We start from the raw sequence: 72,089 nt of genomic DNA on the forward strand, positions 1-72,089 counted from the left end.
GGACCGCAGCGACGCACGGATGCACGCCAAGACCGTAGGATCCTACGCAGTGCCGTAGGGGACCGCACCGCCACTTCCCAGCAAATTAGGGACACTGTTGCTCCTGGGGTATCGGCGAGGACCATTCGCAACCGTCTCCATGAAGCTGGGCTACGGTCCCGCACACCGTTAGGCCGTCTTCCGCTCACGCCCCAACATCGTGCAGCCCGCCTCCAGTGGTGTCGCGACAGGCGTGAATGGAGGGACGAATGGAGACGTGTCGTCTTCAGCGATGAGAGTCGCTTCTGCCTTGGTGCCAATGATGGTCGTATGCGTGTTTGGCGCCGTGCAGGTGAGCGCCACAATCAGGACTGCATACGACCGAGGCACACAGGGCCAACACCCGGCATCATGGTGTGGGGAGCGATCTCCTACACTGGCCGTACACCACTGGTGATCGTCGAGGGGACACTGAATAGTGCACGGTACATCCAAACCGTCATCGAACCCATCGTTCTACCATTCCTAGACCGGCAAGGGAACTTGCTGTTCCAACAGGACAATGCACGTCCGCATGTATCCCGTGCCACCCAACGTGCTCTAGAAGGTGTAAGCCAACTACCCTGGCCAGCAAGATCTCCGGATCTGTCCCCCATTGAGCATGTTTGGGACTGGATGAAGCGTCGTCTCACGCGGTCTGCACGTCCAGCACGAACGCTGGTCCAACTGAGGCGCCAGGTGGAAATGGCATGGCAAGCCGTTCCACAGGACTACATCCAGCATCTCTACGATCGTCTCCATGGGAGAATAGCAGCCTGCATTGCTGCGAAAGGTGGATATACACTGTACTAGTACCGACATTGTGCATGCTCTGTTGCCTGTGTCTATGTGCCTGTGGTTCTGTCAGTGTGATCATGTGACGTATCTGACCCCAGGAATGTGTCAATAAAGTTTCCCCTTCCTGGGACAATGAATTCACGGTGTTCTTATTTCAATTTCCAGGAGTGTATTATGGCTACTAAGGTAAATACATTGTTTGTTCTCTTTTAAAATCTTTCATTTGCTAACTATGCCTATCAGTAGTTAGTGCCTTCAGTAGTTTGAATCTTTTATTTAGCTGGCAGTAGTGGCGCTCGCTGCATTGCAGTAGTTCGAGTAACGAAGATTTTTGTGAGGTAAGTGATTTGTGAAAGGTATAGGTTAATGTTAGTCAGGGACATTCTTTTGTAGGGATTTTTGAAAGTCAGATTGCGTTGCGCTAAAAATATTGTGTGTCAGTTTAAGCACAGTCTTGTATAATTGTTCAAAAGGGGACGTTTCATATGTCGACCCTTAGCCGAGGATACCTCACTGGAATCTTCAGATTTTTTAGTGTAGCCTTTGTTTATTGCTAGCGCGTAATCATAGAGAGAATTTCCTTTGTAATTGTAGTTTTTCATTGTTGTACAGTAAAACAGTTGTGGCATGCATGTAGATTTGCATCAAGTATTTCGCAGCTGCGCTTGCAATTAAGTAGATATTATTTCCATTGCTATGTTAATGTGTTTTCTTGTTTTTGCTCTTCAAATTGTGCTTTTCTGTGTTATCATGTGAAATATTGTGACAATAATGGCGTGTGAAAAACGTAACACTAGGCTCCAAAGTAAACTGAGAAATAATAGTGACGACAAGCGCAGCTTATCAGCACCACTGTGTAATGAATTAACGGATATTCAAAGTAGTAATTTGGTAATAGTGCATAGGGAAATGGAGCGGGCGACAAATAATGGTGTAGACAGTGAAACAATTAGTGAACAGGGAAGCATTATCGATCGATCAGTGGGCAACAGCTCGCCTCAGGATTCCGAAATGACAGGACACAATCTTGCAAATACTGTAGATTCAGGTTTTGCGTCCTCGCCGTTTTCTCAGATAAATCAAGACACATCTTCTGCTTTTCAAAATGTGAATATTGCCGGTTCAAATGCACTGCCGAATAGCACTGAGGAACATGTTTCAGACACCAGTGCATTGTTATTACAGTTAATGCAACAAATGGGACAAAGGCTACAAAAGTTAAACACAATGGAACAAAATCTTCAAAAGTTAGACACAACGCTTGAACAAAATCAGAAACAAATGGGACAAAATCTTCAAAAGTTAGACACAATGGAACAACACCAGAGACAAACACAGCAACAGTTAGACGCAATGGAACAAAATCTTTTGGGTCATATTCTTCGGACGACTTGTTATTTTAACAATATGGAAAAGAGAATTCGAAGAGTCTTGTCTATTTGTATACTTTGTCAAAAGGCGAAACCATCTACTATCTCCCATTGTGCTCCACTGTTTCCTATCATTCCTTCTAAATTAAAAGAATTTGCTGTTGTTGATCTCTAGGGACCGCTTGTCAGAACATCTAATGGATTTTCGTACGTTCTAGTCGCTGTTGAACTTACTTCAAAATTTGTTTCTTTCACTCCGTTACGTAAAGCCACTGGATGGTCTGTATCCAACGCCTTTGTTAAAAATTTCGTACGTGAAGTTGGACACGTTAGTAAAGTCATTTCAGATAACGGACCGCAATTCAGATCTGCTGTTTGGTCACGCATGCTTCGGAATCATAAAATCAAACCTGTTTTTATTTCATTGTGCTCACCACATTGTAACCCCTCCGAACGGATTATGAAAGAAATCAATAGGCTTTGCAGACTTTATTGTCACAGAAAGCATCAGCATTGGGACTGATATTTACACTTATTTCAAAACGTGCTGAATGAAATGCCTCATGACTCCACTGCTTTACCACCTACTCTTGTACTGAAGAATGAAGAACCACCGAACAGAATCAGAGAGCTTGTACCTTACCCGAATACACGTAAACTTAGACACAAAGACATAATTGATTTAGTTATTATAAATATAAAATCTGCAGCAGACAAAAGGAGAAAACTACACGGTAAAGCAAATGCAAAGAAATTATATATTGGTCAGAAAGTTCTCATTAAAGCTCATTCATTGTCACATAAGAAGAAACACTTGAGTCACAAATTCTTTCTAGTTTACAATGGACCTTACAGAATCCGACGTATACCACATGATAATTGCGTTGAAGTTGAAACTCTGCGTACTAAGAAGAGTGAAGGTTTACACCACATTTCACATGTAAAGCCGTTTATTGAAAGATAATCTGCTTTTTAACTTTGTCTTTGCCATATAACTTTTCACCTTACATTACTAGTATGCTTTGTCAGACTAAGAATCTGTTAATATGCAACAATGTTTGAAGTTAAATATCCAGTCAAGAACCAAGAGAACTTATTTAAACAGAAATTACGAATGCATTGTTATTGTGAACAGACGACACAGTGTTCTTGTGTGTGTACATTCTTGCTTGTTAGTTGCACGATTATGTAACGACTATAAGGCTCACATACTTAGAACATTTACCAGTACTGCTAATGACATTTTAATGCAACATTTTGGTTTACTTGAAAATACATTCTGGATTTAAAGTACTTTCTGTGAGATACCAGATGACACAGGGGTTAGTTTATTTGACAGCTACACGATTTTATCACGACGCTACTAATGAGTGACAATTTACAATGTTGTTTTTGCGGTGTATCTGTTTTATATCTGCACAGTTTTTCTGAATTCTTCTGGAAAGTAAACATGTTTTAGTAGTAACTTTTGTGGTATAGCTACAAAGAGACAGCCTTTTTCGTAGCACAATAATACGTTACATTATAGTACTTTCTTCATCATGGCAGTAAGCATAATAACTATGATATCTATACGCAAAGCATCTCACTTTTGTTTATGATGAGGTGAGTACATTGACTTCAGCAGAACTTTGCTTACAGAGGACGATAACTACAACACTTCAACAGATTATCTTACAGCAAAACGCACATTTAGCGCTACAGGACACGCATTTCAGTGATTAGTTTTGTACTTAAAACATTTTTTTTCAAAGATTTTTGAATTACAAAGGAAGTTTTCCGTGATACATTTCATTCCATTCCTGTAATCTGTAATACCTGAGGGTACAATTACATTAATCCTCAGGGAGGTGAACGCTTACTTTGTGTACCATATGTTTGGCAAGCACAAGGAGCCCTAGCTAATATGGTATTTGCTTATACAACTTTACACATCGGTACCATATTTCTCTAACACACAAATTACACAGCTGTCTGATCATCAAATTGGGAGAGACAAACATTTATTTTACTACATCAGTGAGAGATGTTTACACAATTACACAGTTGGATAATTTCATACTTATGAAATTGTATTTTGTCTGTACTTTGTGAACTGTTCATATTTTTTTGGAACCATTGTGATACTATGAGAGCTTTGAATTATAAATTTGATATGGGATCATGATTTTTATAGTACGTTTGAGGTAGATGACACTATTTAAATAAGCAGAGAATTTTCTTTAGGTTTTGAAATTATTGCAGAAAGCTACGAAGTTTTCAAGATTTGACTGAGGTATTGTGATGTTATTATTAAGACGACGATGTGTATTATGCTGCTGAAGTATGTTTATGATCAATAAGATGATGCTACCATATATGAGGAATTTGATTATGCTACGTATTTATTTTGATGAAATATTGAAGAAGTGTCGACGAATACGTATATGAATAATGAGTAGTGGTTAGGGACTCTGATTTGTGGAAAATGATGTTGTAAACCAAGAATCGTACTTTAAGAGTTACGAAATGTGTGTAAATGTGTGAATGTATCACAATGCCGACAAAAACTTTTTGAACACTGTTATATTCATAGGATTTTGTTTCTACACATTTGCAACGCAAATTCTCGACCTGTGAAATTTTTTGTATGAGACTGTCACTGTAATGCAAATTGGTGTTGTAAATATTGCGACAGTCGCCTGGAAAAAGCTATTAATGTGTGCCTTTCAGGGGCACAGGTGGAGGAAAAAAAAAAGGAGGCCATTATCCTCGCTATTGACATTCCTTTGTAGAAAGCATCGCAAATACGACACGCTCAAACTTGAAAACATATGATTATACTGTGGAGCTCTTAATTTATGATATTTACTAAAATGCCTAATGAAATGATGAGAAACATTTCATGGCTATCATCTTGCTAGTTGAGAGAAATGCCATATGGCCTGCTATAAATGTATTTATTTACTCATTTCGTTTAATATCTAGTTTCTAGCTGCACTGCAGCATTGGTTAAAATAAAATTTAGTAGATGTACTAATATAGATATTTTATGCCTACAGATCCAGTAAATAAAATTTTATGATCTACTTCCAAAAAAAAAAAAAAAAAAAAAAAAAAAAACGAGGGAGCACAAAACGACGTTTCCCTTCACAGGAACTGCATACATAATTTTCTTTTCATGTACTTGGTAATTTATTTTGTAGAATAAGTTGTGGTGCACCACTTTAATGACATAGATATTAAGATGTGAATATACGTTTCCCTTATCTGTATTGTTGTCTTTAGTGTACTATTTTTTCTGCTTGAGCTATGTCATGTTTAGATATAAGTTATTGCATTTGCTGCTGCTGTTTGCCAGGCATAGTGCTACTAAATTTCACTCTACATTACTCTGATAAGCCAGTTTTATTACGAATTTATTTTTCTTGTTTGCTGCGCATTGCCTTATATTAGTTGTAATATTGCATTTGCTTTGCTAATTTATGCTGCTTGCTTTGCCATTTGTATTTTTTATCGTTAGTTTGTTATGTGCTGCTGCATTGCCTCGTCCATTGGTATATATATCTGAGCAGAGTAGATTTAAGTTAGCTTAAGATGGGGTAGATTATATAAAAAACTAACTATGATGAATTGGAAGAAATGCATTGAGAAGCTATAAGAAAACGGTTTGGCCAAAAAAAAGTAGTGTACAGTGGAGAAAAACTATTTTTGAAAGAGGATGTGAACAGAATACAGAAAGCAGGCTTAGATAGGACTTTTGGGAATAATGATGAACGAAGGGAGATCTCCATGCAAAATACTGCAGTAAAACAAACCCTGTCCTCTCCTTTTGTGTCATCCCTCTATGTGTTTGTGTACCCTTGTGTAATTGTGTTTTTCCTGTCTTTATGTGTTTAGCTGATGAGAGCTATGTTGTAGAATTTTTCTAATACTATGTTATTTACTTTGTAAAGATGTTTAGACATTATTTATTCTGTTATAATGCTCATGTGTGAAGTTGATGTTTCGAAAGTTATTCTGATCTTTTATGTATGTACTCATGTCATAATTCCTGTAACACTGATGTATATGTTTATTTCTATTCCCTTGTAAAGCCTGTACTACAAATGTTATCTGTATTGTTATGTTCTTTAATGATGTATTTTGTACCTTTGTAATTGTATTCTTATGTTATAAAATTGTAATTGACACCAGTTCATCATATTATTAACTTGTAAGTTCCATTTCACTGCACACGTTTTTATTGGTCATAGTACACACATAATATGTGAACAAAAAAGGGGACTGTTAGTGTTTGCACCTGTGTTGATAATTCAGCAAGGGACTGGTTAACAGCATTGCTAGTTCTAAGGACATGCCAAAAATTTTGTGAGTGCACAAGTGGTGGTTTATGGACTTGCTATATTGTCCATAAGACTCTTCGATGGTGATTGTGCAACTGCACAGTCGCAACAGATGGCTGCTGGCCGTCTCTACCAGGACTACAGAGGGTCTGCATCTTTGATTGCCCACCAATTTCTACAAGGACTGCAGTGGGTCTGCATCTTTGATGGCCTACCAATACCATTATTTCTACAAGGACTACAGTGGGTCTGCACCTCTGGTGGCCCACCAATACCGTAACCTCTACCAGGAATACAGTGGGTCTGCTCTGTGACGACCTACCTACCAATATTCTTCAAACCTTCGACTGACTCTGCTGTGGGTCAGCTCTGTTGGCCCATTACCTGTATGCATTTCAAGAGTAAGCACTGTCTTTCCGTTGGAAGGACAACACTACTTCTTCAAGACTGCATGGAAATCCACTACTTCCGTGTGCATTCTCTTTTACTGCTCAGACTTTGAGAAAAAAACTGCAATTTTACTGTGATGAACGATCAGGACTGTCTTTATGGTCTGTGAGAAAATTTTAGCTTTTGACCAACATTGCATCAATAAGTGTGTGCATTTGATTTCTTTGTTATTGTAATTAGGAAAAATTTTATATTGGTAACGCCACGTAGCGCTCTGTATGAAAATCACTGGCTGTGCTGTGTGCAGTCTGTGGCTAGTTTGCATTGTTGTCTGCCATTGTAGTGTTGGGCAGCTGGATGTTAACAGTGCGTAGCGTGGCGCAGTTGGAGGTGAGCCGCCAGCAGTGGTGGATGTGGGGAGAGAGATGGCGGAGTTTTGAAATTTGTAAGACTGGATGTCATGAACTGCTATATATATTATGACTATTAAGGTAAATACATTGTTTGTTCTCTATTAAAATCTTTCATTTGCTATCTATGCCTATCAGTAGTTAGTGCCTTCAGTAGTTTGAATCTTTTATTTAGCTGACAGTAGTTTCGCTCGCTGTATTGCAGTAGTTCGAGTAACGAAGATTTTTGTGAGGTAAGTGATTTGTGAAAGGTAGAGGTTAATGTTAGTCAGGGCCATTCTTTTGTAGGGATTTTTGAAAGTCAGATTGCGTTGCGCTAAAAATATTGTGTGTCGGTTTAAGCACAGTCATGTATAATTTTTCAAAGGGGACGTTTCACCATCACACAGGAATTCCAAATGGCATCAGGTTCCACTGTAAGTATTATGATAGTTAGGCGGGGGGTGAGAAAACGGATTTCATGGTCGAGTGGCTGCTCATAAGCCACATATCACGCCGGTAAATGCCAAAAAACGCCTCGCTTGGTGTAATTGGCCAATTGGCCGATTGAACAGTGGAAAACGTTGTGTGGAGTGACGAATCACGGTACACATTGTTGCTGGGTATGAGTATGGCGAATGCCTGGTGAACGTCATCTGCCAGCTTGTGTAGTGCCAACAGTAAAATTCGGAGTTGATGGTGCTATGGTGTGGTCGTGTTTTTCATGGAGGCGCCTTGCACCCCTTGTTGTTTTACGTGGCACTATCACAGCACAGGCCTATTTTGATGTTTTAATGTTCGAAGCACCTTCTTACTTCCCACTGTTGAAGAGCTATTCGAGGATATCGATTGCATCTTTCAACACGATCGAGCACCTGTTCATAATGCACGGCCTGTGGCGGAGTGGTTACACGACAATAACATCCCTGTAATAGGCTGGCCTGCACAGAGTCCTCACCTGAATCCTACAGAAAATCTTTGGGATGTTTTGGAACGCCGACTTCGTGCCAGGCCTCACCAACAGACATCGAAGCCTCTCCTCAGTGCAGCAGTCCGTGAAGAATGGGCTGCCATTCCTCAAGAAACCTTCCAGTACCTTATTGAACGTATGCCTGCGAGCGTGGTAGCTGTCATAAAGGATAAGGGTGGGCCAACACCATATTAAATTTCAGCATTACCGATGGAGGACGCCATGAACTTGTAAGTCATTTTCAACCATGTGTCCGGATACTTTTGATCTCATAGTGTACAGGATAGAGTAATTCATGTCGTGGGAGAGCGTAATGGCGCGCCGATGTTTCACTGTTTAGTTCAACCATCTAGTATTACTAGGACGTTCTTACCCACTGAAACTATCTGCACACTAGATGCCCTGAAGTATGCTATAATTAGAAAACGTAGAATTCAATCATATTAAATTGTTACAAGAAACACAGGAAAATTAACTGCAACTGATCCAGCAACACAACATAATACTGACTCTGTTGCTGACAATAATGCGTTTGATGACATTGCTGTAGGTAATACGAACACTTCAGTGTGCGAAATTGGTTCTCAAGCTGAAAACGAGGAAGTTAACCACACAGTTAATACTGTAATTAATGCTATTGTTAGTCACTTTACTAGCCAAGTATAGGATACAAATCCCTCGCAGCAATTCCTTATCGGACATACTACAGCAAGAATGATATCAATTATCTTCATAACAAATAAGTTGTCATCTGAACTACGTAATGAAATGTCCACGTTACGTAATGAAGTATCTATGATGAAATGCGTACCAAAACTTATATGTAAGGACAGAAACATTAAAAGAAAGTCATCTGAAGTGTGTAATAAGGTATTCATTGGAAAAGGTCAAATGTCAGATGTAAAAAATGAAATATCAAATCTAATATCTACTCATTTGGGCGGAATATAAATCACAGCCCTATTAAACGTAATTAGATCTAAAATCATATGTCAATTAAGACGGCAAATCAAATGTCAGATGTAAAAAATGAAATGTCAAATCTAATATCTACTCATTTGGGCGGAATATCAAATCACAGTCCTATTAAACGTAATTAGATCTCAAATCATATATCAATTAAGACGGCAAATCAAATTTCAGTTAAATGGATAGTACATTTTCAAAGAAACACTGTCAAATGCTATCCATTGTAACTAACACTCCATCGCAAAAAAATATGTTATTCACAGAAGTTAAAATGCCAGATCAGTCGTCTACCTTGTCATTTGAAACGTCAACTAAACCAAAAGATATTATTTGCAACTAATTGTAGTGAAATAGCTACTAAAACTAAACAAATATCTTCCAACTTTGCTGGCCAGAGTGGCCGAGCAGTTCTAGGCGCTACAGTCTGGAACCGCGTGACCGCTACAGTGGCAGGTTCAAATCCTGCCTCAGGCATGGATGTTTGTGCTGTCCTTAGGTTAGTTAGGTTTAAGTAGTTCTAAGTCCTAGGGGACTGATGACCTTAGAAGTTGAGTCCCATAGTGCTCAGAACCATTTGAACCATCTACCAACTTTAATAAAACGTCTACTGTTATTTGTAAAATGTCTACCAACGTTAGAAAAACGTACACTGTAGGGAACGAAATGTCATCTGTCATAAGGGAAATAACCTCCGAAATAAAAGAAGCAATGTATTATGTGAGTGATGATCACATGGACAAACGAAAAGACAAACTCAGTGAACTGCTCACTAACTGTGATACAATGCAAGTTCAGTGGCAACAAACGTAATACAAACATAAGCTACTAAATTCTATTCTTCGGGGAAGAACACTGAGCTGAAAAGAAATATATATGAGAGTGTATTAGCTGAAATTTTATTACAGTCACAATACAGTTTTAACGTAACACCTTAGGTTGTTCAGCTACAACATGATCAGGTCTATGTAGACCAAACTGTACCTCATACACCATGTTCTCTTGTTGTCTTGGATAGTGAAATTCCGATCAAACATCATGAAATGTTAAGTACCAGTAATGTAAAATCAACTTATGAACTGATAAATTTTGTGTAGCCTTCAAGTGCTGAACTTTTAAGACACTTCAGATAAATTTATTACATCTGAAGTAAAAGTATCTGGGAGCTCATTAAGCGAAATTTTACTGGAACCACATTCAGTGATACAATACTAATCACTAGTGGAACACAAGTGCCATCCAATGTGAAACCGACAGTACCTACTACAGATAACAAGAAAGGTTGTTCCGTGCTACACAATGGAACACTTCCTAAATACATCAAATATGTGCACCATGCAAATACTTAAGATATAGAGTTGGGGTAGTGCATTCTGTAGAGTCCATAAAGAATACCATGGCCAGTAGACATGTGGTTGGCAGGGATGTGTGGAGAGAGTGGTGGTGGTGGGGGTAACTGGCAGGTGCTGTAGGGGAAATGCTGAGCACTGGAGGGGAGGTGCCTTTCTCAACTGAAACCTACCCTCACGCTGTTTTAAGTGGAGCCCCTCCACACCCAAACTTGTGTGGTGACCATCTGTCGCCTTTAGTTAGTGTCTAAAAAGAATTCTGCTGAAAATGCAGCGATTTATTTTTTCCTGGCTCGTTAACCATCTATAACGTTCAGAGAATCATAATGAGTAGCGAATTCTGAGTAAAACCTACATGTTTCTCTGTTTTCATGCTAACATTTTCTTCTTTTGCCAGAACACAATAATAGATATTAAACAGTGTCACCTCACTAACATGTTGTGCAGTCTCAACTGCTAGAAGCTTCCGAACAGCAGTTTACTAAGTTCATTAAGCGAGGGACTGAGGAAAAGTTAGGTCAGTAGTTTATGAAAAGGCACATCCTCAGTATAAATTAAATGTGTAAATCTTCACTTAGGTTGTTGCAAAACCCATGGCATTTCTCGTTTCACCAGATATCGATGGCCCTTAAACATTACATTCTTTCATTGAAAAAGTCAGAAGTTGGTGCAGTTTCACGGCAGATAATTAAGTTTTGCATATAATAACCACGTGGAAAAATACTCTCTTCCTTGCATGCTATCATTTGCTGAAATCTGATTTCGATATCTCAAACTGTTTATGAAATATTAAGATATAGTATGTCACTCTGGCTTATCGGTGCGTTGCGCGACGGTTAACGAGTGTGCTACATTTCATAAATTTTCTCTCGATTGGTGAAAGATAGAGGTCTCCAACCAAGTCTAAAAAAAGATTAGGTGTGTTAGCTGTATTTCATATGCATCAACACAGGGCCGGCGCAAGGCACGTGCTAATCGTGCGGCCGCACGGGGCGGCACTTTCTGAGGGGCGGTAAATTTGCCGCCCCCTCCTTTTTTACTCAACATTCATTCACAAGAGGGGATTCGAAACCCCGGAGGGAACGGCTTCGCGAACTGTGGCATGGCGCCTCGACTACCTGCCGGCCACTCTTGTTGAGCAAGGGGCGGGAGGACTAATTTCTTCCTCGCCGATGTGGCAGCACCGTCGTGTTTACGCCGGAGGAACAGAGAGGGTGAAGCAGTCTGGCGTAGACCCGGGTGTTCTTATGAGTGGAGCGAGCGCTGCCAGCCCGTTACGCACCGTGCGTTTACTCACAACTAATTTTGCAGAAGACGAAATCTAATTTCGAAATTCGAATGCAATGTTCCATATAGCGGTTACATGTTAAGCCGGAGAAATTTTGCTAACCCTTCAATGGCAGTTTCCGAGTGTTTTATTCTTACCGCATTGTGGAAAAAATGGTTGAATATTACTATAGTCAAACATGACCAACACCTACAATGGCTAGAAGTATTCCGAATGGATAAATACGCTGCGAGTAATTGCAAGGGATAAAGACATTGCTAATAAGCCTGGAATAAGTTGGGTTTCGACGTATTTTTGAAAATTTTTGCTATCCGTTTGCGAGTGATAGTCGGAAGTTTTGGTTTTTGAGCCATGAAACACCTGTCTGCGCCTGCATGAACAACAATGAAACTCTGACCGGCACTTTTGTTTGACAATGCTACTCACACACTATCACTTTTCTAACATTTATTTGCTGTATAATGCGTGTGAATCCATGTTTCATTTTAATAAACTACTGGTCGCTTTGATTCCGATGAAAACCTGAGAAAGTATGGTCTTTTAGCAACAATGCCCTCTCGTCCGCACAAAACAAAACGTTAATTTTCACACTTCTAAAACGAGAATCCATAACAGAACATTGCTTTAAAGGGTTTCCTTGCTAGCTTTGTAGTTCATTTCTGATTGACAAAAGTTGTGCAGTTTTCGCAAAGTTCGTATTTCTTTATATTGTCCGTAATGCCATAGAAATTGCTGCCTGATAATACATTTATCCATATCATCAGTCACATACTTATTGTGAGCTTCTTGCTTCTTCTTCTTCTTGGGCGCTAGTTTAACCGTAGCCTCGCTGTACCTCGTCACGTGACCTAGTTCCTGGCAATGCCGCGTCACCACTTCGTCTTTCCAGGCAATAGGTATTGTTTCATTCTCTACAACGAAAACTGCACAATTCGTTTCGGTAGTTGGCCGAGGGAGTCAAGATTAGTCAGAAGCATTTTCCTTACGTATCGTAAGAATAGAAAATTGGTGTATCCGAATTTCTTAAATTTATTTTTCTTATGATCTGTTACTTCAAAAATTGGCAAGTCGGCAAATGCACGCGTCGTCTCAATAGCTAGAATGAAAATAAAGCAATAAAAAGTGAAGTGATACGGCGATGACTAATTTGTTACCGCTTATTCCTTAATCAAACACGAAAGAAGTGACACATGGAAATTACGACAGATGTCGAGTGCTAGTTCTTTGAAATGAACAATCGCAGTGCAGTGAGTTAATATATTTCGACTAGCATCAGTACCCGTCGATGCCAATGTGTGTATTTATTGCATTATTATGTTACTCCATCTCCTTATTCTTCCTCTCTCCATTGTCTTTCACCCCACTCTTTGACCGTTTCAACTGCGTCTGTAGTGAAATTCGGCCTGAAATTCAGTTTCACGCTGCTCAATTCTTATGACTTCATATCCAACAATAATATAATTTTCCGTTTACGTGCAGTGGAATATCAGGAAATTGTCTGCGAAGTTAGTTTCACGTAATCGTTCTTTACAGGCTAGATCGAAACATCCAACGGTAGAAAAAGACTGTATGGCAGTGAATATAGGAAAACACCGGCACTGAAGGAAGATGACAATAAGAAGCAAAAGGATGCACTACAACGATATTTCAAGCCAAAGAGAGAACGACCTAGCAGCGGCGAGGGTGGAAAAATAGATCCTGAAAGTACAGAAACTGGTGGAGCTACTGCAGCTACATCTTTATCTTCAGGACATGACCAGAAAGTTGACGAACGCAGTACTGCGACCACCGCATACAGTAGCAATGCTGACGGCCGGCCATCCAAAACATGTTCAACAGATTTCGTCTGGACTCAAGACGTGCTTTGTGACAAAAGCTCCGAGATTGAAACACCAGGTAGAACTGAAATTAGGCGACCCGATTCGGAAAATACCGGAGGAACAACAGCCAAGGTACTCACCACCGGACAAGGGATTGAAGGCGAGCCTAAACTGGAAGACACAATTGACTCAGATTCCGTAAGATGGCCGGAAATTATTACCGACTGCATTCGAACGAAATTGGTCATGCGATGCCCTCCCGAGCGCATTAAGGAAGCTGAAGAATGTCCTAAAAACGCGGCAACCGGCGTTTCAGCCCTGTGCACTACAGCTACTCTTTGAAGAATTTAGAAGAAGCGGATAGACATTGGTTGGTGAACCCAAAGAGCATGGATACTGTGTTCTGCTTTTGTTGCAAACTTTTTTCGTCATCTGCAGTAAAAACTGCAAAGAACGGTATAAGCGACTGGCGGCAGGTTGCTTCGTATCTCGAAAGTCACGGGAAGTCTACCGAGCATTTGAATTCACATAAAAAGTGGATCGTGTTTTCCGAGGGATTGAAAAAGTCACGAACTGTCGACTCCCATCATCAAAGGCTTCTGAATACTGAAAGCGAACATTGGAAAAATGTTCTTGAGCGCTTAATAGCAATAATTCATTTCCTGGGTCGGCAATGTCTCCCTTTTTAGAGGACGTACAGATACACTGTTTCAGCCTGACAACGGAAACTTCTTGAAAGTCGTTGAATTATTCGGAAAGTTCGACACCGTGATGATGGAGCACCTGCACAGAACAAATCAAGGTGAGAACAACGGTCATCATTATCTTGGAAAAGAAACACTGAATGAAATAATTCATCTTATTGGATCATCTATAACCAACAACATTCTATTAATGATGAAATCTGCAAAGTATTACGGTATAATTCTGGACTGCACACCAGATATTTCAAAAGTTGAGCAGTTGACAGTTGTGGTACGTTTCGTCCAGGAGACAAGACTCGACGGGGTATACGATGTCCGGATTCGGGAGCATTTCCTGGGATTTCTTCCAGTGCCCGATTCTTCAAGCTCCACTTTGACGCAGGTCGTTCTCAAGTTCTTGGAAGATAAGAAATCCTCTTGTGTAATATGAGAGGGCAAGGATACGACAACAGAGCAAACATGAAAGGAAAGAAGTTTGGTCTCCGGAGTAGAACTTCAGATATGAACAAGAGAGCATTTTATGTGCCAAGTAGCAGTCGATAATTGAATCTTGTTGTAACCGAAGTCGCTATGTCTTCTAAATATGCTGTTTCCATGTTTTCGACAGTGAAAAGCTTGTATGAGCTCTTCTCGTCCTCCGATAGACGTTGGGATGTCTTGAAGAAGTATCTGCCTAACCTGTCGCTGAAGCCACCGAGCGATACTAGGTGGGAAAGTCGTATCGATGCATTTACTCCCATGAGGTTTCAAATTGGAGGCGTTTATGATGCACTGGTTCAGATATCAGAAGAATTCGATGGCATGACCGCTCATGAAGCAATGTCACTTGCGAATCAAACTAAAAATTACACCTTTCTCACTTCTCTGGTAATCTGGTAAGACGTTCTGCTTCACATCAGTGTAGTCAGTAACACCCTCCAGATCGTTGACATAAATGTTTCTGAGGCCGTGGAATTGCTTAAAAAAAAAGAAAGCATATTTTGAGACCTGCAGAACACAAGAAAAGTTTGTGTCTTTCTTGACGGATTCCAAAGAATTGGGTACAGAATTAGAGCTAGAAGATCTAACGTTACCACAGATAAATGTTTCCCGGCGACGAAGTAAGAAGCCGATACACTTTACCTATGAAGGAAGGGATGAGACAATTGATGACCCAACAAGACGTTACAAAATTGAATTCCACAATTATCTATTAGATATAGTAACCACATTTTTGGATGAGAGATTCAGTCAATTGAAATCTCATTGTGATTACTTTGTTCTCTGTGACAGCGGCGAACTGAAGAATAGACCTCCTGACAGCCTGGACACAAAGTGTAGAAACCTCGCAGCGATTTTGCAAGATCGTGAGTCAAGCGACATTGATGCACTGGGCTGAGGGAAGAAATAAAAGTGCTTTCGACATTGTTGACACCTGGAATAGATCCAAAAGAGACTCTGTAGTTTATAGGAACACGTAATTTTTGCCCTAATGTTAACATTGCTCTGAGAATTCTCCTAACACTCCCAGTGACAGTTGCGAGTGGAGAGAGGAGTTTCTCAAAACTGAAATTGATACAGACATACCTCTGATCAACGATGAGCCAAATTTGTTTGAATGATCTTGCAACAATATCGATTGAGCATGAGTTTGCAGAGGACTTAAATTACACAGATCGTGTGAAAGAGTTTGCACAAGCAAACGCCAGGAAGGTTCGATTTGTCTAGTTTTTCTTTTTTAATAATTTTATAATACGATCAGTGTCTTTGTTATTTACTGTGTCGTTCCTTATTTTGTTCAACATTAAATAGTTATTGTAAATATTATTGTTCAAACCAAATTATCGTTAAATTGTGAATATATTTTTTCCGTTGAATGCATTATCTGTTCACAACCACTGAAAAATTTTTATTTACTTTAACTGTAAGTTCATGCCGTGCAGTATTAGCTTAGTGGTCTGAGGTGCTACAGTCATGGACTGTGCGGCTGGTCCCGGCGCTGGTTCGAGTTCTCCCACGGGCATGGATGTGTGTGTTTGTCCTTAGAATAATTTAGATTAAGTACCGGTAGAGTGTAAGGTTAGAGACTGATGACCTTAGCAGTTAAGTCCCATTAGATTTCACACACATTTGAACATTTTTGTAAATTCACAAGGCTTATTAAAATTAGCTAGATTTCTTCAATTGGGTTTAACCCCATTTTTGAGCTGGTGCCCAGCGACTGTTTTGTACAAATCTGTAGAGAATCTCACCAATCAATTTTTGGTTTAATTGTTTTTATTTTCCAGATCTACTTAGATTTCGGGCACAGTGTGCCTATTCTCAATGCTCTGAGTTATGTTTACATCTATACCATCATGCTGAACATAACTGTCAATGTGACGGTTTAGATGTAAGCACATATTAAAAGCTTTGAGACTGGCCACTCAGTGGCCGAAACCTAGGTAGATGTGAAAAGTAAAAAAAAATTGCGATTGATTGCTGGCATTTCCTACAGATTTGTTTAAATAAAATTCAACAAACGTTTGGTAAAAAAAACGGGGGGAGGGGGGGGAGCGGCAATTTAGCAGCTCTCACGGGGCGGCACTTGGGCTTGTGCTAGCCCTGTATCAACATTTTCGTTGCGTTTATCCTTATTTTTTTGGAAATTTGCGCAATGTCTTACTTCCACTGTAGGGAAGCAGCCTACTCACGCCGTAGTAAATTCACAACAGTCTTTCCATTGTGTGGCAGCCAGTCCGCTGTAACTAGCTCTGATGTCATAAATGTTGCGCAATACTTTTAAAATCAAGTAAATAACCTGAAACGGTTCTAGCATGTCAGGAGTAATACTAAATTAATGTGTGTTGAATATCGGTTCAATAACTTTAACCATTTTCGAAATTTGGACGTTTTTCTGTAAAAATCATTGGCGCAACAGAAAAGAGCTAGAGACTTAAAAATTTATATTTAGATTCCTTTTTCATAATAATTTAATAGAAACAGTACTTTGGATCTCACAAATTAAGATTTTAGTTGAAATTCATAATTTTCTGGTTTTTGTCTTAAAAGTTAAGGAAGCAAGATAGATTAAGTAGGCTAATAAATAAGGCTAGGATGTTTATATTTAAGTAGAATGGAGATCCACTATAACCATAAAGATGTGAGAAGTTTCAACTGAATAACTATAAAACTATAGTGATAGTGTATCTCCAAAGGGCAAGTTCAGAGCTCGTCTACTGCGTGTAGTGCAATTAAATTAATTCTCTCGCCCAATATATTTAACTTAGCCACGTCAAACTTTTATTATGATTACTTACCTGTGTGTTGAATGCACATTTAAATTGAGAGCTTCATCGGCCATTAGCAAAAGAAGCTATGGTTTATTCGGTAACTTAAAGTGGTGCATTACTAGCCCAGCAGCTAGTCGGGAGAGCCGATTTGATCAGGCGTTCCCTTAGCCGTCCGCACCGCGGCTTTATATATAAGAACGCTGCGTGAGGAAGCAAGGCCCCAGTTCTCTCCAGACGCTGAATAACACACCATCTGTGTCGGGAGTCGCGTCGCGTCGGTATCATTGCTACAAACAGCCTCGGATGCCATATAAAGTTACTCAGGATACGCGTAACCATGAAATCATTTTCGAGTGAAGCGTTAATTCTGGGATGACTTTAATAATCTGTCTTCAGTTTGCGTATGTCGTATTTTCACGTGCCGCCGCGGGACAGACATTTTACCATTATTTAGCGTGGCGTTTGACGAACCTAATCATCAAATTATGGCGAGCATTCACTTAAACATTTAATTTCGACACTTATAGTTGCATCAGCGCATTAGACTCTGAACTGCTCTGTTAGTCATATTGTGTGGATTCTTTTTTTTTTTTTTTCATCTGTGACTTTCAGAAAATAGAGAACTTTTTTTTTTCACGATCGTTTTTGATTATGAATCCCAGACAATTTCCTACTTCCTCAGAGCTTTAAGCTGTAGCTCTAAGTGTATTTCTCAAATGAAGTGGGCACTAGGAATTCTAATTACAGGCTTCACGTTTTGCTAATCAATTTCTGGTTGCCAATATTGTAGTTAGAGAGCCAGTGCTGAGAACGGCAAAAGACAGCATAAATAATAGGAACATTTATATAACAATTAATTCCTCTCGCCGCCCCACATATGGTTAAAACGGCAAGGAATGCATTTTTTCTACATTACAAACCGAACATTTATATAAACAACATAAATTCAACCCGCCGTCCCACACCATGTAAATATCACAATTACTATGGCCGTTAATGAAATTACAGGCACATCATAATGATCCTGACATATAAAGCTATAAACAACACAAAAATGATTTTTTTTACCGAATAGTTTCTGTAAAATCGTTTGAAATAGACTGCACGGCTTAAGTGTCGATTCTGTCAACGCTGATTGGCCGAAATGTTACAAACACTGACGTCCTCCCCTTATAAACTCTCCCAGCGCTTTAGACGAAAAGTGGTCACTGCGCATCGCCCACCGTATTCTGCGCGGAGTCTACAATCAGTGTTACTCGATGACTAAGAAACAATTCAGGTTTTCACTAACAACGTAAACGTTCACACGCATATCAATAACAATAAAGGTGCGGAGCTTTACTTTCCATTGCACCAAAGTTGGTACATTCACAGCATGTTCTCAAAACATCTGATGATGCTACCATTACACTACACTGGCCATGCGGAATGCTACACACCAAATCTAATTCAGTTGCACAGAGACAGAAACAAAACCGAACCAGTTACCGTTGCACCCAACAAATACATTATCATGATTATGACGTACACACTAACCAGAACAGAAACACACCAAACTTACATGAAATTTTGTAATAAACTAGGCTGTTAATGTTAACAAACTGGTAAGGCATACAATACAACAATGTACATACTACATTAAGTGTAACAATAAATATTAAACCATGAGTTAATCTGGTGACAAAGTAGAAAATACGATTAAGATGCAACGTTACAGTGATGACACCAATATCAGGGAAGAATTAGTCACCAGTTACTTTAAGTGTCATGAACAAAGCATGGAATTTGTGTAGGCTACTATACATGCCTTAGGAGGAAGTAACCCAACTGATGTCGTGCTCGACACTGGTCCAATTTTAAGTATTTTGTCTACCAGTTTGGATAATGAAATACAGGATTACAAAGGTACCCATTTACCCCGTCGAGAACTGTTGAATTCTGGGTGCTGTCGGATTTAAATTTCCAGATGTTAGGATCCAGACACAAACAGAAGTTAGATTAATAAAGTGAGTAATGTGAACAATGTCGAGTTCAGCTAAGGGATAAAAGTTGAGTTAGTGAAAACCAAATTTGCACCAACATATAACACATATACACAAAGTGGCGAAGTTGATGATACATAGAGTTGAATAGTGATTAAATAACTGAATCTAATGCTACTGACTCGTTACAGTGGATGAGTTGAATAGATTATTTAGGTTATTGACGAAGTACAAGCATGTCTTTAAAAAGAAATCTGGTATCATAAGCACTTGCCAGTGTCATATGAGTGTTCGTCCCAGTGGGATTTATTGCTATAATAGCAGCAGTTTGTATAGAAATATTTCAATGCTTCAGTGGCATGTAATGAGATTTGGATCAGGTGGTAAACAGTCATCCTCTGTGAAACATAAATTTACTCCAGGTTATCTGTTCAGTAAATCCAAAGAGAAGAATTAATGAATAGATTGACGGCCCTGAATATCCAGGAAAGACTGTTCCTGCGAGAAAAAGGTAAGAAAACTATTAATTACACTCACTAAACAGGCACACTTACATAAACCACACTATGACAGGAAATTAGCACAAATACAGGCTTAGCTAGGAGATTTAATTCTTTTAAGAACACACCCCAAGTCATCGCTTCTGCCCAGGAGGATTTGTAAGTAGCAATTTCTGTATACTGGACCTTATAGGACTATATGACTACTGTATCCAGGTAGCTATTTTATAGCTTATCTTAAAGGTGATAAAATAAATGGGTTACACTTCTATCAGGAGTCAAAAAACCGATTTTCATCAGTAATGAGTCTTAATTTTTTACTTGAACTGATGTTTAAATGTAACCTTGAAGGTAGTTTGTGAACAGTAATGTCCTGATATCTACAGTAGTTTTGATCCACAAGCTCTGAGATCTCTTAACAAAGTTAAGGAAGAAAACTATTATGCTGATGAGGATAACATTTAGGTACTCGAGATAAGAGCAGACCTAAAAACTAGATATTTAGTTGAACATAACTTGAACCGTCCCCTTTGAAAATTAATAATGACTGTACTGGTAAAACTCTTACGCTATTTGATTTTCAAACAGCTGAGCAAAACTGAATGTACTCAAACAGTTTTCTCTTTACTTATTCTGATCATCACTAAACTGACACACAATATTTTTAGCGCAACGCAATCTGACTTTCAATAATCCCTACAAAAGAATGGTCCTGACTAACAATAACCTATACCATTCACGAATCATTTACCTTATAAAAATCTTCGTTACTCGAACTACTGCAATACAACGAGCGCCAATACTGCCAGCAAAATAAGAGATACTAACTTCTGAAGGCACCAACTACTCATAAGCATATTTAGCAAATGAAAGATTTTAATAGAGAACAAACAACGTATTTTGTGACATCCAATTACACAAATTTCCTTTTTCTGATAGACACACGTCCTGATCGTCTGCTCAAAACTCTGGCATCTCTCTCCCCACATCCACCACTGCTGGCTGTTCACCTCCAACTGCCCAACGCTACAGGCTGTTCACATCCAACTGCCCAGCACTACACTAGCGAATATTCCAACAAATGTCCAACCAGCCTCAGACTGCACACAGCGCAGTCAGCACTTTCATACAGAGCGCTACGTGGCGTTGCCAACATAAAAACTTAAACAGCCTACTAAGAAACTCTCGTTTTCTGACATTAAGCTGGAGGAGAGATACGTTATCAGGCGCAATGCTGCCTTGACTATTGGAATTTCTAGTCCGCTAATTCGTATGGAAGTATTTAAATAATGATAAGAAGAATGATTACTTGAAATATCACTACCTTAAACTCGAGATAAACAGGGTGGTGTCCTGACCTCAGATATTAGTGTATATGCATATATTTTCTGTACTACTCATATAAAACCTATGTAAATATTAGGTCAGTTTCACACTGGGACACTGGTGACAATCACCAATGACGCTCACTGACAGAGACACATTCGTCTCGAAATGTAGCACTCACACCGGGACACTACACTGTCTCACCAAGCCACTGTGGTGTAGCAGTGACTCACCCTCGCCACATGTGACGTACAAGATCACTGTGTTCACAGCAGTCACCACCTGTCACGCATTAGTTTGAATTGGAGTGTTCGCACTGGGACACAGATCACAGACAGAGCGCTGCAGATTTGCCAACAGACAGACAGCCATTCCTGAGACAGTGACGCTAAACATACATTGTACATTATACTGTACACATTGTAGCCATGAGTTTAGATCTGATTAACACAGAAGATTTTACAAATGAAGTAGAAAATCGTTCTGGTATTTGGGATGTCAAAAGCGATGACTATAGCAATAAAGTGGTGAAAACGAATGCGTGGAAATAAATTATAACGAAGTTTGTGCCTGATTTCAATAAGAAGAGCATGGATGAAAAAAACAAAACTGGTGAGTTGTATGCTCTTTTTTCAAATTTAATACCTTATTTTTCGGACCATAAAAGACTAGCGAAATTTTGTTGCTACCAATTCACGAGGCTAGGAGGGTAGTAACCCTTTTCTTTTGCGTTTACTAGTATCAAGTGCACCGTTATGCAATCTTAATGCAATAAGAAGGGACAAAATGGATGAACGTGGAGACCATGTACTCACCCCTACAGGGCGAATGAAGAGAAAATCTCAAAAAGAGATACTTATATTTCAGAGTTTTCATAAAAAAATTAAGGACACGTCTTATAGTTGTCTTAAGGCTCTCTGACTTATAGTCCAAAAAATACAGTTAAAATATTATTCTTAATTGCAGTTATTTACTCATATGTGGCTACTAAAATAATGAATTTTATTTATTTATCACAATATTATTGAGGTACAAGTTCCTGACACTCAATAATTTTAATTGTAAGTTCCAGTCAGTTTAGTGAATGCAACACTGTGACTTGTTACAGTGAACATAGTAATAATTGCACAATGCACATCACAAATACAATGTCAGATGAACGGTGATGACTAACCACATTAACGTTCAAGTAACATTTCTAGCAATTAGATTTTTTGCAGCTGCCAAGGCACTTCGCCTTCAGGGCTAACGGAGTAGTTTGCAAAGTCATCTCTGATTCTGTTTGTAATATTTCCTCCACCGACTAAGCAAGGTGACATGTCCTGCAATCCCTGAATAGTTGACATATCCTCAAACTCTATTCCATCGCGATCATACACAAAGTTATGGAGGAGGCAACATGACTTTACAATACACACTGCTAAATCTAATTTAACATCGAGTGGTTTACGGAAAATGCGTCACTCTGTTTGGAAGAATTCCGAAACTACACTCGATGTGCCTTCTTGCTCTGGTCAGCCTATAGTTGAACACACGTTTTCCTCCAAAAGGGCCTAGAATAAGATTTGACAATCTGAAACCTTCATCACCTACTAACATATATGGCATAGGTCATGCAAAAGGAGATGACAGTGGTTTGGGTGCAGGGAAGTCTAGCGTACCACCTTGTATTTTCTTTTATTTAACACTAAATTACGAAACACAGTTGAGTCAGACGATTTACCATATGCTCCAACGTCTATAAATAAGAATTTGTATGTCAAATCGCATAAAAACAACAGAATGGGAAAATAGTTCTTATAATTACAACAAAGTAAACTACTGGAAATGTGTTTTATAATTCTGATGTGCTTTCCGTCCACTGCACCCACACAATGAGGAAAGTTGGCCCTCCTATGGAATCCTTAAGCTGAGGTAAGCCATAGCTGTTTCGAGACGTGGGGAAAACATTTTGACTTCCTTCTACGCCTTATGGCAATGCAAAGGTCTCGTACAATATACGAGATAGTTGATACACCAATTCTGTACTGAAAGTATAAGTCTATCATGGATAATCCGACCCACAAGTATCTGTAACAAAAGGATAAAGCGTATGAAGCAAAACCACAAAAGTATACGGTTTACAGACACACATACACATGCACAGACAGGTACTCACTAAGGATAATATTACAATACTGCTGCGCGGGGTAGCTGCACTGTCTGAGACCCCTGCCACGAGTCGCGCCATTCCCCCCGTTGAAGATTCGAATTTTCCCTTGGGCATGGGTGTGTGAGTTGCCCTTTTGGTTTAAGTTAGATTAAGTAGTGTGGAAGCCTAGGGACTGATGACTTCAGCAGTTTGGTCCCATAGGAACTCACCACAAAAAATTACAATACTATGGTGGTTTTTATTTCTTGCGGGAACAATCCTTCAAAGTAATGGAAGAGCTTAAGGGCCAGTTATACCAGAGAGCTAATAAGGCAAAAGACCGAATAGAGTGGCTCTGCAGCAACTGGTAGGAAGAAGTACATATGATCAATCAGCTGCGATTCGTAACAACTGACTGTAAGAGCACTTCCTCTACTATTGAGAATGATGATGATAGTGACAGATATGAGTTTGATGGAGGAGAAAATTAAAACCAAGAGACACTTGAAAAAACTGCTGTGCAACCAAGTAGGATGAAATTGTATGTTCTGGAACACTAGGACAATTTTATAAAAAATAAAAAACCTCTTGTGACTGTGTCACTCACGATTTTCTTATTTTTCACAAAATTTGTCCTAATCTCCCAGAACGTACAATCTCATCTTACTATCCCTTTTACCTAATAATATAATATAATATAATATAATGATACAATGACAGCTATAATGAAAAAACATTTAATTTACATACATTTCCCATAGGTGAATGTAATAAATATATAATAAACATTAATATATAAAATTATTTATTTTCTGCTTTAGCAGCCATAACATTATTATGAGTTGTTGTTTCTAAATGTTTTTGAAGGAAGATTTATTTACAGTTCTGCCACATTTACAACTAACTTTAATTTTATTACGTTCCTTACAGCATTCTTTACATACAAATTTATGTCCACGTGTTTGATATTTATCCTTATAAAATTCCTCAATACCTTTCTTTACCATACAATGACTACACTGTCTTAAATGTAGCTTGGCACAGCCTAAAGACTACTTCAGCTGTCACTTAGTGTTGTCCATTTAAATAAAATAAAATTGAAAAATTAATTTCACATTGTGTACATAAGTAAATTAATTAAAACAAATTAGTTAACAAAAGGTAAATTATATTAAAATTGTTATTTTTTATTTTCTCTATCCTTCTTAAAATGTTTCAGAAATGTATATAAACATGAAGTTAACACTTTAACAAATTTTTTATGTATTTCAGTCATTTATATAGAAGCAAATGTTAATAATTAAAATTTTCAATAAGTATTCTATGTTGTGCATCATATGTAAGATTCTTTTTACCATACATAATTGCATAAGCAAGTGTATCATTTGGAACTTTATCATTAAACGTTGCACAAAGTTGCATAGTTGTTTTCTGTGTAGCTAAAACATTCTTTCTATGTGTCATATTAATTACATAAGTTGGATAATTATTTAGAAAACTAAATGGATTAATATCAACATCTGATATTAGTAAAGTAATTCTTTTAAAATAAAAAAAATACTTCATATGCTTTTAGAAAATTATTTGGCGGATTAATATTCCACATTCCCTGAGGAAAAACTTCATTTCTACAATTTTTTTAATATATATTCTGTAGTTTAATATAATCAAATAATGACAAGTCAAGTAATTGATTATTTTTACGATTTTCCTGAAATACAAGAAAAACGAATTATGGCATATCAAATTCTGTAGAGTTACAGTTATTTGTAATAACTACTTCAAAATTATTTTTACCAGATAACGCAGCAACTTCTTCTGTTTGAAGTTCATGAAAGGAAACAGGAATTTTACGATTTTTCAAAATATTTTCATGTTGTTGAAGTTTATAATTTGGTTCATATTTATCAATAGGTACTCGAATTTCCATAGATTCTATAATAATTTTACCTTCTTTAGGGAATGTATCTTTTATTTCAATTACAGAATCATTCTTATCAGGCCAATGTAGAATTACATCTCCAGAAGATGAACTACGTGAAAAAATTACACTTAAATCTCCTTCCCACATAATTTATTTATAAGCTTTCAAAAATCCTCCAAATAATTATAATGGATAAAGAACTAACAGATGAAGTAATACAGATGAAGAAATAAAACAATGCTCAATTCTAGATAAAATATTATTTCCTTTCTCTATCGTTATAAAATCTAATAGTTTGGCAATATGTTGTTGTTGTTGTTGTCTTCAGTCCTGAGACTGGTTTGATGCAGCTCTCCTGCTACTCTATCCTGTGCAAGCTTCTTCATCTCCCAGTACTTACTGCAGCCTACATCCTTCTGAATCTGCTTAATGTACTCATCTCTTGGCCCTCCAATTCTAAATTTGTGATCCCTTGATGTCTCAGAACATGTCCTACCAACCGATCCCTTCTTCCAGTCAAGTTGTGCCACAAACTTCTCTTCTCCTCAATTCTATTCAATACCTCCTCATTTGTTATGTGATCTAGTCATCTAATCTTTAGCATTCTTCTGTAGCACCACATTTCGAAAGCTTCTATTCTCTTCTTGTCCAAACTATTTATCGTCCATGTTTCACTTCCATACATGGCTACACTACATACAAATATTTTCAGAAACAACTTCCTGACGCTTAAATCTATACTCAATGTTAATTAATTTCTCTTCTCCAGAAACGCTTTCCTTGCCATTGCCAGTCTACATTATATATCCTCTCTACTTCAACCATTATCAGTTATTTTGCTCCCCATATAGCAAAACTCCTCTACTACTTTAACTGCCTCATTTCCTAATCTAATTCCCTCAACACCACCCAACTTAATTCGACTACATTCCATTATCTTCGTTTTGCTTTTGTTGATGTTCATCTTATATCCTCCTTTCAAGACACTGTCCATTCCGTTCAACTGCTCTTCCAAGTCCTTTGCTGTCTCTGACAGAATTACTGTGTCAACGGCGAACCTCAAAGTTTTTATTTCTTCTCCATGGACTTTAATACCTACTCCGAATTTTTCTTTTGTTTCCTTTACTGCTTGCTCAATATACATATTGAATAACATCAGGGAGAGGCTACATCTTTGTCTCACTCCCTTCCCAACCACTGCTTCCCTTTCATGCCCCCCTACTCGGATAACTGCCATCTGGTTTCTGTACAAATTGTAAATAGCATTTCGTTCCCTGTGTTTTACCCCTGCCACCTTTAGAATTTGAAAGAGAGTATTCCAGTCAACATTGTCAAAAGCTTTCTCTAAGTCTACAAATGCTAGAAATGTAGGTTTGCCTTTCCTTAATCTATTTTCTAAGATAAGTCGTAGGGTCAGTATTGCCTTACGTGTTCCAACATTTCTGTGGAATCCAAACTGATCTTCGCTGAGGTCGGCTTCTACCAGTTTTTCCATTTGTCTGTAAAGAATTGGCGTTACTATTTTGCAGCTGTGACTTATTAAACTGATAGTTCGGTAATTTTCACATCTGTCAACACCTGCTTTTCTCTCATACATCTTGCTCACCAGATGGTACAGTTTTGTCAGGACTGGCTCTCCAAAGGCCATCAGTAGTTCCAATGGAATATTGTCTACTCCCAGCGCCTTGTTTCGACTCAGGTCTTTCTGTGCTCTGTCAAACCCTCCACGCAGTGTTGTATCTCCCATTTCATCTTCATTTACATCCTCATCCATTTCCATAATATTGTCCTCAAGTGCATCGCCCTTGTATAGACCCTCTATATACTCCTTCCACTCTTCTGCTTTCCCTTCTTGGCTTAGAACTGGGTTTCCATCTGAGCTCATTATATTCTGACATTCCACGCTCCAATCTGTAGAACGCCAGTTTTCTTTCTCATGATAACAATGTCCTCCTGAGTAGTCCCCCCCCCCCCCAGAGATACGAATGGGGGACTATTTTACCCAAGAGGACGCCATCATCATTTAACCATACAGGAAAGCTGCTACATAATTGCTACATAATTATCATTTAATTTTTTATTTTATTTTCCATAATAAGTTGGATAATCTGTTCCATCATTTGCAATATCACTAAAATCTAGGTACAATTGTGCATGATTTGGATGAAGCCAACCATCACCAATATTTATTTCAATTTTCTGTATCTTTGTTAGGAACATTAAAATTATTTTTAGTTTTCTCATTCACAGGGAATGAGTAAAACTGATAACTCTCAATTTTACTCATGCCACAGTCTATTCAGATATTTGTAAAACAACTGCTACAGTAGCACAGTTAAAGTCGAATAAATTATCATTTTTCATCAGTTATAGTAACTACTAAATCTTGAATTTACTGGATATATTGGTTCATAAATTATTGGCCCACCAGATTCTGCATTATGTTTAAATGAAGCAATAATATTAGTATCTTTATGAAAATCATCATTATGTTTTACATACATTTCATCAGCAAAATTAAGACTTATAATTACTAATTCAAGATGAATTATTTTAGGAACATCTTTAGCTACAGCTTTTTCATTAAGTAAAACAAGTTGATTATTAAAACCAAGTAAACTTCCAATACTACCTTCTATATCCATATACAATTTTATATTGCTTGTAATAGTTACTTTGTTTAAAATTTTATCTGCTTTAATGTGTATATTAGGTTTTTTAGAATGAATGAATTTTTAAAACTATATTGACCTTCAGGAATTTCTATTGTTTCATCATCAAAATAAAGTTTAATATTTTTTGTTGGAATGTTTTTTGTTAAAAAAGTTGAATGAAAACCAACTAATGAAACATTAGTGTAACAATCACATCTTGGAACAGTTAGTCTTTTTCCTAGTTTCCAAGTGTACTAAATTTATTACTAAGTTGAAAAAGGCGACTCATTTATTACTGAAAAACTATTAAATAAATGAATAAAACAGACTGGGAACCTAAAGTAAGAATTCTAGAAAATAAATTAAAAAACAAACATGGTACTCTTTTACCAAATTCTGTGCAATAGTTGGACCAAGTGGTTGAGGTAAAACAACATTAATGATTAATAATTATATTTTAGCACCAGGGTGGTTAAATTGGAATAAAATTAAACATTTACATATTTATTCAAAAAGTTTAGATCAACCAAAAGTTGAAGTTAAAAGTAAGAAACAACTAGTATGTTTTATTGAAAATAATGAAGAAATTATTCCTTTAGATGAATGTGACGGTAATTCAGTCGTTGTATATGATTTCATTTTAGAAAATCAACGTATTGTAAGAGAATATTTTGCTAGAGGAAGACACAAAGGTATGATGAAGAAGTTGCAAAAAAAACTAAACAAGTAGAAAGACAGCTGAAGAATTGAATGAACAATTTAAGCTTCAGAAACAGCAGCCAAGAACAGAATACGAGAAATATAAAAGGGAAGATCAAACAAATGGCTGTGAGCACTATGGGACTTAACATCTGAGGTCATCAGTCCCCTAGAACTTAGAACTACTTAAACCTAACTAACCTAAGGACATCACACACATCAATGCCGTGGCAGGATTCAAATCTGTGACCGTAGCAGTCGCGCGGTTCTGGACTGAAGCGCCTACAACTGCTTGGCCACTGCAGCTGGCAAAAAGGAAGATCAACCGGTTATTGCCGCAACTGAACATGTTAAACAAGGAATCGAAGGATTAGGTGATAATGTTTAAAAAGCAATTGAAGAAAACAGAGAAACTGAAATACGAATGATTCCATATTGTCATCATATAGATGATTTTGGAACTTATCACCAATTAAAACATTAACAGATTGGTCTGATGATATTCCTGGAAAATATGATTATACATTAGCGAATCAGAGGTTCAAGACTTATTGAATAAATACTGAGAAGCAAAAGAATCAAGTAGTAGCCAAAATGAAACTAAAAAGATGAATGTTAGTGGAAGAATGTTAAAGTATATTAATCATATGGAAGATAAAGTGTTTGGTTTAAAACTTGTTGGTATGTTTAAATATGTTGGTAATTTTCCTGTCGAATTCAGTGGAGATAAATTCAAAATTGGTGAAAAAACATATGAGCATACAGATGGATTAATGAGACTTTTACCTCAAAAAAGAATTAATATAGATGATATGAATGAAAAATTCGATGGTGTAGATTTACCAAATTATGCAGATATATAATTCAAATAAATTAAGATCAAGTAAAGGTAACAAACACAAATATTTGATAAAACCAATTGTTCATGATTATTTTCCAAACTTAAGAACACAAAAATTGATGGTTCAGAACCAAGTTCTCCTGAGAAAATAGGTGAAGGTTTAATTTAAAAATATACAGAAAAACCAGTTGAATGTGTTTGGTTAAATGATGTTAGACAATATATTGATAGATTAGCAGTTATTCATGGTGATGAATTATCTGGAAATAAGAATTATCATGATGAAAAAGTTAGTATTGCACAAATGTTAACAAATAAATTTAGTGATTTTATAATTCATAATCCAAAAGGAATTCCAAATTTAATTACATTTTTAAATAATCTTCCACATACATTTTGGAAAACTGATAAATATGAAAAGCATTAGTAAATAATTTAAGTAACAAATTACCATTTGAAATGCATCTTCCAGGTTATAATTGTTCTGGTACAGGAACGAAATGAGAAGAAAGATTAGCTAAAGGTGATAATGGTGTAAATTCATTAGATGAAACTTTTAAAAAACAAGATATTGTGTATAGAGATAATAAAGATTTAGAAAAAAAACATATATAAAGAACTTCAATTAGCTGCAAAAGAGAGAATGTATGCAAATGATGTTTCATTCGGTGAGAAAGTTGCAGCAATGGCAGTTGAGGAATAATGTATGGAAAACGAAAATTTGGTATAGGAATTAGTGTTGCTGAAAATGGTTGGGGATTATAAATTTAAAAGATGTTTATTATATTTTTAACTATATAAATTAATAACTTTATAACTGATTATACTTTGTTGCCTAGTGGCAAAACTAATCCAAAATCAATTAAATTAAAGTCAAATAATGAACAATTAAATGCAATTGAACCATTTTTAACAGATATTCAGAAAAGGAAAAATTGAAAAAGTAGTTGGTGGAAATTTACTTGATACATTAGCTATTATTGCTGTTAAAAATTATTGAATATTTAACAAAAAAGAAAGATGGTAAAGAATTAACGCACTATGAAGGAGAAGTTTACCATTATTATTAGCTGCATTACTTTATTTAGAAACAATTGGTTCCCTAGCTGGTGGATCTGCAGCAATTGCAAATGCAGTTATAAATAAGAAGAAAGTTGATAAAGATTTAGAAGAACAAAAAAAGAGATAATTTAGAAAGGGAAAAGAAAACTGGTATTGGAATAAATTAAAACAAAAAAAGGTTCGAGAAAGTAATTAATAAATAGCCTAATGCATTATGTAATTTTGATATACAAGAACTTACTAAAGAATTAGAAAATTAAAAACTTTTGTGCTGTATACATGATTGGTGAATCACAAAATAAACCATTTAAAATGTAATGTGAAATAGTAAATTTAGATTAATCTGATAATCCTGGTACATATTGGATTTGTTATTTTAAAAATATAAGTAAAGAATTGTTTTAGGTTCATTTGATGGTAATATACCAAAAGAGTTAGCTAATTATCTAGGAAAAGATGGACTATATTACAATACAGAAAGAATACAGAATTTTGATGAAGTAAATGTCGTCATTTAGTTTATTCGTTTCATAATTCCTACGTGATAATTATAATTTTAATGATACTTTAGATTTTATAAATTGACATTTTTGGAAATGAGTACATTTATTTAAACAAAATGAACACGTAGTTAATACAACTACATTAATTTTATAAAATATTGAAAATAGTGTTAAACAACTAAAATCATCAATAGAACCAAAGATAGCTAATGCAATTAAACAATTTCAAAAATAATTTAATGTTATTTTTAAGGTATCAAAAGTGTGTATTGCATTTGAAGGTAGAAGATTTGCTAATGTAAATGATCCAATTGATGCAAAGAATGTAGTTAACAAACAATACTTAGAATAAAGATTATGTTACAAAACCAAAATACATTAGCATTCTAACGCAATTTAATAATTATTTTACATAAAAAGAAGTAGAAAAAGCTTTTTCAATTATTACTCAAAAACAGATTCAACTCCATATTTATATAAGTTAAGTAATCTTAAAGAAAAAACATACAATAAAAAAATAATTAAATTTACTTTTATGACAGGTGGTAAACTAAAAATGTACAATTTTGAATACGGATTCATACTTAAAAGGATTATTTTTATTCATAAAAAAACAAATAGAGATTTAAACTTTCATGATTTTTGATATAACAGTTAGCATAGCTGATATGATATATAAAATAAATAATAATAGTCAACAATAATGATACATAAATCAAATTTGATAACTGTAATATTGAAAGATTCTGTTAAAACTTTTCCTGTAGATGTAAATATAATTGTATTTGTGTAATAATGTAAAATTAAAAATTTAATAAATTTTTATCTATATAAATCATACTTCACATGATTATCATATTTATTGTTTACAGTGCAAAAAGTTTACTGATACGCATAATCTACATTGAAAAACAACTAAAGATGACAGACAATGAATTGAAGGTCTTTGTACAATATGGAAAAGTAAAAAGAGTAATTTTGTAAAAAAATTTGTAAGGAGTGGTGGAGGTTTAAATAATAATATTGTTCGCAAAAATATAATTAATGAATTACATAAACCAATGAGAAAGAATTTTAAAGGTAGAACTGTTGTTTCCATTAGTACAGATGATTTACGGCAAGCTGATTTAGTTGAAATGGATTCTGGTAATTTAAAAGCAATTTTTAAAATAAGCAAAGGATATAATTATTTATTAAAGATAAAACAGCTAAAATATAGTTGAGGCATTCGAAAAAAAAATTTATTGATAGAGAGCCCAATAATTTACAAAGAGATAATGGTAAAGAATTTTATAATGACGAATTTAAATAATTATTAAAGAGATATAACATTAATCATTTTTTAACGTTTTCAGAATTAAACGGATCTGTTGCTGAACGATTTAACAGTACACTTAAAGAAAAAATGTGGACGAAATTTGCTTTACAAGAAAATTATAAATGGATAGGTTTAGTTAAAGATCTAATTGTTGTATGTAATAACACAAAACATTCTACTATAAAAATGAAACCAATAGAAGATAATGAAAGAAATTTTTAAAAAAGTAACAGTGTATATAGTCGCAGACTAGTCTGCTTCAGATGACACTAATGAGACGGCTAAATTTAAAAAAGGTTATAAAGTTAGAATTAGTAAAGTGAAAGGTATTTTTGAAAAACGATATACAGCTAATTAGTCAACAGAAATATTTCAAACTGAGCATGTTATTTATTCTAATCCAATTACATATAAATTAACAGATATAAACTGTTATGAACAAGATCTACAGAATACGAAATATCCAGATGTATACGTAGGTGAAAAAGTTTTGAAAAAGAAAGATAATAAAGTTAATCTTAAATGGCTGGGATTTGATAATTCACGTAACAGCTGGTCAACTATAGATTGAGCTATTTTATAGTAGTTCGGTTTGATTAAGACTAATTGTATCATTAATCAATTGTTCTTGTGTATAGTTATTCAAAATATTGAAATATTTAATCTGACAGACAGTCTCAAATTTCGTTTCATTCTTTGATACAGATTTATTGAATTAGGACTATAATTCAATCTAAACATTTCTTCACAATTTGGATGTCTTATAGTTGTATTCTAATGATATAATAGTTTATTGTTGTACATAAGCTTTTTGTTAAGCATACATCTACATCTACATTTATACTCCGCAAGCAACCCAACGGCGTGTGGCGGAGGGCACTTTATGTGCCACTGTCATTACCTCCCTTTCCTGTTCCAGTCGCGTATGGTTCGTGGGAAGAACGACTGTCTGAAAGCCTCCGTGTGCGCTCTAATCTCTCTAATTTTACATTCGTGATCTCCTCAGGAGGTATAAGTAGGGGGAAGCAATATGTTCGATACCTCATCCAGAAACGCACCTTCTCGAAACCTGGCGAGCAAGCTACACCGCGATGCAGAGCGCCTCTCTTGCAGAGTCTGCCACTTGAGTTTATTAAACATCTCCGTAACGCTATCACGGTTACAACATAACCCTGTGACGAAACGCGCCGCTCTTCTTTGGATCTTCTCTATCTCCTCCGTCAAACCGATCTGGTACGGATCCCACACTGATGAGCAATACTCAAGTATAGGTCGAACGAGTGTTTTGTAAGCCACCTCCTTTGTTGATGGACTACATTTTCTAAGCACTCTCCCAATGAATCTTAACCTGGTACCCGCCTTACCAACAATTAATTTTATATGATCATTCCACTTCAAATCGTTCCGCACGCATACTCCCAGATATTTTACAGAAGTAACTTTGACATCGTTTAGCTTCTTTTTGTCTGAGAGGTTTTGGCTGTGTTTAAACTTGGAGTGAAGCTCTCTTTGCTTTCACAGTAGTTTCCTAACTTTGTTGTTGTACCACGGTGGGTTTTTCCCGTACCTCACAGTTTTACTCGGCACGTACCTGTCTAAAACGTATTTTACGATTGCCTTGAACTTTTTCCATAAACACTCAACATTGTCAGTGTTGGAACAGAAATTTTCGTTTTGATCTGTTAGGTAGTCTGAGATCTGCCTTCTATTACTCTTGCTAAACAGATAAACTTTCCTCCCTTTTTTTATATTCCTATTAACTTCCATATTCAGGGATGCTGCAACGGCCTTATGATCACTGATTCCCTGTTCTGCACTTAAAGAGTCGAGAAGTTCGGGTCTGTTTGTTATCAGTAGGTCCAAGATGTTATCTCCACGAGTCGGTTCTCTGTTTAATTGCTCTAGGTAATTTTCGGATAGTGCACTCAGTATAATGTCACTCAATGCTGTGTCCCTACCACCCGTCCTAAACATCTGAGTGTCCCAGTCTATATCTGGTAAATTGAAATCTCCAACTAAGACTATAACATGCTGAGAAAATTTATGTGAAATGTATTCCAAATTTTCTCTCAGTTGTTCTGCCACTAAAGCTGCTGAGTCGGGAGGTTGGTAAAAGGAGCCAATTATTAACCTAGCTCGGTTGTTGAGTGTAACCTCCACCCATAATAATTCACAGGAACTATCCACTTCTACTTCACTACAGGATAAACTACTACTAACAGCGACGAACACTCCATCACCGGTTGCATGCAGTCTATCCTTTCTAAACACCGTCTGTACCTCTGTAAAAATTTCGGCAGAATTTATCTCTGGCTTAAGCCAGCTTTCTGTACCTATACCGATTTCAGCTTCGATGCTTTCTATCAGCGCTTGAAGTTCTGGTACTTCACCAACGCAGCTTCGACAGTTTACAATTACAATACTGATTGCTGCTTGGTCCCCGCATGTCCTGGCTTTGCCCCGCACCTGTTGAGGATGTTGCCCTTTCTGTACTTGCCCAAGGCCATCTAACCTAAAAAACCGCCCAGCCCACGCCACACAACCCCTGCTACCCATGTAGCAGCTTGTTGCTTGTAGTGGACTCCTGACCTATCCAGCAGAACCCCAAAACCCCACCACCCTATGGCGCAAGTCGAGGAATCTGCAGCTCACACGGTCACAGAACCGTCTCAGCCTCTGATTCAGACCCTCCACTCGGCCCTGTACCAAAGGTCCGCAGTCAGTCCTGTCGACGATGCTGCAGATGGTGATCTCTGCTTTCATCCCGCTAGCGAGACTGGCAGTCTTCACCAAATCGGATAGCCACTGGAAGCCAGAGAGGATTTCCTCCGATCCATAGCGACACACATCATTGGTGCCGACATGAGCGACCACCTGCAGATGGGTGCACCCTGTACCCTTCATGGCATCCGGAAGGACTCTTTCCACATCTGAAATGACTCCCCCTGGTATGCACACGGAGTGCACATTGGTTTTCTTCCCCTCTCTTGCTGCCATTTCCCTAAGGGGCCCCATTACACACCTGATGTTGGAGCTCCCAACTACCAGTAAGCCCACCCTCTGCAACGGCCCGGGGACCATCTACCATATCTACCATCGATTCCATTTAAGTGAAATATTATTTAGTAGTTTTCCAAAAATAAATATGATGTGATATTTGTAGTTTATATTTATGTTTAAATTAAATTTAACTTACCTATAAACCTAATAAAAATTATTTCTTATGAATGGAGAACCAAAACGAAATGAAAACAAAACTAAAAGAAACTTATGTACTAATTGAGGTATGTGAAAATGATATTGATTGTCCTATTTGTTTAACTGATGAAAATAATAATCAGTTTGTCAAAACAAGCTGCAAGCATTATTTCATAAAGATTACATTGATGAATGGTTAAAGGGAAAAGAAAATTCTCCACTTTGTAGATGTATTATTAAAAATAAGTACCACACAAAAATTAAATAATTTTTATTAATACTATGTTATATGCTCAAGATAGGCAGCTTATTATGATCATGATTATTGGTGATGATTATTTTTAAAATAATTTATATGAATAATTTAAAATTACAATTTTTTTCACAATTCTATGTAAATGGAGCAAATTCAAGTTGAACAAGATTGTTCTGTGAAAACCAAATTTTATAAATATTGTAATACAGAAAAATCAACTGATAATTTCACTTTACAAAAGTATACAAAAGATGGTTATAGAACTATTATATAGACCATGTTTAAATAAATACGTGGATAATTACAATAAAAGTCGAATTCCTTGTGTATGTGGAAAAAGTGTTGCTAAATATTATTTCAAGGAACATGTAAGACGAAATCCAAGTGAAGAACATAGAAAAATGGAAAATGAATCTATAGTGAATAATGAGGTTATAACTGAAGAAAAAGAGAAATGTAAAATTAGTAGAGAAATTAAAGATTTAAGTTGCTTTTATATAAATCCATCACTCAAAGATAAACATAATAATAAATGTAAGAAATGTACCTTAGAATATATTATGAATAAGAAAGCTTTAACTTTAAATAATAATCCTTTATGATTAATTACCTATCCATCTATTAAACAATTATCGTTCTATTAATAAAAATGAATTTTATTATAATAAATAGAAGAACAAACTAATTGATTGTTAAACCAGATAGTAAACTAAATATTACACTAATTCTTTTAAAAACTAATTTTATAAAAACTAATTGATTGTTAAACTAAATAGTAAACTAATTGTTTGTTAAACTAAATAATAAACTATTTCTCTTTTCGATTAATTATTTATTAGATAATAATCCTTATCCAACTATTAAATAATTATCATTTTATTCAAAAAATATTTATTTAGAAATCTAAAAAATTTTTTTGTAATAAATATAAGAGCAAAATGGAAACTAACAGTGTTCTTCAACTAGAACAAATTGCTTATTGACTACAACGATATACTGTTGTAAGGCCTCATGAATTTTGTAGAATAAATAATTTATGAGGATATTCAATTTTATGAAAGGCTGGTTTAATTAGATTTATTATTAGTAATCGTTCAATTATTATTAGTAATCATCCAAATATTGTTAGAAATAATGCACCTGTATTATGTGAAAATAATGCAGATATTGTTAAATATAATAATATATCTGAAGTAAGTGAAAATCATAATTATTTATCTGTAATAAAAAAATAAAATATTGTAAATATTGTTAAAAATTATTAAGCTCAACCTAGTGAAAATCTTTGGAAAAAGTTACCATTTAATGATATTTATGATGTTTTTCGAACTAAAGAAGATAAACCATTAAAAGGAATATTTCCATTTTCTACAAATATTTTTCAGAATTCAAGAGAGAGACAAACGATCAAAGATTATGTATTTGAAAAGGCATTTGGAAATAGATTATGAACTATAAATTTAGAAATTAATATAGATTTATTTGATCCTAATCAATTCGTAAATGCAGCAAAAACAAAAATTTTTAAGATTATTGTCGACTATTTGAAAGTACATCATGGTGTGAAGATAAATTTTAATTTATATTGTGAATATAGACTAGAACCAAATGAAATAAATGAAAAAGTTAAGGATCTGGACAACAAACACCAAACCACAATATTTCAACAGAAAAAGATTTTAATAAAAAATTCAAATATGGTAAAGGACAAATTTTAGAAAAAATATCTAATTTTCAAGCACAAGGATCAGGATGGTCATTAAATAGAATTATTGGTTTACAGTTAGGACCTACTAAATACACTCCTGGAAATTGAAATAAGAACACCGTGAATTCATTGTCCCACGAAGGGGAAACTTTATTGACACATTCCTGGGGTCAGATACATCACATGATCACACTGACAGAACCACAGGCACATAGACACAGGCAACAGAGCATGCACAATGTCGGCACTAGTACAGTGTATATCCACCTTTCGCAGCAATGCAGGCTGCTATTCTCCCATGGAGACGATCGTAGAGATGCTGGATGTAGTCCTGTGGAACGGCTTGCCATGCCATTTCCACCTGGCGCCTCAGTTGGACCAGCGTTCGTGCTGGACGTGCAGACCGCGTGAGACGACACTTCATCCAGTCCCAAACATGCTCAATGGGGGACAGATCCGGAGATCTTGCTGGCCAGGGTAGTTGACTTACACCTTCTAGAGCACGTTGGGTGGCACGGGATACATGTGGATGTGCATTGTCCTCTTGGATCAGCAAGTTCCCTTGCCGGTCTAGGAATGGTAGTACGATGGGTTCGATGACGGTTTGGATGTACCGTGCACTATTCAGTGTCCCCTCGACGATCACCAGTGGTGTACGGCCAGTGTAGGAGATCGCTCCCCACACCATGATGTCGGGTGTTGGCCCTGTGTGCCTCGGTCGTATGCAGTCCTGATTGTGGCGCTCACCTGCACGGCGCCAAACACGCATACGACCATCATTGGCACCAAGGCAGAAGCGACTCTCATCGCTGAAGACGACACGTCTCCATTCGTCCCTCCATTCACGCCTGTTGCGACACCACTGGAGGCGGGCTGCACGATGTTGGGGCGTGAGCGGAAGACAGCCAAACGGTGTGCGGGACCGTAGCCCAGCTTCATGGAGACGGTTGCGAATGGTCCTCGCCGATACCCCAGGAGCAACAGTGTCCCTAATTTGCTGGGAAGTGGCGGTGCGGTCCCCTACGGCACTGCGTAGGATCCTACGGTCTTGGTGTGCATTCGTGCGTCGCTGCGGTCCGGTCCCAGGTCGACGGGCACGTGCACCTTCCGCCGACCACTGGCGACAACATCGATGTACTGTGGAGACCTCACGCCCCACGTGTTGAGCAATTCGGCGGTACGTCCACCCGGCCTCCCGCATGCCCACTATACGCCCTCGCTCAAAGTCCGTCAACTGCACATACGGTTCACGTCCACGCTGTCGCGGCATGGTACCAGTGTTAAAGATTGCGATGGAGCTCCGTATGCCACGGCAAACTGGCTGACACTGACGGCGGCGGTGCACATATGCTGCGCAGCTAGCGCCATTCGACGGCCAACACCGCGGTTCCTGGTGTGTCCGCTGTGCCGTGCGTGTGATCATTGCTTGTACAGCCCTCTCACAGTGTCCGGAGCAAGTACGGTGGGTCTGACACACCGGTGTCAATGTGTTCTTTTTTCCATTTCCAGGAGTGTATGTTCCACTAAGAGGATCATTTTATATCGATTTACCAGATAACATTAAAAAAATCATGTGTTAATGTGAAAAATAATGATCAAAGGTGTTTATGGTCTTTAAAAGCAGCTTTGTTTCCTGTAGATGAACATCCATAAAGAATAACAAATTATAAAAATGTTGGTCTGGATCTTGATAAAAAACTTGCTATATTGAATTTCCTGCTTTAGTTGACCTACCAAATATGTTCCACTAAGAGGATCTTTTTATATTGATTTATCAGATGACATTAAAAAAATCATGTGTTAATGTTAAAAATAATGATCAAAGGTGTTTTATGGTCTATAAAAGCAGCTTTGTTTCTTGTAGATGAACATCCATAAAGAATAACAAAATATAAAAGTGTTGGTCTGGATCTTGATAAAAAACTTGCTATATTGAATTTCCTGCATTAGTTGATCATATTCTGAAAATAGAAAATATAATTAATTTATCAATTAATGTTTATTCATTTGATAATCACGATGAAAATTGTCAAGTGTATCCATTAAAAATAAAAAAATCTAAACAGGAAAAACATGTAAATCTGCTTTATTTAAAGAAAGATAATAATTCTCATTATTGATATATAAAAAATTTATCTACACTTGTGTAAGTAGGCTGTTTAGGTTTTCTTATTGGTAAAGCCACGTAGCGCTCTGTATGAAAAATCACTGGCTGTGCTGTGTGCAGTCAGTGGGTAGTTTGCATTGTTGTCTGCCATTGTAGTGTTGGGCAGCTGGATGTTAACAGCACGTAGCGTTGCGCAGTTGGAGGTGAGCTGCCAGCAGTGGTGGATGTGGGGAGAGAAATGGCGGAGTTTTGAAATTTGTAAAAATGGAAGTCATGAACTGCTGTAAATATTATGACTTTTGATGACTATTAAGGTAAATACATTGTTTGTTCTCTATTAAAATCTTTCATTTGCTAACTATGCCTATCAGTAGTTAGTGCCTTCTGAAGTTTGTATCTTTCATTTAGCTGACAGTAGTGGCGCTCGCTGTATTGCAGTAGCTTGAGTAATGAAGATTTTTGTGAGGTAAGTGATTTGTGATATGGCGACCCTGCCAGGATACCTCAGTGGAATCTTCTGATTTTTTCCTTGTAGTTTGTGTAATTAGCGTAGATTTTGTTTATTGCTAGCGCATAATTGTAGAGAGAATCTCCTTTGTAGTTGCAGTCTTTCATTGTTGTACAGTAAAACAGTTGTGACATGCATGTAGATTTGCACCAAGTATTTAAGTAGACATTATTTCCATTTCTATGTTAATGTGTTATCTTATTTTGCTCTTCAAATTGTGCTTTTCTGTGTTATCATGTGAAATATTGTGACAATAATGGCGTGTGAAAAACGTAACACTAGGCTCCAAAGTAAACTGAGAAATAATAGTGACGACGAGCGTAGCTTATCAGTGCCGCCGAGTAATGAATTTACTAATGTTCAAAGTAGTAATTTGGTAATAGTGCATAGGGATATGGAGTGGGTGTCAAATAATGGTGTAGACAGTGAAACAGGTAGTGAACAGGGAAGCATTATCGATCGATCACTCGGCAACAGCTCGCCTCAGGAATCGGGAATGACAGAACACAATATTGCAAATACTGTAGACTCAGGTTTTGGGTTCTCACCGTTTTCTCAAATGAGTCAAGACACATTTTCCGCTTGTCAAAATGTGAATGTTGCTGGTGCAAATTCACTGCCGAAAAGCACTGAGGAACATGTTTCAGACACCAATGCATTGTTATTACAATTAATACAACAAATGGGACAAACACAGCAAAAGCTTCAAAAGTTAGACACGATGGAACAAAACCAGAGACAAACACAGCAACAGCTTCAAAAGTTAGACTCATTGGAACAAACTCTTGAACAAACACGTGAAGATTTAACTACTGAGTTACATAACATTGAATCGAAATGTCAAAAAGTCTGTAATGATGTAAAAACACAAATTTGCGAGCATTTTCAACCTATTTTTTCGCGGCATGAAAATGCATTACAGAATCACGAAGCAGCCATAAAAGAACTGCAAACCATTGTTCATGAAAATCATGAGACCTTGTGGGCTAAAATTGACTCAGTTGCATCTACCGATTCGGTTATGCAACTTGACTCAGTTGCATCTACCGATTCGGTTATGCAACTTGCAAAAACTCAGGAAAACTTGAAGGACACAGTAGATTCGATTTCAACACAAATGGACACTCTGAAACTTGGTTCAGAAAAACGCACTGAGGAAATTAGTTCATTATCAGATAAAGTAGTTGAACTTTCGGATCAGCTAAATAATTTATCTACGAAGGTAGATGATAATCTGAATGACACAAAATGGGTAGTCTTTAATGACACAGAAGAGTGCGAAAAAATTAGGAAATTCAAACAAAATCAGAATCAAATTAATACGCAACACCAAAGAGAAATCCGGGAAGTACAAGATCAGTTGACGCAGGTAATACAATAAGTACATATTTAAGAGGACACTCGTGCTCCAGTACGGGAAGAGGGACATAGAAATACGGAACAACCACAAAATAATAACACAGGACACTTCGGAAATTATGAAAGAAATTGGCAAGGCGCATTGGATTTTGAGATGGAACCGCCGACACGACGTAACACTGACCGATATGCTACTCGCCGACACGATGATTTTGACTATAAGCTGTTAATTACTACATGTAAATTCAAAACGTTTAAGAATTCTGACAACGACATTCATCCGCAAGCATGGCTCCATCAATTCTCTCATTGTTTTCCTCCCAACTGGTCATTAGAGCACAGATTAGAATTTATGTGTGGTTATTTAGAGATTGAACCAGCTGTAAGAATGCGATCGGTCATTCACGATTGTCACAGTGAAGGAGAATTTTACCATGCCTTCCTCTCAGCATATTGGTCTCAAGCTACACAAGACCGAGTAAAACATAGCATCATGATGATGAAACACTTTGAACAATCTGAATTTTCCAGTCTTGTCAAATGTTTTGAAGACATGTTGCAAAAGAATTAGTATCTTTCAAACCCATACAGCCCCTCAGAACTCATCCGCATTTGCTTAATCAAATTACCTGAACATTTACGACATATTATTTTGGCAGGACGTTGCAAAGACGACATTGAAGCTTTTCAGGGACTCTTACAAGAATTAGAAATTGACACTGACAATCGCAGAACGCGAAAACAGGAACACAACAATTACAGGTCACATCCGTCTCAATTCCGCGATGACAGAAATAATAACTGGACACGACAAGGCTATTCTCACAACACATATCGTGACCAAAACAGACACCACCCGTATGACAACCGTTGGCAGAGTAGTAATAATTACAGGGAAAGATCACCTCTCTGCGGTAGTGACTATCACAGAGACAATCAGAGAAACAGGCAATATGGGAACTTAAATAATTATTATCAAGGGAGACAGAATAACTTTAGACATAACGTTCCAGCGCGCAGTTACGATTCAGGGAGAAATTCTCCAGCACGTGACTGACAAGAAAGAAACTATGGCATCTACCGACATGACAACAGACGATATAATCAAAACGACAGACCTGAATTTCATCAGAACTGGCGGGTTTCAAACAGAGCAGGGCACTTTCGACAACGTGAATTTGTAGAAGCTAGGTTTCCTAATCCCAATAACGACGCGCGCCAACAAAGGAACGGACAATGACTCGCACTGCAGGCAGCCACCTGTGCCGGCTGGCTCTGAGAAAAATAACACAGACGCTAACCTTGAGAAAAGATTTAACATTCCTTACCGATGTATAAAACATGACAATTGCTTTTCAGTTGAAACTCTGCATACTAGAAAGAGTAAAGGTTTACACCACATTTCACATGTAAAACCGTTTATTGAAAGATAATCTGCTTTTTAAGTTTGTCTTTGCCATATATCTTTTCACTTTACAGTGCTAGTATGTTTTGTCGGACTTAGAATCTGTTAACATGCAACAATGTTTGAAGTTAAATATCCAGTCATGAACCAAGTGAACTTATTTAAACAGAAATTACGAATGCATTGTTATTGTGAACAGACGACACAGTGTTATTGTGTGTGTATGTTCTTGCTTGTTAGTTGCACGATTACGTAACGTCTATAAGGCTCACATACTTAGAACATTTACCAGTACTGCTAATGACATTTTAATGCAACATTTTGGTTTACTTGAAAATACATTCTGGATTTAAAGTACTTTCCTTGAGATACCAGATGACACAGTGGTTAGTTTATGTGACAGCTACACGATTTTATCACGACACTACTAATGAGTGACAATTCACAATGTTGCTTTTGCAGTGTTTCTGTTTTATTTCTGCACAGTTTTTCTGTATTGTTCTGGACAGTAAAACATGTTTTAGTAGTAACTTTTGTGGTATAGCTACAATGAGACAGCCTTTTTCGTAGCACAACGATACGTTACATTATAGTACTTTCTTGATCACAGTAAGGTATGTAATAACTACGGTATCCATACACAAAGCATTTCACTTTCGTTTATGATGAGGTAAGTACATTGACTTCTGCAGAACTTAGCTTTCGGAGGACGATAACTACAACACTTCCACAGAGATTATGTTGCAACAAGACGCACAGTTTAGCGCTACAGTACACGTATTTGAGTGATTAATTTTATACTTAAAACGTTTATTTTTAAAGATTTTTGAATTACAAAGAAAGTTTTCCGTGATAAATTTCATTCCATTGCTGTAATCTGTAACACCTGAGGGTATAATTACATTTATCCTCAGGGGGGTACACGCCTACTTTGTGTACCATGTGTTTGGCAAGCACAAGGAGCCCTAGCTAATATGGTATTTTCTTATACAACTTTACACATCGGTACCATATTTCTCTAACACAGAATTACACAGCTATCTGATTATTTGACAGAGAAACAAAAATTCTTTTTACTACATCAGTGACAGATGTTTACGCAATTACACAGTTGGATAACTTCGCACTTATGAAACTGTATTTTGTCTGTACTTTGTGAACTGTTCATATTTTTTCGGAACCATTGTGATACTATGAGAGCTTTGAATGATGTATTTGGTATGGGATCATGATTTTTAAAGTACGTTTGAGGTAGATGACACTTTTGACATGAGCAGAGAATTTTTTTTAGGTTTTGAAATTATTGTAGGAAGCTACGACGATTTTGAGAGTTGACTGAGGTGTTATGATATTATTACGATGACTATGTGTATTATGCTGTTGCGGTATGTTTATGATCAGTAAGCTGATGCTATATGAGTTATTTGATTATGCTACGTATCTGCTATGATGAAATATTGAAGAAATGTCGACGAATAAGGTAAGGAATAATGAGTAGTGGTTAGGGACTCTGGTTTGTGAAAAAGGTTGTTGGAAACCAAGAATCGTTCTTTAAGAGTTATGAAATGTGTGTATATGCGTGAACGTATCACAATGCTGACGAAAATTTTTTGGACGCTGTTATATTTATAGGATTTTGTTTCTACAGATTTGTAACCCAAATTCTTGACTTGTGAAATATTTTTATATGAGACTGTCACTGTGGCGGAAACTGCCATCATAAATATTTCAGCAAGAAAGGTAAGTGACCTTGGTGTAATGCGTTTTGGGCGCCCAGCTGAGAGGTAGACGTCTGACAAAAGAAAGCCATTAGGTGCAAAAGAAAAAAGGAGGCCATTATCCTCGCTATTAACATTCCTTTGTAGAAAGCATCGCAAATACGACACGCTCGAACTTGAAAACATATGATTACACTGTGGAGCTCTTAATTTATGATATTTACTAAAATGCCTAATGAAATGATGAGAAACATTTTAAATCCATTGTCTTTCTAGTTGAGAGATCGCTCATTTTGTTTAATATCTAGTTTCTAGCAGCACTGCAGCATTGGTTAACATAAAATTTTATAGATGTACTAATATAAATATTTTCTGTCTACAGATCGAGTAAATAATAATTTTTTCAAAAAAATGAGGGAGCACAGAAAGACATTTACCTTCACAGGAACTGCATTCATAATTTTCTTTTCAAATACTTGGTAACTTTTTTGGTAGAATAACTTCTTGTGGTGCACCACTTCAATTACTTAGACATTAAGATGTGATTATACATTTCCCTTATCTGCATTGTTATCTTTAGTGTACTATTTTTTCTGCTTGAGCTATGTCATGTTTAGGTATAAGTTATTTCATTTTCTGCTGCTGTTTGCCAGGCATAGTGCTACTGAATTTTAATTTGTGTTACTCTGCTAAGCCAGATTTATTTTTCTTGTTTGCTGCACATTGCCTTATATTAGTTGTAATATTGCAATTGCTTTGCTAATTTCTGTAATGCTGCTTCCTTTGCAAATCTGCATTTTTTTGTCATTGCTGTTTGTATTAATTGTTTAGTGCTGCTGCATTGCCTCATCCCTCAGTTTAGCATCTGAGCTCAGTAGATTTAAGATAGCTTAAGAGGGGGTAGACTATATAAGAAACTAACTATGATGAATTGGAAGAAATGCATTGAGAAGATTTAAGAAAATGGTTTGGCCAAAAAAAAATAGTGTACAGTGGAGAAAAACTATTTTGAAAGAGGATGTGAACAGAATACAGAAAGCAGGCTTAGATAGGACTTTAGGGAATAATGATGAACAAAGGGAGATCTCCATGCAAAATACTGCAGTAAAACAAACCCTGTCCTTTCCTTTTGTGTAATCCTTCTATATGTTTGTGTACCCTTGTGTATTTGTGTTTTTCCTGTCTTTATGTGTTTAGCTGATGAGAGCTATGTTGTAGAATTTTTCTAATACTATGTTATTTACTTTGTAAAGATGTTGAGACATTATTTATTCTGTTTTGTTGCTCATATGTGAAGGTGATGTTTCAAAAGTTATTCTGATCTTTATGTATGTACTTATGTCATAATTCCTGTAACACTGATGTGTATGTTAGTTCGATTCTTTTGTAAAGCCTGTACTACAAATGTTATCTGTATTGTTATGTTCTTTAATGATGTATTTTGTACCTTTGTAATTGTATTCTAATGTTATAAAATTGTATTTGACACCAGTTCATCATATTATTAACTTGTAAGTTCCATTTCACTGCACACATTTCTGTTGGTCATAGTATATGGACAATATGTGAGAAGTAGGGACTGACAGTGTTTGCACGTGTGTTAATAATTCAGCAAGGGACTGGTTAACAGCATTGCTGGTTCTAAGGACAATTAGAAAAAAAAACTTTGTGAGTGCACAAGTGGTGGTTTATGGACTTGCTATATTATCCGCAAGACTCTTCTATGGTGATTGTGCACCTGCACAGTCACAACAGATGGTTGCTGGCCATCTCTACATGGACTACAGTTGGTCTGCATCTTTGATGGCCAACCAATACGATTATTTCTAGAAGGACTGCAGTGGGTCTGCACCTCTGGTGGCCCACCAATATCGTAATCTCTATCAGGGCTACAGTGGGTCTGCTCTGTGATGACCTACCAATACTCTTCAAAACTTTGATTGACTCTGCTGTGGGTTTGCTCTGTTGTGGCCCATTACTTGTCTGCATGTCAAGAGTCAGCACTGTCTTTCCATTGGAAGGACAACACTACTTCTTCAAGACAGCATGGAAATCCACTACTTCTGTGTGCATTTTCTTTTACTGCTCAGACTTTGAGAAAAACACTGCTATTTTACTGTGATGAACGATCAGGACTGTCTTTATGGACCATGAGAAAATTTTAGCTTTTGGCCAACATTGTATCAATAAATGTGTGCCTTTGATTTCTTTGTTATTGTAATTATGAAAAATTTTATCAAATCATTATTGGCCACTGCCCAAAAAAAATTGTAAAATTTTTTATGGGGAGCATGGGGGCTATATAAGTAGGCTGTTTAGGTTTTCTTATTGGTAACGCCACGTAGCGCTCTGTATGAAAAATCACTGGCTTTGCTGTGTGCAGTCTGTGGCTAGTTTGCATTGTTGTCTGCCATTGTAGTGTTGGGCAGCTGGATGTTAACAGCGTTGCGCAGTTGGAGGTGAGCTGCCAGCAGTGGTGGATGTGGGGAGAGAAATGGCGGAGTTTTGAAATTTGTAAAAATGGATGTCATGAACTGCTGTATATATTATGACTTTTGATGACTATTAACGTAAATACATTGTTTGTTCTCTATTAAAATCTTTCATTTGCTAACTATGCCTATCAGTAGTTAGTGCCTTCCGTAGTTTGAATCTTTCATTTAGCTGGCAGTAGTGGCGCTCACTGTATTGCAGTAGCTTGAGTAACGAAGATTTTTGTGAGGTAAGTGATTTGTGAAAGGTACAGGTTAATGTTAGTAAGGGCCATTCTTTTGTAGGGATTTCTGAAAGTCAGATTGCGTTGCGCTAAAAAAAAATATTGTGTGTCAGTTAAAGCACAGTCTTGTATAATTCTTCAAAAAGGGGACGTTTCACTTGCATCAAGTCAAACGACTAAACATACTAAAGTAAAATCTATTTGTGATTTATTTTTATTACTTTTTAATAGTAAAGAAAAATTTGATGAGCACACAAAAAATTGTTTACTAATAAACCATTAACACTTTCAGCATGGTGCCCGTATGCCATACGGGTGCAGCCGCCCTGACGTTGGCGATGGCGTCCATATACCGTACGGGTGTGCCTTTATTTGGCTCCATAAGCGCTTTTAGCCGGTTTCCGTAGCAGTTTTGTCAACTAATGTGGAGGTAGTTCATTCTTCTTCCGCAAGGGGCAAGTACTTATCGGCTATCTCATCCTGGGAGCGGCTGTGAACACTGCAAAGACGAAGTTACCTGCAGTTCATTCACAGGTGTTTACGATCGTGAAAATATCGCGCAGCAAGTTGACGGAGGCAGAGATCTTAGATATTCTTTATGGTGATGCGGGATTTGAAATTGACGATTCTGACAATGAGTATTCGTACTCTCCAGACGAAAGTACAAGTGATGATTTAGGTATGTATACGTCTCAACTGCTCATAAAGTGAAGAGTTCATTACCGCATTTTGTATTGTGAGTAATGTTCATTACTTCACTTGCATTTAGTACCTTGTAGTAACAATATCTTAGCATTATTTTTTTCTGTGCAGACAATGGTACAGACCATCAGTCACACCATCTGTGGTACCTGGTCGTGCGTGCCCCACTGAGCAAAAAGAGCAAGATTGGTCATAACTAGATGATCAGCCAGCACTGCTGGATTTCCAGGAAGTAGTCGGCGTAGCATCGCATTTTTCAGAGGCCACTGAGGAGCTTCGATATTTTAATTATTTCTTTGATGACGACCTTATTCGACTCATCAAAAGTGAAACGAATTGGTACGCTGGTAATGTTGTTGCGGCAATGAAATGCAAAGGTAGCCTGAAAATAAACTCTGTTTGGCATAAGTGGTCTGCAGTAAAATTGTAAGAGATTTACTGGTCTGTCAGTATTATTTTGCATATGTGCGTCGTCAAATCGTCGAAAATCAGTGATTATTGGCCAACAGACCCGTTTCCGCAGACAGAATTTGCGAGTAAATTGTTGAGTCACGATCGAGTTTGCGCTACGTTGTCGATGTTACACTTGAACGACAATACTACGTTCATTAGCAGAGGTGAAGAAAAGCACGTCCCACTTCACAAAGTGAGGCCTTTCCTTGGTTTCTTTGTAAATAAGAGCAAAATTAGTTTTCGTCCAGGCACGAATCTGACAATAGATGAGGCAATGTCTCCCTTTTGTGGTAGAACAAGCTTCAGAGTATACATGAAAAACAAACCCAATAAATATAGAATAAAATTGCATGCTCTCTGCCATTCATCAACTGGTTATATGCTAAACTGTGATGTATATACACGTTCTGCAGGCAGTATTGACAGTAGTATCCAGGGCCTTGTAAAAAGATTGGGTTCACCGTACTTTGGCAAAGGACGTTGCATTTATATGGATAGGTACTACACCAGTCCATCTCTTTTGGACATGTTATGGGTAAATAAAGCTCTTGGAGTGGGAACTGTAATGAAAAACAGGAAAGGTTTGCGAAGAATATTCAGAACAATAAAACTAAAAAAAAGATGGAAGTCAAAACGAGATGTTTTTTGTCTTTCCTCAATGCACTAGTATTCAAGTGATGGCAAAAGGTGGAATAGCATAAATTGTAAAGCCAGACGTTATTATTGATTACAATAAGAATAAAGCTGGGTTTGACAGAACAGATCAGTTCTCCAGTTTTGAAGTGATGGTAAAAGGTGTTTTTCCACTTGTTTATCGTGTCAAGTGTCAACAGTTTCATTTTATATAAAGAGAAGGCTAGGAAGAATGTATCCCTAGTAGAATTTATTCACAGAGTGGGGAAGAATTGGCTGAGAAGGGCTCAAATTTTTGTCAGCAACAAGCTCCTTCATCCTCACAAATTGAGAGGACATTGGCAAGGCACTTACCAGAGAGGATCCCACCCACTGCAAACAAGAGGGAAGAAAGAGGCGGGTAAGCGCATCAGGAAGGAAAGTAGATGGTGATGCAAGGACTGTGGCGTTGGCCTTTGCGTCCCACAGTGTTTCCAGGATATTCACACAAAGGCTAACTATATCTGAACTATTAAAACACACTAGTTTACAGGTACCTGCAGTGAGACAGTCCAGTGATAGTTTGTTTTAAATTTAAATACAGTAATAATGACATTACTCAAGAGAGAAATCATGAAAAACATTTTATCCACGACAATTTTGTGTTTTCTTTTTTTAATTATAACAACCATTTGTATTTTATATTGTAAAATAAACTCACATTCATGTAAAGCTCTTACTTTTTCCTTTTAAATGATGCAAGAACCATATCCCTATCATTTTTCTGTTCTTTGCAATCTAATTTCAAACATCCATTAAATATGCCAGTTCAAAGACAAGTGCCAGGTGTAAAGAGGGCAGTGTTGAAGGTGTTAAAAGCTGAAATGTCAGGTGAAGTAGATTTTATATATTTTCAAAATTAAATTAAATTAAATTAAATTAATTAAAAGAAATGTTTAACTAATAAACCATTAAAAGCTGAAATGTCAGGTGAAGAAGAATATATACTTTTCAAAATTATCAGTTCATACAAAAATTTTCATTTATTACTTATGCTGATTTTGAAAGTTTACTTTTCAAAATGGATAATTGTGAACCAAAACCCGAAACACCATATACCTTGAAAATTCAAAAACATGAACCAAGTGGATTTTGTTATTATATTAAATATACATATGAAAATTATAAAGATCCTGTTGTTTATAGAGGACCAAATTGTCATTAAAACTTTATAGAATGTATAAAACAACAAGTTGAAGAAATTGGAAAAAAAATTTCTGAAATTGAAGAAATGAAGCTACTTGATCTTCATAAATACAAAATGTATGTTAAATCTACAGTTTGTACACTATGTAAATGTCCTTATACAAAAAAGAATAAGAAAGTACATCATCATGATCATATAACTGGAAAATATGATGCTCCATTATGAAATATATGTAATTTAAAAGGACAACATCCTGATTTTGTACCTATTTATTTACATAATTTAACTGGTTATGATTCACATCTTTTTGGAAAAGAACTTGGTTATGATAATAAAGAAATAGAATTAATATTGAACAATTATAATAAATATATTAACTTTAGTAAACATACAAAAACTTTAAAAGTGAGATTTGTTGATATATTTAGATTTATGGCTTCTTCACTTAGCAACAGCCTTGCCGCAGAGGATACACTGGTTCCCGTGAGATCACCAAAGTTAAGCACTGTCGGGTGTAGTCGGCACTGGGATGGGTGACCATCCAGGTCGCCATGTGCTGTTGCCATTTTTCGGGGTGCACTCAGCCTCGTGATGCCAATTGAGGAGCTACTCGACTGATTAGTAGTGGCTTCGGTCAAGAATACCATCATAACAACTGGCAGAGAAGTGTGCTGACCCCACGCCCCTCCTATCCGCATCCTCATCTGAGGATGATGCGGCGGTCGGATGGTCCCAGTAAGCCACTCGTGGCCTGAAGACGGAGTGCTTCTTCATGTTATAAACTTTCATCAAATTTAAAGAAAATGCAGTTAAAAAATATTAAAAAGTATATCTCTCCAGAATTATTTAACTTACTAATTTGAAAAGGTGTTTATCCATATGATTACATGTATTCTTGTAAAAAATTTGAAGGAATACAATTACCAACAAAAAATAAATTTTATAGTGAATTAAATGTTTGTGACATAAGTGATGAAGATTATGAACACGCTAAGTTAGTTTGGGAAAAATTCATTATTAAATATCTTGGTGAATATCATGATTTATATCTTAAAACTGGTGTATTATTGTTAAGTGATGTATTTGAAAATTTTAGAAAAACACTGTATAAATACCCATAATTTAAATCCTTCTTGGTATTTTACGGCACCACGTTTATCTTGGGATGCAATGTTAAAAATTACTATTCAAAAAGTTGAATTATTATATGATTATGATATGCTTCTATGGGTTGAAAAAGCAATAAGAGGAGGAATTTCACAATGTTGTAAAAGATATGTAAAAGCAAATAATAAATATTTAAAAGCTTATAATAATAACGAAATGTCAAGCTATATATTGTATCTAGATGCAAATAATTTATATGGTTATGCTGTGAACCAATATTTACAATTTAAATGGGAAGAACCAAATAATTTTAATTGTACAAAAATGAGCAAAATGTTAAACAATAGTCAAGATGGATATACATTTGAAATAGATCTAGAATATCCAAAAGAATATGATTTACATAAAGATCTACCTCTAGCTACTGAATCAAAATTGTTCCACGTACAAATAAAAGTAAATTAATAACTACTTTAGATAAAAAAACATAATTATGTAGTACATTACAGAAATTGTAAGCAGCATTTATTTTTAGGAATGAAACTTACAAAAATACATAAAGTTTTAAAATTTAAACAATCTATTTGGTTAAAGAAGTATATAGATTTAAAGACACAGTTAAGAACTAAAGCTACAAATGATTTTGTAAAAGATTTCTGTAAATTAATGAAAAATTCAGTGTTTGGTTAAACAATGGAAAATATAAGAAATAGACAAGATATAAAACTAGTTTCAAATAGTAAAATATGTGAAAAACTTGTAGCTAAACCAAACTATAAACATAGAACTATATTTAATGAAAATGTAGCTGCTATTCATATGAATAAAACTAAAATAATATTTAATAAACCTATTTATGCTGGATTAAGTATACTTGATTTATCTAAAGAATTAATATATGCTTTTCACTATAGAGATATTTATATTTACAATATTAAAACTGAAGATTTCTATGAAGATATGAAATCAATGATTGATTATTTTGATACAAGTGATTATCTGACAGATAATATATATAATATTCTACAGGTAAACAAGAAAGTAAAACGAAAGATGAATGTAATTGAAAAATAATGGAAGAATTGTGTGCTTTAAGAGAAAAAATGTATGCTTATAATGTTGGTGACAAAATAGAAAAGAAATCTAAAGGAATTAAAAAGTGTATTTTTAAAAACAAAATAAGTTTAGAAGATTATAAGGATTATATGATTACAGAAAATTTAATTTAATTAAAAGTGAAGAACATGAAATATATACAATTCAAGTAAACTAAAAAGCACTTGGTCCTCATGATAATAAAAGATATGTCTTAGAAAATAGAATAGATACATTACCATATAGTCATTTCTCATTACTGAAAATCAAATAAAAACTTATATATAAATCTGATAAAATTTATTCTATATAAATGGAGACTATAATCAAGCACCTCAATGATGTCAGTGACTTGAAAGAGATAAAAAACATAACGGAAGTAGAGATTAAAGTTTTATATAATGTTACTGACTGTGAATATTAAAATACTAGATATGGAGAAAAAATTTGTATGGAGCTTAATAATGAGTTTAAAGTTATTTTACCAGATATATATTACAGATTAATTGACCCTGGGAATGTGAAGTAATTAAAGAAGGACAAATTAAACTGAAATATAAAGGAATGAAGAAACTTAAAAATAGAAATAATGAATTTCGTGATATAGAGTTCGCAATGTAAAAAAATTATTTCTGTTAACTAATACATTACATATGTTCACAATGTGAAATTATTTTTCTCATTAATTTTATTTTATTTAAATGTACAGCACTAAGCAACAGCTAAAGCAGTCTTTAGGCTGTGCCAAGCCACAATTAAGACAGTGTAGTCAATGTATGATTAAAAAAGGTATTGAGGAATTTTATAAAGATAAATATCGAATAGGTGGACATAAATATGTATGTAAAGAATGTTGTAAGGAATGTAATAAAATTAAAGTTACTTGTAAATGTGGCAGAACTGTAAATACATCTTCCTTAAAAAAAACATCTATAAACAACAACTCATAATAATCTTATGGCTGCTAAAGAAGAAAGTAAATAATTTTATATATTTATTTTTATTATATATTTATTACATTTACCTATGGGAAATGAATGTAAAATCAATGATTTTTATTATAGTTGTTATTGTATTGTTATATTATATTAAATTATATTATCAGGTGAAAGGAGATTAGGACAATTTTGTGAGAAATACGAAAACCATGAGTGACGCAGTCATGAGAGATTTTTTTTATTTTTCATAAAATTGTCCTAGTGTCCCAGAACTTACAATTTCATCCTACTCGACCGCAAAAAAGGCTACATGAAAAGAACAATCTTGAAGAAAAAGATGATATGCTGTATAACAATTCGAAGGAAAAGTACGCCACAAAACACAATTCACCACAACAAACAGACAAAGATAGCTTGTTCATGCAGTCTTTAAAGCCTGAATTTAAAAAAATTGCCAGTTAGAGCAACAATAAAAGTAGCCTATCCGTGAAAGTTTGACAATAATTTGTAATGTACACTAATACCAACTCAAATCTGCGAAATAAACTTTCAATAAAATAACTTAATATTACAGTACCTTCCTTAATGTGAGAGCAAGTTTTTCCTCTGATGGGATAGCCTTCCGTAGTACAGTGTCCATTTCTGTGATTGCTTCTTTCACTTCTCCTAGCAGTTCATCAAAGGCAGTTTTCGAAAGTCGAAAATACTGAAAAAACTTCTCATCTTGTCTCAGAACGACATAAAGTGTATGAAACAATCCTTTCTCCAGCCGATCATGTAGCTGTGGATGTACAAGTAATGAACGTTTTGCCTTCATTCTCCTCCTCCTCCTCCTCCTCTTGCTTAGAAGTACTAACAGAAGTTCCTCCTTGCTTGAGTCCATTATACTAACCAATTAGTTGGCAATACATTCAGTGTTGGACATCGGTGATCCAATAGTGTTCACCACAATTTCCAGTGACCATCACTGGCGACCATCACCAGTGTCCCAGTGTGAAACGGACCGTAGGATAAGAGATTAGGCAAGCTTTGAATGTGTTCTGTAATTTGATTTCTCACGAGCTGTATGTGTGAGTACACATTCCATCCAGCTTTGAGCATATGTTTCATTGTGTTTCTTTCTTTCTTTGTATTTTGTTTTATGTTAATGTTAAATTGTGACTAACACACCAGGCTGTCTTGTCCCATCCTATGTAAATACAATACTTTCCTGATATAATATTGGATGAGTCAGGCCAGGTTCGCTTCTAGAAATTTAATATATGACTGTAAGTATGGATATATATAATAACCAATAGAAATTGTCCTTACCAGATGATATGTACATAATTAATATGCAAACAGATTGCCTAAAATATTAAATTATAAAATCATGAAATCTGTGTGAGAAAACTACAAGCGAATGAGCTGTGGAGAGTATAATAAGAAACTGTGTTATTCTGAAGCACAGCTTCATGGAAGTACTGTGATAGTGAATTTTATAAGTGCTAGAACAGTCATGGACGTGTGCTATGTGAAGCCGATTTTTAGGTCAAAGTAGCACAATGTCAGAACAGGTTGTTACTGACCAAATTGTGATGTTGACGTATTAACTGTGTCTGCACTGCGCTTAGCCTTGTGATGTACTCAGCGACTTCTCTCAGTTACTTCAGCCATCATCCAGAAATGGGCGGAAGCAGGGCTTTGTATTTTCTGTGGCAGCTTTTCAAATATGGCGCGACTGCTCACAGAGTAATTCCGTGCAGCCGTCCAGCAACAGCCAGCAGTGCAGTGAACTTGAGCTAACCGCTCTACATAGTGCGTAACGTCTGTTCTGACTGTCAATTGCTGTACTTGGCGCGCCATCATTGTTGATTTAAATTTCGAATCAAGCATTATAAGAAAATTTAGCAAGGACGCTAGCATTGAGCATCCTAAGTCATTCATGAAATTCTAATCTACAGTGAATGAACTCGTTCCCAACCAATGTGCACTGCAAAACAGTTAAGTCATTCTGTAATCATAATAAGCTTACACATATCCCACATTTAATATGCACCCATTATGTATATAATAAATGTTTGTGCAAATAGATATCCGCTTCCTATTTTATGTAAAGTGTTTTCTGTATGAGTTTACTATTCCTTACTATGTCTTATGGGGGGGGGGACATGCTCCACAGGAGAGTAGTCCTATAGTCCTATGGTATGACTGTTTCATGAACGCAAAAACTGATGAGCTAACAGAGGTGACCTTGGGAAGTCAGACGAAGAAATTGATTGTTCTGTGTATTGTTACAGCCGATGACCTTCAATCAAGAGGCTGTCTAACATGGCGGGCGCTATCACAGCTGAGTGATGTCATCTGTTCCATTTCTTTGGCACCAACATCTTCTGCAACATGAGCCTCATCCTGACATCCTCCACCACATAAAATAGAACATTGCTCACCGTCCGAAAAAGAAAAGCAATCAGTTTGTGACTAACACACCATGACTCCTACATAAGAAAGATACACAGAACAACAGACAAATGAATAAAGTGTATCTAATCAACAAAATGTATGTTGAGCATTGTAGAGTGCAAAGTGCGAAAACATCACCGTGGCAGATTTTAATTGTAGACAGTGATTCGTGTGTTCTTTTATGTCTTAGGTTAAAAAACTTCATTCATTAATCGTTAAACTGACATGAAGTGACGTTTTTATTTAACAGATTGGTTGAATAATAGAGAAAAATTGCATTGTTTATCTACACGAAATATTGATCTTTAACTACAAATGATTATCAATTATTTGCTGAATAACATATATGTAATAACTCATTGTAACTCTCATAATATAAATACTATGTTTATTTTTCGTTTTCATATGGAACTACCCCTGAACGGCACTTGAATGGTTACTCCACGATGATGTAACCCTGTATTAGCCATTCAAGGAGGCGATATAACATATATTTATCGATTCGATTATGAGAGCACCCACAGTTTCAATCACCTTTCAAATAATTAAACAAAAAGAAAAGAAAATGAAAGTGAAATAGCATTGTGTCCTTCAGACTCGCGTTTCTTTGTTCTGCTTTCTTGTGTTTCAGTAGTTAGACATGTTGTTCATCTTAAGATAATTGCCAATAATTACCATAATTTTGACATATTACGAGTTTATTCTTATTTCATATACCTGTCTTGTATTCATGATTAGTTGTATGATCACATTTTATGTTTCAGCTTTACCTTTCCGCTGTCAAGCATATGTTCCGAGATTTAATGACTAAGTGCCCTCCACGTACCATTACATGATTAATGACTTCATTTGTTTTAGAGCCTGCAGTCTGATTTGCGTTAAAATTGAAGAGCGATTTTTTTGCGGTGCACTGTGCTACATTTTCGTCGCATTGTACTGCATTTTCTCACACCTTCACACATCACCGAATGTACTGCTATCCAACAGTGAATTTTGCGCCTGCATTTATCTCGCAACATCAGACTGAATGAAAATGCACGCATAATCAGCAACAGTGGGACTTTATAAATTGATTAGATCATTTCATCTTCCACTGGAGCACTTGTAATATATCCCGTCTGTGAGAAAATAACTGTCTTTCTTGGCAGCATAATTTAACTGACTTACGGGGTATATTATAAGTGATTTAGATAAAACCGACGAAGCCTACATCAGTATTATTTTTAATTCTTAGCTATGTAATGATTAATTTCACAGAAACCATTTTCGTTCGATTTAGAACCGTAGGAATAGTAGGAATGGTCTCAAAGGCTACGCATGGCACACCAGATCAGATTATACCTTTTTCTAAAGAACAACAGCGCGAAAACACTAAAATCTGTCCTATGAATATTTATATGCTTGCAGATAGTTTATTTTATTAACATAGAATATACATTCAATTGTTATGAAGTCTTTGCTGGAAGCATTTGGAGTGTGGGTTTGGAAGTGAGACGTGAACAATAAGATTTGGAACTTTAGGAAATGCTGAAGTTTAGATGGGTTGACAGGAAAACTAATTAACAGGTACTGAGCCGAACTGAGGTGAACAGGTATATACGTCATAATTTGAGAAAAAGAAGGAAATGGTTGTTACGAGACCTTCTTCAGTCGTCGATGACTCGTCGGTTTTGTGGTGGAGCGAAGTGTGTACGTGTAAGGGAGGGAGGAGGGGGGGAGGTGGAGGCTTGTCTGCAGTGAGCAGGTTAAAATGAGTGTAGGTTGTAGTGTAACATGACATTTCGTTAGCAGATGCCGTGGTACAAACTTAGGCTATTCGCTGCCAGACAAATGCCTCTCTGGTTATCGATAGTCGTCCATGGATTAGTCTTCCGATCAGAGACGCTGGTCTGAGGGTCGTTGAGTGGAAGACCATTTAAGGACGCGCTTCGTATCGGTTGCCTTTGGGCCCTTTAGGGTTGGTTCTTCGGTGGTGCGAGGACACCCCACGAGGCGGCGAGTCACGCCTTTGGTGGCATAGAGAGAGAGAGAGAGAGAGAGAGAGAGAGAGAGAGAGAGAGAGAGACAGCGGACGGTGCAGTGAGGGGCGTGTTGTCCGCTGTGATTGCGCGGAGCCGGCGCGGTCGCTGAATACGACTCCGAAGAGGGTACTATAGTCGAGTATGAGATAATAGTTTGCACTGGTGTTCACAAACAGCGGTGAAAGTTTGTTGGTTTGGCTGGTCTGGTGGCTAAAATGCTGTTTAGTGTGCCCCACAGCCTGGTTACAGTAGAAGTACGAGAAGAGTTATGCTATTGTATACTGTGAGTGGTTTGCAGGACTGAGCTTGTATGTTATAAAACTGTTGGTTGCTCTAAGTGATTTGATTTTAGTAATTTGCCCACGCTTTACTGTCCAAGTTTCTTGCCCCCGTTAAGAAATGTCTTAACTTCAGTTGGCTGTAATTTAGTTCGGTGTTGATATTTAAAGACTGTCATGTTCTATTGTTGTTCTTTAACAGCACATTAGATATTTTGTGCTTTAAAGGAAGTTCCTTTTACTCAACCACTCCGTAAAGACTAGCTTCTTAGATGTTCACTGCATTGTTTATACGAGGGTTGGAACTTTAATAGTGGCAACTATTTATTTACAGCTCGTACAAAATAGGTAGTTGTTTCAAAGTTTTATTGACCTTCAAAGTAGTGACCAGCATTGTGTATAACCCGATGCCAGCGATGTGGGAGTCGTAGGATACTCTTAGCAGTGCCAGTTGTGTTGACAGTTCGAGCGGCGCGGTCTATCGCCCGACGAATTTGTAGCAGTTGTGAAGCGAAAGCCGTGAAGTGTTTCCTTCAGTTCAGAAAACAAGTTGAACTCACCATGGCTTAAGCCAGGGGAGTGTGTAGGTGGTACTGCACTTAGCAGCCGTATCAGTCAAACAAATCAGTGACAGCTTGCACTGTACGTGCTTGAGCATTGTCCTGCAAAATGATGGTCAGGTCCCGCAGGAAGTGTCATCACTTCTGTCTCTAAGCTCGTCGTACGTTGTGTTCCAAAAATGAACAGCATAGAGACAGAAGTGATGACACTTTCTGCAGGACCTGACCCTCATTTTGCAGGACAATTCTCAAGCACTATAGTGCAAGCTGTTACTGATTTGTTTGACTGATACGGCTGCTAAGTGCCATACCACCTACACATTCCCTTGACTTAAGCCCTCGAAAGTTCAGTTCGATTTCTAAACTGAAGGAAACAATTCACGGCATTCGCTTCAGAACTGCTGCAAATTCGCCGGACAATAGACCGCGCCGCTCGAACTGTCAACACAACTGGCACTGCTAAAAGTATCCTACGACTTCCACATCTCTGGCAACGGGTTATACACAATTCTGGAGACTACTTTGAAGGTCAGTAAGACTTTGAAACACGTATCTGTTTTGTATGAGCTGTAAATAAATAGTTACCACTATTAAAGTTCCAATCCTCGTAATTCTAGTGCGGTTAAGGGGACTGAGCCTGTTGCTTCCCGTAATCCGAGCAGGTATTTCTGAATTGGTTGTTGAATTACTGAGTGCGTGTGGAATACGAGTAACTGGCTTAAACTGTTTTTAGTGCTGTTGATCCAGAATTGTTGCAAAAATTCAAGTGTTCTCGCTTGCATTGGTCAAATAATTACATCTTACTTGAAGTGTCTGAAGTCACTCAAACTGTTGGTTTTGTGAGTTGGTATGAGAGTGAGCCATCATCTACTGGCTTAATTCACAGAGGGCTAAACTGAAAGGTTAAAATGAAATGAGGTTGTGGTTTTTATTGCCAAGGGATAATTTTATTATTTGTAATTGATTTTCATCGTAAATTTTGTGTGTGGGTTTGCGTGTGGAAGGGGGTGGGGGAAGGGCGGGTTACGTATGTATTATTGAACATCTTAATTAAGCTTTCTGACTTCTTGTCTATGCGGTGGTAATAGGTTTATATTTCAGGTATCATAAGTTATTCTAAGCAGAAGCCCCAAGAGGCGGACTGTTGCAAAGAGAAAGGTCAGCAAGTGCACTGAAGAACCTACGGTTTATAAAACCAATACCAGTATTGTGGTGCAAACCCACCCTCCCCAACAAAGTAAGTACTGTTTTTTATTCCTTGGTTGTCAATGGATTCGGAAGCTTTGTATCTATTTAACTGATTGTCGTAAATGATTTCTCAAGCCAGCTGTTTGTTAAACTGTGAGTTGTAATTACTTGTTTTAAGGAGAAAAGATCATACTTAAAGATTCTTGGAATTTTTTGTACATGTTGTTTAATGTCTTGTTAAACTGTGAGTTGTCATAATTTGTTTCAAGGAGAAACGATCATACTTAAAGATTCTTAGAATTCTTTGTACGTGTTGTTTATTGTCAATATTATTTTACTGGCAGCAATCGGAGCTGTAAAGTTAACAATGTTCTCTAATGCTGGTTACTAGAGTTCGTTTTAAGTTTTCTGGACTGACAATATGTGTTCAAATGTTTTACAGTTTTGGACAGACTAGCAATAAATCTGTTTTTAAGGTATGTTTTTAAAGTGGCTTGACACCTTACCACTCCCCTCCCGTTCAGTAAACACATGAATATAGACAGAAAAAATATTATTTTAATTTAGTTGAGTTGGAGTGAAACAGAACACTGTCGCTTGCCTCCTTTTATGCATAGCCAAGAATATATGGAGCAGTTGCAGCTCCCGTCGACACGAGTGGTGAACGGACGTCGGCACTTGCCACGATGGACATGTTATTCTGTGGAGCCGCTGAGGGGGGGGTGGTGCGGTGCCCTGCCAGGGAGAAGCCAGACAGCCTGTGTTAGCAATGAACCTTATGTAAAATGTAATGTATTTGACTTATTTTATTGTATACGGACCAGAGAGAACCTTACGTAAAATGTGATGTATTTGACATATTTTATTGTATACGGACCAGAGAGAAGGACGAGCATGGTGCTCATTGCAAAGTACATTCTATTAATGGTTAATTTGACAATGCATGGCTGCAATGATGAAGCTTTGGTTATGAATTTCTTACGTCATTTGAAGGAATAAATGAGCTCTTTTACCAGCCAGTTCATGAGATCTTCGTGAAGGAGGATCGGAGCACGGTGAAGAAGATTATTAGCTGGTTACGAATAGCAGGCACAGTTGTACAAGATAATTTTATAGGCAACATAGTATCCACAAGTTGTTAACAGTCGAAGCTACACCAGTCATATGTTTTTCCGGGGGTACGTATTATGTAATTGGTAGGGTCAGCTTCTGCCTGCGAGCGCTAGGCACGCGACAAGGCTGTAGCAGGTATGCACCAGTCAACACATGTCCACAGACTATCCTAGCTAGTGGGAGAGCTGCCTCTTCCCAGTCTTCACACTATAGACCACAACTACATTTTCGGCTATGTGAGCATCTCATGTCTTTTGCGGAAGTTTCCTGACGTGTATCTAAGGGAGGTACCACGCCGTCAGAGTTGTAGTGTCAATCCAAGACTTGGAGATGGTCGTTTGATCGGAACTGTATAGGAAGAAGTAAGTATTCATTACAACAGTTTTTGGGGGTTGCACGATGTCCTTCTTTATACATAATGAAGCTGTGCCGCCCTGTATGCAGAAAATACACTTGTTTTTCTTTTTTTTTTTTTATCAATTGCGGAAAGGTAACGCCGGGGCTGTTTCGAGCGCTCGGGAAACTAGAACTCCGCCGCCGCTGCACCACGCGGCTCTGTAACTAAACCAGCTCCGGCCGTTAGTGCTTTATTGCGCTGGTCTGATTACGGCTTGTGATATTTAGAACCCGGGTGGCACTCGGCAGTAATGTCCATTGCGAAATGCACCGGTTGAAATAATTAATGCATTTTGCAGACTGGGCGCGAGTGTTATTCACAGATGATTGGCCATACCCGTAACGGGTTTATGGCCCCCGGGGCGGTCCCAGCCTATAAAGTGCGCCCCCCTCCCCCCACCCACGTGAATAGTGCAGACCGCCACCACCTGCAGTGCCCGCTGCCCCTCACGCCGCCTTATATTTCATCAGGCTTTCAAACAGGCCACTGCTTAGCGTCCGGAACTCTCCGTACTTACTCATATGCGCAATTGTTCCAATTGTTTACTTTTCTTGCATTCAAAGCCAGTACATTTTAATATTTACGCATTACAGCGATAATTACAGAGACCTTCCCTTTATTTTGTTCCCCACTCCAGTTGCGAGGAGCACACAACAGAATTGCTGAAATACCTAAATTAAGTTTTTTTTTTTTTTTTTGGTAGCGGTAGTAGTAGCAGTAGTAGTAGTAGTAAAGACAGCCCACTGGTTGCAATGGATTTTATAGTCTAATTGACCATGGTTTCGACTCCTAAACTAAGGGAGTCTTCATTGGAATTTATATCACATACGTAAAAAATTTAGCATCACAGCTCTCTTCATACAATTTTAACACCAAAAAGGCCACGTCGCATAATGAAACATCCTACGTAAAAGATTTGCTGTCATTTCTAGTTAAAAATTAAAGATTGCCGCTAAGGCAAAATTGTATGACGAGAGCTGTAATGCTCAATTTTTTACGTATGTAATATAAATTCTGATGAAGACTCCCTTAGTTTAGAAGTCGAAACCATGGTCAATTCGACTACAAAATCCGTTGCAACCAGTAAGTTGTCTTTACTACAAAAAATATTTTCATGGTTGCTGACACAGCTATGTTCAAAGCAGTAAATTAAGTGTTTCTCTGTCAAAAGTTGTTGACAACGGCATCTAGAAGGAACGCAGCTGCATTGCGTTTTACTAAAGAAATGACTACCGTCCTCCTCAGACTGCTCGTCCTTGATACTGATCATTCATACAATATAAATGAACTATTTCAGATTATACATCCACTCATCACATGAATCTGTACACAATAAAAGCTTCATAATCAGGCACCATAAAACGTAACATTCCTTGTATTCAAAAAGAAGGTGTAATGCAAGAAACCTAATATAAGAATGACATTACATAAAGCCATATTTACTACCGTATTTTACGAAGTATAAGACACACTATTTTCTTCGAAAAGTCCGCCCCCGGTAGCTGAATGGTCAGCGCGCCGGAATGTCAATCCGAAGGGCCTGGGTTCGATTCCCGGCTGCGTTGGAGATTTTCTCCGCTCAGGGACTGGGTGTTGTGTAGTCCTAATCATCATCATTTCATCCCCATCGACGCACAAGTCGCCGAAGTGGCGTCAAGTCGAAAGACTTGCGCCCGGCGAACCCTCTACCCGACGGGAGGCTCTAGCCACACGACATTTAATTATTCTTCGGAAAATTGCCTCCAAACTTTACGTGCTCCTTATACGCAAAATCAACATTAAAATGTCCAGTTTTTTATTTAAAATTCCCGCCAGTCTTAAAAATGGCCATATATCTGATGACGCGGGAAACCTATCTCTGTCTGGCAACACTGGATTCAAATAGCAGCAGGAGTGTACCGATGCCACGGACACGACTTGCGAGGATTCACAAGATTACTAACACTGTCTCCCTCCCACCCCGCCATCACAATCCCAGGACACTGTCTAGCCTGGGATGCGTCATTACAGTCTACGGTGCCAGTGAACTTGAACTGAAAGTGATTTGTGTTATCGGTATCAGTACAATATTTTTGTTAGTAACTGGTTTCATAATGGAAGAATTAAAAAAGGTAATCATACGATAGGGGCTACAAATTGAATGTAATAGCATATGCAGAACATGGAAACAGAGCAGATGAGCGACATTTCGGCCCTCCACCAACAGAAAAGACCAATCGCGATTGGCGGGATAGTAAAGAACAACTGAAAAAAATGAGGAAGAGGAAATCTGCAAAGGCCGGCCGCTGTGGCCGAGCGGTTCTAGGCGCTTCAGTCTGGAACCGCGCGACCCCCTTCTAACAGCCGTGTACCGCAAGTCTCTAGAGGAACGGAACGTTCCAAATGATTGGAAAACAGCACAGGTAGTCCCAGTCTTCAAGAAGGGTCGTCGAGCAGATGCGCAAAACTATAGACCTACATCTCTGACGTCGATCTGTTATAGAATTTTAGAACATGTTTTTTGCTCGAGTATCATGTCGTTTTTGGAAACCCAGAATCTACTATGTAGGAATCAACATGGATTCCGGAAACAGTGATAGTGTGAGACCCAACTCGCTTTCTTTGTTCATGAGACCCAGAAAATATTAGACACAGGTTCCCAGGTAGATGCTATTTTCCTTGACTTCCGGAAGGCGTTCGATACAGTTCCGCACTGACGCCTGATAAACAAAGTAAGAGCCCACGGAATATCAGACCAGCTGTGTGGCTGGATTGAAGAGTTTTTAGCAAACAGAACACAGCATGTTGTTATCAAAGGAGAGACGTCTACAGACGTTAAAGTAACCTCTGGCGTGCCACAGGGGAGTGTTATGGGACCATTGCTTTTCGAAATATATATAAATGACCAAGTAGATAGTGTCGGAAGTTCCATGCGGCTTTTCGCGGATGATGCTGTAGTATACAGAGAAGTTGCAGCATTAGAAAATTGTAGCGAAATACAGGAAGATCTGCAGCGGATAGGCATTTGGTGCAGGGAGTGGCAACTGACCCTTAACATAGACAAATGTAATGTATTGCGAATACATAGAAAGAAGGATCCCTTATTGTATGATTATATGATAGCGGAACAAACACTGGTAGCAGTTACTTCTGTAAAATATCTGGGAGTATGCGTGCGGAACGATTTGAAGTGGAATGATCATATAAAATTAATTGTTTGTAAGGCGGGTAGAGTCCTTAGAAAATGTAGTCCATCAACAAAGGAGGTGGCTTACAAAACACTCGTTCGACCTATACTTGAGTATTGCTCATCAGTGTGGGATCCGTACCAGATCGGGTTGACGGAGGAGATAGAGAAGATTCAAAGAAGAGCGGCGCGTTTCGTCACAGGGTTATTTGGTAACCGTGATAGCGTTACGGAGATGTTTAACAAACTCAAGTGGCAGACTCTGCAAGAGAGGCGCTCTGCATCGCGGTGTAGCTTGCTCGCCAGGTTTCGAGAGGGTGCGTTTCTGGATGAGGTATCGAAAATATTGCTTCCCCCTACTTATACTTCCCGAGGAGATCACGAATGTAAAATTAGAGAGATTAGAGCACGCACGGAGGCTTTCAGACAGTCGTTCTTCCCGCGAACCATACGCGACTGGAACAGGAAAGGGAGGTAATGACAGTGGCACGTAAAGTGCCCTCCGCCACACACCGTTGGGCTGCTTGCGGAGTATAAATGTAGATGTAAATGTAGACCGCTACGGTCGCAGGTTCGAATCGTGCGTCGGGCATGGAGGTGTGTAATGTCCTTAGGATAGTTAGGTTTAAGTAGTTGTAAGTTCCAGGGGACTGATGACCTTAGATGTTAAGTCCCATAGTGCTCAGAGACATTTGAACCATTTTTTGAAATGTGCAAATAGAGGGCGGGAATCAAAATGGCCAAACTAGGTGATCATATACTGAAATGTATTCAAGGACATCGTGAAAAAGGCATTGAAAATAATACAAAAATGGTGCAATTTCACGCCCATAAGCTAGCTGTACAAACTTTAAGGGTGCAGTTGGTTGGTGCTACAGCTTTATGAAGCATTATGGACATAGCTTGCGAACCAAAACCAAAATATCTCAGAAAATGCCACAAGAGTACGAAGAGAAAATATTGTCTTTCCATCGGTTAATTATTCAACAGCAAAAGAAAACCAGTGTGGAACTATGCCCTATAACGAAAATGGATGAAATTCCTCTGGCATATGATATCCCGAGTAACAGAACTGTTGCAATGGAAGGTGCTAAAACCGTAACTAGAAAATCTAGTGTGCGTGAAAAAACGCACTACATTGTTGTTCTTTCATGCTGTGTTGACGTTAGTGAACTTAAACCAATGATCATTTTCAAGAGCAAAGCAATGCCAAAAGCTTCTGAAATACGGCCAGGTGTTGTTGGTCACATACATTACAAGGATGGATGGACGGTCTGGTATGAATTATGGATTAACAGAGTGTGGGAGAGAAGGCAAGGTGTTTCATTTAAGAAGAGTTCTCCTCTTGTGCTAGATCACTTTAGTAGTCATTTGAAAAATTGAGAGAGTGAAGTACAGAGCTTGGAGTTGTTCTGGCATTACTTACTTCATAATTGCATCCTATCGATGTCTCGTTATATAAACCATTTAAACTATATATATGAGAGAGGAGTGGAACAAATGGATGATGGATGAAACCCAACATGAATTCACGCCGAAGTGAGCTTTAAAACGACCTACAATTAAACAAGTGCGTCGGTGGCTAAAACAGTCGTGGTCCAGAGTCTAGAGTTAAAAATAGTCTCTTCTCTAGAGACTATTGTTAAATCTTTGAAGAATTGCGGCATAAGTAACGCTCTAGATGGCAGTCAAGACGATGGCTATGACGATGGAGAGGAGGAAGAAGAAGAAGATGATGACGATTTTCAGGGATTTTAAAGGTCAGTTAGATTTTACAAACTAAGAATTTTTTAGTCTGGTTTTGCAGCCTAACAATAAAAATGGTAAAAATGTTATTTTTTGAAAAAAATTATTAAAAATTAAGGTGCGTCTTATAGTCCCTATCGTCTTACAATCCGTAAAATACGGTATGTACTAGTACACTACGTGGAGCTAACTGTTAAAATTATGGATGTACAACTGTAGTCACTATACTAAATAAATCTAGAAAAAGTCAAGTCAATAAAGTGACATAATGAAAATTAAATAATTTACTGAATAATCAGAAATCTGGTTAAATCTTATTCGTAATTTTTAATACTTATGTCCCCAGCGTGAAATAAGGCAAAAAATAAAAATATCTCCTTAGTACAGGCAAAGCTCTGGAATTATTGAGATATGTAACGGACGAACAGTCCTCCCCACCAAAAAGAGGATATGCGGGCTGCTGTATACCAAAATACACAGACAAGGCAACAGAGAGGAAAGAGACCCGGGTTAATATAAACAACATAATCAAAGTTTTGTTTCCCATGTGAGCGTTGTCGGGCACAGATGATATAAAAATTAACAAAAGATACTGTTCTTTACTTGCTACCATTCTATAGTGACATACGCTATCACTCTTGGCTTACTTCACTATCTTCGTACGACATACAGGTATAAGGCGTCAGCGTGTTTCGTCTTAACAGAGTATACGTCCATCGTTTCCTTGTACGACATGTGACCCTCCTTCCTTTTGAGGGTAAATACAGGATTTTCTTGGATAATCTCTCGTCTCTCATGCTATTCGCATGTTTCCACTTGTTCCCGTATTCACTTATTTCCTCATTAATAGAGAGTACATTAAACTCTTTTCAAACGTTTTCTTTACTTATTAAATGTCTTCTTGTGTACAAATACTCTTTTCCCAACAATCTCATTTCTGCTGTTGCTTGCACATTTCTGTCATATTTCGTTAGATTCATCCAACTCTCGCTTCAATACGACAGTAATGGTATCTCCATAGTTTTATGACATTAATTTTTCTCTTTTTGTAGTTCAGTGCTCTGTTTGTTATCCCACGTATTGCCTGAATTTCGTCCAGATTTTCATCTCTTCCATTATCAGTGACACCTATTTCAATATTTCATTGTTATTTTCGTTCGTATGTTTTAGATCAACTGATCAGTTTACAGGATAAACAACACAAATAAGAAACATGTTTTTAGAGACTGGAGGTTGTCAATTAGTCATCATTTATTCCAGGGAAAAGCTGCACGGTCATCTGCAGTAACTGTTCTTTCGAGAACAAGTTACTGTCTTCAAATATATAGTTAAAGGCTACTCAGCCATTGACCTTCGTCTGTGCGAATGCGCACAGGTTGCCCAAACTCTTACGGGAATCGCCAAAGCGTGCGCGAGTAATGAGTGGGTGGGCAAATGTCTATAAGGTACAATACATATGTAGAATTGTGGACAGTTGTGAATGTGAGTCTCACGGGAAGCGTGCAAGGGATAAGTCCCTGCGGTCGCGCTATTCACCTGTGTCCTCGGTGGCTCAGATGGATAGAGCGTCTGCCATGTAAGCAGGAGATCCCGGATTCGAGTCCCGGTCGGGGCACACATTTTCAGCTGTCCACATCGAGGTATAACAATAACACCTGTCGGCAGCTGAGGTTGTCAGTTAGTCATCATTTTAAACTTAGTATTTAAGATTTAGTCATACTTCGCTGCTCCTGGTTTTCGTCCCTACTTCTCTGTGCTGCTCTACCGTCTCCAGTTCGTCTTGCGCTTGAGTTGATTCATGACACTTGAGATTTAGATTCGTGCATTATTTATTTTGTGTCTCTCTTAATGTAAATATTAGTACCTGTGCAACATTTAATATTTTATTGTGCATATTTTGCTCTGTTTTGTGACATTTTACATTCATATTACAAAGGGCGTTTTTTGCACAGTCATCTGTAAATTCTTAATTTTTTGTGAACATACTTGGAACATTTAGCTATACATTGAGCCTACTCAAAGTAGCCTCCAGCAGCTGTGATGCATCTGGCCCAACGTTCTTTCCATGATGTAAATTCACTTTGGTAAAATTCTGGGGATTGACTTTTACACCATCACTTCACACAGGAAATAACGTTTTTCATACTATCAAATGTTTTACTACATAGGTGGGCCTTCAGAAGACCAAAGAGGAAAAAACCAGACTGAGCCATGTCCGGACTGTAGGGAGGATTTGGAACATTATTCCAACCCATTTTCCTGATTTTCTCCGGCGTCATAAGGGCTGTATGGTGTATGGCATTGTCATGGTGTAGTCTGATGAGCTAACACTGAAGCTGTGGTCAGTGGGTCTTGATGGTACGTCGCAGCTTGTCCAATGACAAACAGTAACGGTCCCAGTTAATTGTGGAGCCATGTTCCAAAAAGTCTGATCCGAGAAGAAGGAGGCCATCACCTTTCGGCCTGCTGTTCGTGATAGTTTTGGTTTCTTCTTCCGAGGGGAACCCGGATGATGCCACTCGATTGATTGGGTATTGCTCTCAGGAACGGACAAAGACAACCATAATGAAATTTTCACTCTGCAGCGGAGTGTGCGCTGATATGAAACTTCCTGGCAGATTAAAACTGTGTGCCCGACCGAGACTCGAACTCGGTACTTTTGCCTTTCGCGGGCAAGTGCTCTACCAACTGAGCTACCGAAGCACGACTCACGCCCGGTACTCACAGCTTTACTTCTGCCAGTATCTCGTCTCCTACCTTCCAAACTTTACAGAAGCTCTCCTGCGAACCTGCCAGGAAGTTTCATATCAGCGCACACTCCGCTGCAGAGTGAAAATCTCATTCTGGAAACATCCCCCAGGCTGTGGCTAAGCCATGTCTCCGCAGTATCCTTTCTTTCAGGAGTGCTAGTTCTGCTAGGTTCGCAGGGGAGCTTCTGTAAAGTTTGGAAGGTAGGAGACGAGATACTGGCAGAAGTAAGGCTGTGAGGACCGGACGTGAGTCGTGCTTCGGTAGCGCAGATGGTAGAGCACTTGCCCGCGAAAGGCAAAAGTACCGAGTTCGAGTCTCGGTCGGGCACACAGTTTTAATCTGCAGGAAGTTTTAAAGACAACCATGTTTCATCCTGGGTAATGACGCCGTCAAAACACTGTTTCCACCGACCGTTGTCGCAACCTGACATCTACTTCACGGTCCATTATGGCTCACCTGTAAATAAAAGAAAATACTTTTGTACACCAACTTATAGCTAAATGTTACAAGTATGTTCACAAAAAATTTCATTCTCCTCCTGCAAAAAATAAAAAAAATTAGAGACGACTGTGCAAAACTTTTTTAAAGCACTTTGTATTAGTTTGGTGCAGAAGTTCGTAGCGTCTATCCTTAAGCTTAACAAACACAACTGAAATGCATAACAGAGACTTAAGTCATAAATAACATATTCTCCTTCATTATTTACGACTGTCTGCCAACGCCAGAGTAACTTTTTGATTCCGTGAATGTAGAAATCACCTAGTTTTGAGGCGATGAATTCGTCGAGCCATGTTCGGAGGCGTTTGCTTCGAGAAAGTTCCTTGAAGACTGCACGACAGAGAGCGGAAAAGATAAATATCTGAGAGCTCAAGATCAGATGAATAAGGTGGGCGCGGAATGAATTCCCATCCCAGCTCCAAAGTAGTGTTTTTTGTCAGTCTAGCAGAACGCAGTCGGACGTAATCGTGGAATAGTATCACTTCTTGCAGTTGTTCTTGTTGGCGTCTGCAAGACCTCACAGTTGTTGACAGTCAATAACAGCAATGATAGCTACACCTCGGGGAAGCCATTCGTTGTACAACACTCCGTCTCTTTTACACCAGGTGCATAATATTATCTTTTGCAGATTCCCTCAGGTCTTTCTACTGGGAGCTGCTGCTTTGTCTGGGCTCAACAAATCCCTTCTTTTCTTTTCCTTGTCTTAGTGTAAAGGCACCATTGCTCATCACCAGAAGAGGATGGGAATGGTCGGCGTTGCTCACCAGCCAGTTGATGACGAGAAGGCAGAGATGCACATATGACCACCCACTGACCTTTGTGATTTTGGCTTAGAGCAAGCTGGATTTTTGAAACTTCCCCATTGTATGCAAGTGTCTCACGATGCTGGAATGATCACAGTTCATCACATTTGCTAGTTCTCGTGTACACTTTTGTACATCATTGTGGATTAATGAGTTTTAACGATCTACATCAAACCGCGAAAACCTTCCTGGACATGGAGAGACACTAATGTCAAAACTATCCTCCTTCAGACGATAAAACCATTTTCTTGCCCTGCTCCCAATGGGATTATCACCATACACGGCGCAAATGTTTCTGGCTGGCTCCGATAAACTCAAACAGCAACACTGAATTACAAATAAAACTGACGATCGATAAATATACCCATAGCAAACGAAATACGAATATGTAAAACAACAACGCTACGAATTTATGCGCTAACGTAAACGCACTATGTTTAAGATGTCATCAGTGCATTATTCACGGTATTTTTTCACGTAATGACGTGTTCCCATTTTAGTACATATAGTTCACCCTGCATTTCATATTTCTGTGATACATTTATTACTTGTTTCTAATGTCCTTTTAACTGTATAATTTGTATCATGCGAACTGTGTTCTAAGACAGCTGTTATTTACCTTCATACAGAGAAAGGCTTAATAATGAACAGTGGGGCCGAAGCCAATCGTGTTATAAAATAAAAGTGCAAATAGTGGTGAAATCTGAGTCACATAATTATCTACAGTCGTGAATCTCCTGTATCTTCATGCCGATCACACCGATCTTGCTGGACAATAAAATTAGACTGTCAGTTATTTTTATAAAGTATTTTTGGTGTTATAATATGATCTACATCTTTAACGATCCCATCGCTATGTGTCTACAGAGCTAACAGTGTTTCTAACCTAACCTAGGCTTGATACAAACGCACCGTATGACACAGTCGTGTGTAAATGCTGTTGAAGTTAGTGTCCAGACGCTCATGGATAACAATGGAACTGGAAATGAGGGTAACAAAGCAAAAGCCGAAATGCTGAACTCCTTTTTCTAATGTTTCTGTGCGCAATGGTTGGAAGAAAGGCTGGATCATTGCCTTCTCCAAGAAGAGTAACATAAGGGATCCAGAAAACTACCGTCCAATTTCACTGGCAGAGTCCATAGTGCTAGATTCCGAGAAAGCATTTGACACGGTGTCCCACTGCCGATTGTTAACGGTGGTACGGGGATACGGAACAGGTCCTCAGATATGCGACTGGATCGAAGACATCTTGACAGAAGCCAGTACGTTGTCCTCGTAAACGAGTCTTCGTCAGGAGTGCCCTGGGCACTGTGATGAGAATGTCCTTATTCTGATTGACAAGGTGAGCAGCAGTTAATGGCTTTTTGCTGATGGTGCTGGATGTGTGTGATGTCCTTAGGTTAGTTACGTTTAAGTAATTCTAAGTCTAGGGGACTGATGACCTCAGATGTTAAGTCCC

Source organism: Schistocerca serialis, chromosome 6 (assembly GCF_023864345.2).
Source record: "Schistocerca serialis cubense isolate TAMUIC-IGC-003099 chromosome 6, iqSchSeri2.2, whole genome shotgun sequence".
NCBI classification, from domain to species: Eukaryota; Metazoa; Arthropoda; class Insecta; order Orthoptera; family Acrididae; genus Schistocerca; species Schistocerca serialis.